Source organism: Zalophus californianus, chromosome 14 (genome assembly GCF_009762305.2).
Source record: "Zalophus californianus isolate mZalCal1 chromosome 14, mZalCal1.pri.v2, whole genome shotgun sequence".
Classification (NCBI taxonomy): Eukaryota; Metazoa; Chordata; class Mammalia; order Carnivora; family Otariidae; genus Zalophus; species Zalophus californianus.
The window spans coordinates 29585887-29657975 of NC_045608.1; the positions used below are offsets into that span (position 1 = coordinate 29585887).

Sequence of the window (72089 nt, forward strand, 5' to 3'; positions counted from 1 at the left end):
CCATCCCATTGGCCCTGCCCTTTTTCCTCTGCTTCCCCCAGGCTCATGAGAGGAGGAAGAGCTGGGTGCCTTGCCTAGTCCATCCCTGAAATCTCCCCAGTAAATGCTGATGGGTGGGGACAACACAGAACCTTGTGAGGTTTGCATTTGCAGCCAGTGTGCAGTGAAGATTTTGCTCCTCCTGAATGTGGATGTTTGATAAATGGACATGTTGACCACTCCAGGCTAGAGAATCGCCCTCCCCCATTGTGGACACCTTGGGTAGTTGGTAGTGCCCCTGAGCATGTGTTGATGGGATCATATCACATAGCAAGAAGCTCTGCAACTTCAGGAATGCCTCAGGACTTTGGTGAAAGCTCTCTTTGATTGTTCTCATGATTGTGGACATCGTGTGAATCATGCAGGCCAAGATAATCATGGCTGGAACCACTTGTCATCGCACATGTGCAGTTCAGGGGATCTTTGTGGTAGTGGAGGGCTCATGCACCTTCACTGAATGCAAGCTGCAGCTTTTGCTTGTCTGAGGTCTGCCGACAGATCTCATGGGGACTGTCACCATGTGGAGACCCTGTCCTGTGCAGTCTGGCAGTGACAGCTCCCTCATCAGGAGGGGTCTTCTCTCCACCACAGTCATTTCCCCTGGACAGAGGGACACAGGTGGGGATGACACAGGGTGGCATCTTATGAAGAGAGTCCTAACGTGCTCCTCAGCTGTGTGGATCAAGGGGAAAGACACAGTCCTTTGGAGTCCCTATACTCCTTGCTCCAGAGACAAGGGGCCAGAGGAATGAGTCAGATTTCCCCCTGAACTTGAAATAGGTCTTCCAAAAAGTTGCTCCAGAAATCACTTTCTGGGGGTTAGAATAACTGCTCTGCTGAGAATGACAATGCAGGCGACACATCAGAAATTACAACTTGCAAATTACAGTTACAAAGGACACAGCCATCTCTTTTATGGCATCAGGAAGTTTCTGGGATGATGTGACAGTTGGGGTAGTTCTTGAGAGTGGGGAATTTGGGGTTATCGTGCTAAGGCCTGCAGGTGCTTATTGTCTGTGGGAATGTCCCGAATCCCACGGAGTACCAGCAGATTGCCCCTGTCAGGCCACAGAACCAGCCCAGTTGTGGCAGACTGCCTTTATGGGGTAGGGGCTCAATTAGGAACCTGGTTTTGACCTCCAGAATTGTGCTCAAATTACGTCAAATTCTGAGGCTGAATCCAGATGGGAGATGCACAACCCAGGGAAAGAACTCTGAAGAGCACAGTATGTCCTGTCTAGTGGCCATGATGAGGCAGACCTGCCAGGGCTCCTCATATCATAGCCAACAAGAAACTGGGCACAGCGTAAGCACGACTTTTATGACGCTAGACATCAAAAAGCAAGCAGATAATTTATTTATTTCGTATTAGTGTTTCCTGTGAAATCCAAGCCTCCCGATTCCACGTGGAGTGGACTAACATCAGTAACTTCAACCTGACCACGCTGCTTGCCACGCAGGCATGCCCCGCCCTGCTTGTGGAATGGCTGTGACAAGGACAGATGCAGAGTCCACAGGAGCTCCCCAGGTGCCTGCGGATGGACACGTGAGCGGCAGGGGCCACAGGCTCTCCTGGAGTCACTGGGGGTGTTCCAGTCAGCCAGCCACTGGTGACACCAAGTCATTCTAGAGGCTACTGGTCCCTGACACAGTGCTCAGGTCTCAGCCACTGTGTCCCCAGTGGTACAAGAGAGTCACCTGTACAAACCTGGGGTTTGACCAAACAGCTGCTTCCTCCCGAATTCTCCCCACAGTGCAAACTCAGAGCATCGTTGCCCCTTCAATGTCTCTATCCACAAACCCTCCTCAGGGTCCTGCTCAGAGAGGGACAAAGCCAGATAAAGATGGGGGCAAATTTACATGACAGTCTCCTCCCCCTTAGGCAGTAAGTGGGTAAGAAAGGCCTGGCTCAGCCCAGCCTCAGCTCTAGGACCTCTGGGACTGTGACCACCATGGACTGGACCCCTCTCCTGCTCCTGATCCTCTCTCAATGCACAGGTAGGGACAAGCTTTGGAGGAGCAGGGAAGTGCCCCAAGCTGTCACCCACCCTGATCTAACCCCTTATCAGCTGCCAAGTAGCCCCAGCTCATTAAGAATGTGTGCGTTTGCAGGCTCCCTGTCCCAGCCCCTGCTGACCTGGCCGCCCTCCCTCTGAGCATCTCCGGGAACGACAGCCAGACTCACCTGCACCCTGAGCAGGGACATCGGTGTGGGCGTCTCTAACATCTACTGGATCCAGCAGCAGCCAGGGAGCCCTCCCCGGTGTCTACTGAGGTTCTCCTCAGACTCCGATAAGCACCAGGGCTCCGGGGTCCCCGGCCGCTTCTCGGGCTCCAAAGACGCCTCGGCCAATGCGGGGCTTCTGCGCATCTAGGGGCTGCAGCCTGAGATGAGGCTGATTATTACTCTGTAATCTGGCACAAGAATGCTGCTTATGGTGACGCACACCGATGGGGAAGTGGAACAAATACCTCACTTGCTCAGGGACCTGGACTCTGACTGTAGTTGAAAATAGAGCTGGCCTACGACCCAGCCATTGCACTACTAGGGATTTACCCCAAAGATAGAAATGTAGTGAAAAGAAGGGGCACCTGCACCCCAATGTGTATAACAGCAATATCCACAATATCCAAACTATGGTAAGAGCCCAGATGTCCACTGACAGATGAGTGGATAAAGATGTGGTTCATATATACAATGGAATATTACTCAGACATCAAAAAAAAAATGAAGTCTTTCCATTTGCAATGACATGGATGGAACTAGGGGGTATTATCCTAAGCAAAATATGTCAATCATAGAAAGACAATTATATGATCTCACTGATATGGGGAATATAAGAAACAAAACAGAGGATCCATAGGCGAAGAAAGGAGAAAAACAAGATGAAATCAGAGAGGTATACAAACTATAGGAGACTCTCACTGATAGGAAACAAAACTGAGGGTTGCTGAAGGGGCGAGGGGTGAGGGATGGGGTAACTGGGTGATGGACATTAAGGAGGGCACATGATGTAATGAGCACTGGGTGTTATATAAGACTGATGAATCACTTATTTATTTAAGTAAAAAATTAAACATTAAAAAAATAACTTGAATGTACACTGACCATACTTCCAAGTAGCTTCCAGGTCACTTGTATCTTCTTCCAGTTTTCTGTTCAACATTTCAGAAACCTCAGGAAAAATAAAAACAACAACAACAAAAAACAACAAAAAATTTATGGTGCAGAAACTGCCTGGAGGTCTATGGTGCATAAATCTGAGACTGTTGAGCTGTCTTTTTTTCCTCTTTCAAAAGGCAAATCATCTTTTCCTAAGCTCTTGGTCAGAGCCTGGGGATCTCAGCAGGTGGACAGTCCTCCACCACATGGTCTGTGCTCTTCTGTGGGTCAGAGCGGAGACCTTCTCTTCCCTCCCCAGGCTCCTGCGCTCAGAGCTGGTTGAAGCTCACTGTGTCCCAGGGACAAGGTATAAGATGTGAGAGGCTATGTAAAGACACAGGCAAGGTGATAAGCTGGCACACTTGCTGGGCATCTGAACCTTCAGTTGTGACGTCCAGGAGAAGAGTGTTAGGCATAGGGAGGGGAGGACTTGGAGCCTGAAGCCAGCAAACCTCTTGCGGGTCATGGGAGGGTAGAGGGGAGGTTCCACCATTGCTGGGAAAACACTGAGCCTGCTCCTGGGAAGGTGGGGGAAGTGAGTCCCATAAATGTGACTTTTCTACTGCTGATTGTATTCAGGACCATCGGAAACACCATGGGTGGGCTCCTCTGGTCCTGCAGGAACCGACTTACGTCTTCCTCTCTTCTCATCCCAAGTGGGACTTTTCAAGCCCTGGTGAAGGGGTGGGACTGTGGGATATCAGGGGGCAGAGATTCCTCAGCGCTGACAGAATTACCAGCAGTCAGTGGAGTTTATTAGATCCCCCAGGTGATCTCCTGCCAGGGGAGCAGCTGTAGCCTTGAGGGTTACCATGGCAACTAGTACCAGGGGTTTTCAATCTGAGCCACAGTGTTGTGACTTAGGAGAGCAGTGATGGACTTTCATGTGTCCTAACCCAGTTCCCAGGCTCCAGGTTTGGTTCCATGGCCTTCTCCACCTATTAGCTCCAGCCTGAGGGTGAGGCCAGCTATTTCTGCCACATCTAAATACAATACACTACAACACAGCACAACAGAATACAACACAACACAACACAATACAATATAATATAATAGTCCTTGAGGAAAAGGATTAGCATGCTAGGTAGGAAAAAGTGTGTGTGTGTGTGTGTGTGTGTGTGTGTGTATGTATGTATGCTGAAAACTCGATGAAAGACATAATTTACAGATTTATGAAACCCAGAGAACCCAGCACAGGATAGACGTAAGGAAAGTCATCTCCAGATAAATAATGATACAGTGCTGAGACCAAAAGACAGAGAAAAAAAATGAAATCAGAAGAAAATGAAATGTTGTAGCTAATGGAACAAAAATGAAATGACTATACTTTTTCTGTTTTTAATCAGAAACCACAGATGCCAGGCCTCTGTAAGAAAATAGAGTTCACTCTTGAACAACACAGGGGTTAGGGGTGCTTACCCAACCCACCGTCGAAAATCCACATATGGCATTTGATTCCTATTAAAAGAAACACAAGCACACACACACGCAGCCAAAATCGTGTCCCTTAGACTGAGTTCCCAAACTGGTGCTTAGTATCCACTCAATAGTTTCAATCACCCCCCAAAATATAGTCTTCACCAGTTCACCAGGAAGTTTCCAGTCCATGCCAGGGAGGCTGCCTTAGGGTCCTCTCCAGTCCCCAAGGAATGATTTTTCCTCTGCATGAAAAGACACCCTGCTTTACCCCCTAGAACATGGCCTTGTCTGGAACAACCCTTTTCTTTTGTTAATAACTTTCTTGCACCTGCTCCCCTTCTATATAAAACTTCCATTTTGTACAATGCAGTGCAGCTGCCCTCTACTTGCTAGATAGTGCTGCACAATTCACACTTCTTTTGATAAAGCCGGTTAGATCTTCAAAATTACTTGGTGGAATTTTAACATTCACCCCAAATGTAACTGCTAATAGCTTACTGTTGACCTGAATCCTTACCAATAACATGGACAGTCAATTAACACCTGTTTTGTATGTTATATGTCTCATATACTGTATTCTTACAATAAAGTAAGATAGAGAAAAGAAAATGTTATGAAGAAAATCATAAGGAAGAGAAAACACATTTAGAGTATTGTTGATATTAATGACCAAACCCCATGTATCAGTGGAGTTGTGTAACTCAAACCCATGTTGTTCAAGGGTCATTGGTGTCATTAGTGATGAAAGAAGGGTCAGTTCAGGAACCTACACCTAGAGAATATATTCTTCAGGAATGAGAGCAAATTTACCATATTCTCATAGGAAGGCCAACCAAGAGAATTCATCCCTAGTGGATTTTCTTTAAGAACAAAAATCCCACAGGCAGATCTTTGGTTGAAAGGGCGTGACACCAGAAGGGAAGTCAGAACATGAGAAATTTGTGAAAACCAACAGGAAGGGTACAGATCTGGCTAAAGAGACTTTTTCACCTCTTAATTTCTTTAAAATATGCCTGTGGTTGAAAGCAAATGCAGAAGTACATTTATTTATTTATTTATTTATTTATTATTTTCTTATATTTATCTTTTTTTGATGTAGTGTTCAACGATTCATTAGTTGCATATAACACCCAGTGCTCATCACAACACATACCCTCCTTAATACCCATCACCCATTTACCCCATCTCCCCAAACCTCTCCTTTCTGTAACCCTCAGTTTTTTTTCTTGGAGCCCAGAGTCTCTCATGGTTTGTCTCCCTCTCTGATTTCTTCCCATTCAGTTTACTCTCCTTTCCCCTATGGTTCTCTTCACTATTCCTTATATTCCGTATATGGGTGAAACCTTATGATAGTTGTCTCTCTGATTGACTTATTTCACTTAGAATTATCCCCACCAGTTCCATCCATGTCAATGCAAATGGTACATATTCATCCTTTCTGATGGCTGAGTAATATTCCATTTTATATATGAACCACATCTTCTTTCTCCATTCACCTGTTGAGGGACATCTTGGCTCCTTCCACAGTTTGGCTACCGTGGACATTGCTGCTATGAACACTGGGGTGAGGGTGCCCCTTCCTTTCACTACATCTGTATCTTTGGCATAAATACCTAGTAGTGCCATTGCTGGGTTATAGGGTAGCTCTATTGTTAATGTCTTGAAGAACCCCCATATTGTTTTCCAGAGTGGCTGTATGAGCTTGCATTTCCACCAAGAGTGTAAGAGGGTTCCCATTTCTCCACATCCTTGCCAACATTTGTTGTTTCCTGTCTCATTAATTTTTGTCATTCTAACTGGTGTAAGGTGGTATTTCATTGTGGTATTGATTTGTATTTCCCTGATGGTTAATTTATGTTGACCATTTTTTTCATGTGTCCGTTAGTCATTTGTATGTTTTCCTTGGAGAAGTGTCTTTTCATGTCTTCTGCCCATTTCTTAACTGGGTTGTTTTTTGGGCGTTGAGTTTCAGAAGTTTTTTATAGATCTTGGATACCAGCCCTTTATCTGTAATGTCATTTCCAAATATTTTCTCCCATTTTCTAAGTTGCCTTTTAGATTTGTTGACTGTTTCCTTTGCTGTGCAGAAGCTTTTTAACTTGAAGTCCTGATAGTTCGTTTTTGCTTTTGTTTCCCTTGCCTTTAGAGACATGTCTAGCAAGAAGTTGTTATGGCTGAGTTGGAAGACATTGCTGCCTGTGTTCTCCCCTAGGATTTTGATGGATTCCTGTATCATATTTAGGTCTTTCATCCATTTAGAGTTTATCTTTGTGTATGGTGTAAGTAATAGGTCCAGTTTCATTCTTCTGCATGTGGATGTCCAATTTTCCCAGCACCATTTATTGAAGAGACTGTCCTTTTCCCATTAGATATGCTTGCCTGCTTTGTCGAAGATTAGTTGACCATAGAGTTGAGGGTCCATTTCTGGGGTCACTATTCTATACCATTGATCTATGTGTCTGTTTTTGTGCCAGTACCATACTGTCTTGATGATCACAACCTTGTAATATAGCTTGAAGTCAGGTATTGTGAGGCCCCCACTTTGGTTTTCTTTTTCAACACACTGGCTCTTCAGGGTCTTTTCTGGTTCCATACAAATTTTAAGATTGCTTGTTCCAGCTCTGTGAAAAATGCCGATTGTATTTTGATAGGGATTGCATTGAATGTGTAGATTGCCTGGGTAGCATAGACATTTTAACAATATTTATTCTTCCAATCCATGAGCATAAAATGTTTTTCCATCTGTTTGTGTCTTCCTCAGTTTCTTTCATAAGTGTTCTGTAGTTTCTAGAGTACAGATCCTTTACCTCTTTGGTTAGTTTTATTTCTAGGTATCTTATGTCTTTCGATGCAATTGTAAATGGGATAAATTCATTAATTTCTCTTTTCTCAGTCACACTGTTAGTGCATAGAAGTGCATCTGATTTCTGTGCACTGATTTTATAACATGCCACGTTGCTGAATTCCAGTATGAGTTCTAGCAATTTTGGGGTGGAAACTTTTGGGTTTTCCACATAAAGTAGCATGTCATCTGTGAAGAGTGAGAGTTTGGCTTCTTCTTTGCTGAAATAAATGCCTTTGGCCGTGATCGTATAGTGGTTAGCACTCTGCGTTGTGAAATAAATGCCTTTTATTTGTTTTTGTTGTCTGATTGCTGGGGTTTAACTTCTAGTGTGATGTTGAACAACAGTGGTGGAGTGGGCATCCCTGTCGCGTTCCTGACCTTTGGGAAAAGCTCTCAGTTGTTCCCCATTGAGAATGTTATTCGCTCTGGGCTTTTCATAGATGGATTTTATAGTATCGAGGTATGTTCCCTCTATCCCTACACCGTAGAGAGTTTTAATCAATAAAGGACACAGTATTTTGTTAAATGCGCTTTTTTTTTTTGCATCATTTGAGAGGATCATATGGTTCTTGTCCTTTCTTTTATTAATGTGATGTATCACATTGATTGATTTGCAAATATTGCACCACCTTTGCAGGCAAGGAATAAATCCCACTTGGTTGTGCTGAATAATTCTTTTAATGTACTGTTGGATTCTATTGGCTAGTATCTTGGTAAAAATTTTGGCATCCATGTTCATCAGGGATATTGGTCTGTAATTCTCATTTTTGATGGGGTCTTTGTCTGGTTTTGGGCTCAAGGTAATCTTGGCCTCAAAGAACGAGTTTGGAAGTTTTCCTTCCATTTCTATTTTTTTGAAACAGCTTCAGAAGAATAGGTCTTAATTCTTCTTTAAATGTTTGGTAGAATTCCCCTGGGAAGCCATCTGGCCCTGGACTCTTGTTTTTCCAGATATTTGAGTACTCTTTCAGTCTCCTTGCTGGTTATAGGTCTATTCAGATTTTCTACTTCTTCCTGTTTCAATTTTGGCAGTTTATAAGTTTCCAGGAATGCATCCATTTCTTCCAGACTTCCTAATTTGTTGGCCTATAGTTGCTCATAATGTGTTCTTAAAATTGTTTGTATTTCCTCGATTTTGGTCATGATCTCTCTTTAATTCATGATTTTATTAACTTGGGTCCCCTCTCTTTTCTTTTTGGTAAGTCTGGTTAGAGTTTTTTGATCTTATTAACTCTTTCAAAGAAAGAGCTTCTAGAATCATTGATCTGTTCTACTGTTCTTCTGATTTCTATTTCACTGAGTTCTTCTCTGATCTTTATTATTTCTCTTCTGCTTAGTTTAGGCTTTATTTGCTGTTTTTTCTCCAGGTCCTTCAGGTGTACATTTAGCTTGTGTATTTGAGATGTTTCTAATTTTTTGAGAGAAACTTGTATTGCTATGTACTTCCATTTTAGGACCACCTTTACTGTATCCCAAAGGTTTTGAATAGTTTCCTTTTTTTATTTTCATTAGTTTCCATGATTTTAAAAATTATTCTTTAATTTTCTCACTGACCCATTCATTCTTTCGTAGGATGCTCTTTAACCCCAAGTATTGTAGTTCCTTCCAAATTTCCTCTTGTGTTTGAGCTCAAGTTACAAAGCATTGTGGTCTGAAAATATGCAGGGAATAATCCCAAATTTTAGGTTTTGGTTGAGACCTGATTTGTGACCCAGTTTGTGATCTGTTCTGGAGAATGTCCCATGTGCACTTGGGAGGAATGTGTATTCTGTTGCTTTAGGATTGAATGCTCTGTATATATCTGTGAAGTCCATCTGGTCCAGTGTTTCTTTCAACACGCTTGTTCCCTTGTTGATCTTCTGCTCAGATGATCTACACATTGCTGTCAGTGGAGTGTTGAAGCCCCCCTGATATTATTGTATTAGTATCAAAGTGTTTCTTTAATTTGATTATTAATTGGCTGATATTATTGGCCGCTCCCAATTCAGGAGCATAAATATTTATAATTGTTAGATCTTGTTGGATAGAACCTTTACATATGATATAGTGTCCCTCTTCAAACCTTACTACAGGCTTTGGTTTAGAATCTAATTTGTGTGATATGTGCATTGCTATCACAACTTTCTTTTGATGTCCACTAGCATATTAAATAGTTCTCCACCCTCTCACATTCAATCTGGAGGTGATTTCAGATCTAAAATGACTTTTGTGTAGACAGCATATGGATGGGTCTTGCTTTTTTATCCAATCTGATACCCTGTGTCTTTTCATTGGAGCATTTAGCCTATTTACATTCAGAATAACTATTAAAAGATGTGAATTTAGTGCTATTGAATTACCTATAAAGTCCCTGTTTCTGCAGATTGTCTCTGTTTCTTTCTTTTTTATGTTACTTTTGAGCTCTCTCTTGGCTTACAGAATTACCCTTGATATTTCTAGTGGGACAGGTTTAGTGGTCACATATTCTCTCAGTTTCTGTCTGTCCTGGAAGCTCTTTCTCCCTCCTTCCATTCTGAATGACAGCCTTGCTGGATAAAGTATTCTTGGCTGCATGTTTTTCTCATTTATTACCCTGAATATATCATGTCAGCCCTTTCAGGCTTGCCAGGTCTCTGTGGATAGGTTTGCTGACAGTCTAATGTGTCCACCCCTGTAGGTTCAGAACCTCTTGTCTCTAGCTGCTTTCAGGATTTTCTCTTTATCTCTGCAATTTGCAAATTTCATTCTTATATGTCAGGGTGTTGATCTATTTTTACTGATTTTGGGAGGTGTCCTCTCTCCTCTTGGATTTGAATGCCTGTTTCTTTCCCCAGATTAGGGATGTTCTCAGCTATGAGTTGCTCAAATATACCTTCTGGCCCTCTCTCTCTCTCTCTTTCTTCTCCCTTGGGGAGGGACTCCAATAATTCTAATATTGTTTCATTTTATGGCATTGCTGATTTCTCAAAGGCCTCCCCTCATGGTTCATTAGTTGTTTTCCTCTCTTTTCCTCAGCTTTTCTCCTTCCCGTCAACTTGTCTTTTATGTCACTTACTTTCTCTTCTGCCTTATGGTGTTAGAGAATCTAATTTAGACAGCATCTCATTTGGAGCATTTTTCACTTCACCCTGATTAGATTTCATTTCTGCCCTAAGAGATTCTCTAGTGTCTTTTATGCTTTTTTTCAAGCCCAGCTAGTGAATTTATAATTGTTATCCTGAATTCCAGTTGGGACATTTTACTTATATCTGTATTGATTAGATATGCAGGAAAGAGTATTACCTCTGGTTATTTCTTTTGTTATGAATTCCCACTTCTAGTCATTTGCCCTGAGAAGAATGGATGAATGAGTGAACAAAATAAAAAAAATATATATATCAACCATGACCCAAGTGAAATACACACTAGGCAAATCCGAAGAGGTCAGAAACAACAACAACAACAAAAAAGGGGGGGAGGGGGTATATAGAATAATATAATTTCCCACATGGACAAAACAGAGTGATCCACCTGGTCCTGGGTGTATTTAGATCTGTTTGTTAGAAGACACTAAATTCCAAAACTGTAAAGAACACAAAACTTATATACATACAAAAATAAAATTGAATACAGTGAAATGAAGCCAAAAATGAAGAATATATCTACAAAATGTAAATGTAAAAAAATGAAAGTTAAACAAAGACTTAAAAAAGAGAGTTGATAAAATAAGAAACTAATTGAAAAGGAAAAAATAAAGAAAAGAACAATTTTAAACTGAAAGTTAATCATTAGAAAAAAAAATTGAATTCTACATATTATTTTCCCATAGCACTGGAGTTTTGAAGTCCTGTATGCTCTGTTTTTTTTTTTTTTTTTTTTTTTGCCTGTTCTTCCAGCTGGTCTTCTGGGGGAGGGCTCTGCTGCACTGATTCTCGAGTGTCTTTGCCTGGGCAGACTTGCACCGCCCCAGCCAGGGGGCCAGGCTCAGCGTGAGATGCTAGTGGTTCCTCTGCGTGGCGTTTGTTCCCTGTAGGCCTTCTGTGCATCTCTAGAGGATGGACACAAAAATGGCTGCGCCCTCATCTTCAGCCCCTTAGCCCCTCTCTTCAGCAAACCCTCATGGACAAGCTGTCTTCACTTTTGTGTGTGCCAGACTGTGAAGGCTCCTTTGGTGCCCCCTGCCCCTGACCTGCTCAGGAAAGACAGAGAAACCACTTTTCTGTCCTCAGTACCCCCACCTGAGTGCAGTCGCCCTGTCATGCACACTCTCCTGGGACGATGCTGATGTTCAGGAATCCCAGGGTGAGTCTCTGTTTCCATGGGCAGCTCAGACCCCCACCACCTCTGGGTTCCAGTCAGTGCCTAAGGCTGATCAATACATTGATTCTGGGGCTGCAGTCTCAGTGCTGCTCCCTGGAGCTCAAGGTCTTTGGGGACAAGAGACACACCCTCCCTGTGCTCTCAGGACTGGGCTGCCACTCCCTTAGTCACTCCAGTAATACCTCCAGTTAGGCTGGACTCTGATGGAAAATCATCTGTCCCAACCTAGAACCCTCAAGGCATGTGACCTCAAGGACACAGGCCCCCATATCTTCACCTCTCCACCACTCAAATGTAAGAACTTTGACAGAAATTTATGATCTATTTGGCCTTAGAGAGTAGGGATTCATTTCTCTAGTCATGGGTGGCTGAATGAATAACTCTTCTATCTTGAACAGGCTGGACCAAGTTGAGGGACCATAGCTGTTCTTACCCCAGAGAGTGCTATGACCCCAAATCCATTTGTCCTAGAGGCTCTGTCTGTGTTTGGTAATTTTGTCAGCGGGATGGTTCTGAGTTCATAGGAACAGGCCCCTCAATGCGTTTCCCTGGGCATCATGTTGACCTTTCCTACCTGGAGGACTGGACGTCCTGTAAAAACAAGTGCTTTTTAGAAAAAGTATATAAATCCCTCTTCTATTGAAAACAGAAGGCATTCCAGTTCCACTGTTTTCAATCCATGTTTTTTTCTCTCTCTCTTTTTTTAAATTTTTTTATTGTTATGTTAATCACCATATATTACATCATTTGTTTTGGTGTAGTGTTCCATGATTCATTGTTTGGTCCTAACACCCAGTGCTCCATGCAGAATGTGCCCTCTTTAATACCTATCACCAGGCTAACCCATCCCCCTACCCTCCTCCCCTCTAGAACCCTCAGTTTGTTTTTCAGAGTCCATCATCTTTCCTGGTTCGTTTCCCCCTCTGACTTACTCCCCTTCATTCTTCCTCTCCTGCTATCTTCTTCTTTTTCTTTTTCCTTAAAATATGTTGCGTTATTTGTTTCAGAAGTACAGATCTGTGATTCAACAGTCTTACACAATTCACAGTGCTCACCATAGCACATACCCTCCCCAATGTCTATCACCCAGCCACCCCATCCCTCCCACCCCCGAACACTCCAGCAACCCTCAGTTTGTTCCTGAGATTAAGAATTCCTCATATCAGTGAGGTCATATGATACATGTCTTTCTCTGATTGACTTATTTCACTCAGCATAACACCCTCCAGTTCCATCCACGTCGTTGCAAATGGCAAGATCTCATTCCTTTTGATGGCTGCATAATATTCCATTGTGTATATATACCACACCTTCTTTATCCATTCATCTGTCGATGGACATCTTGGCTCTTTCCACTGTTTGGCTATTGTGGGCATTGCTGCTATAAATATTGGGGTGCACGTACCCCTTCGGGTCCCTACATTTGTATCTTTGGGGTAAATACCCAGTAGTGCAATTGCTGGATCGAATGGTAGCTCTAATTTCAACTGTTTGAGGAACCTCCATACTGTTTTCCAGAGGGGTTGCACCAGCTTGCATTCCCACCAACAGTGTAGGAGGGTTCCCCTTTCTCCACATCCCCGCCAACATCTGTCGTTCCCTGACTTGTTAATTTTAGCCATTCTGACGGGTGTGAGGTGGTATCTCATTGAGGTTTTGATTTGGATTTCCCTGATGCCGAGCGATGTTGAGCACTTTTTCATGTGCCTGTTGGCCATTTGGATGTCTTCTTTGGAAAAATGTCTGTTCATGCCTTCTGCCCATTTCTTGATTGGATTATTTGTTCTTTGGGTGTTGAGTTTGATAAGTTCTTTATAGATTTTGGATACTAGCCCTTTATCTGATATGTCATTTGCAAATATCTTCTCCCATTCTGTCGGTTGTCTTTTGGTTTTGTGGACTATTTCTTTTGCTGTGCAAAAGCTTTTTATCTTGATGAAATCCCAATAGTTCATTTTTGCCCTGGCTTCCCGTGCCTTTGGCAATGTTTCTAGGAAGAAGTTGCTGCGGCTGAGGTCGAAGAGGTTGCTGCCTGTGTTCTCCTTTAGGATTTTGATGGACTCCTGTCTCACGTTTAGGTCTTTCAACCATTTGGAGTCTATTTTTGTGTGTGGTGTAAGGAAATGGTCCAGTTTCATTCTTCTGCATGTGGCTGTCCAATTTTCCCAACACCATTTGTTGAAGAGACTGTCTTTTTTCCACTGGACATTCTTTCCTGCTTTGTCAAAGATAAGTTGACCATAGAGTTGAGGGTCCATTTCTGGGCTCTTGATTCTGTTCCATTGATCTATGTGTCTGTTTTTGTGCCAGTACCATACTGTCTTGATGATGACAGCTTTGTAATAGAGCTGGAAGTCCGGAATTGTGATGCCGCCAGCTTTGCTTTTCTTTTTCAGTATTCCTCTGGCTATTCGGGGTCTCTTCTGGTTCCATACAAATTTTAGGCTTATTTGTTCCATTTCTTTGAAAAAAGTGGATGGTATTTTGATGGGGATTGCACTGAATGTGTAGATTGCTCTAGGTAGCATTGACATCTTCACAATGTTGGTTCTCCCAATCCATGAGCATGGAACGTTTTTCCATTTCTTTGTGTCTTCTTCAATTTCTTTCCTGAGTATTTTATAGTTTTCTGAGTACAGATCCTTTGCCTCTTTGGTTAAATTTATTCCTAGGTATCTTATGGTTTTGGGTGCAATTGTGAATGGGATCGACTCCTTGATTTGTCTCTCTTCTGTCTTGTTGTTGGTGTCTAGGAATGCCACTGATTTCTGTGCATTGATTTTATAGCCTGCTACTTGACTGAATTCCTGTAGGAGTTCTAGCAGTTTTGGGGTGGAGTCTTTTGGGTTTTCCACATACAGTATCATATCATCTGCAAAGAGTGAGAGTTTGACTTCCTCTTTGCCGATTTGGATGCCTTTGATTTCTTTTGTTGTCTGATTTCTGTGGCTAGGACTTCTAATACTATGTTGAATAGCAGTGGTGAGAGTGGACATCCCTGCCGCGTTCCTGACCTGAGGGGAAAAGCTCTCAGCTTTTCCCCCATTGAGAATGATATTCGTTGTAGGTTTTTCGTAGATGGCTTTTATGATATTGAGGTATGTACCCTCTATCCCTATACTCTGAAGAGTTTTGATCAAGAAAGGATGCTGTACTTTGTCAAATGCTTTTTCTGCAGCTATTGAGAGGATCATATGATTCTTGTTCTTTCTTTTGCTAATGTATTGTATCACGTTGATTGATTTGCGGATGTTGAACCAGCCTTGCAGCCCAGGGATAAATCCCACTTGGTCGTGGTGAATAATCCTTTTAATGTACTGTTGGATCCTATTGGCTAGTATTTTGGTGAGAATTTTTGCATCCATGTTCATCAAGGATATTGGTCTGTAATTCTCCTTTTTGATGGGTCTTTGTCTGGTTTTGGGATCAAGGGAATGGTGGCCTCAGAAAATGAGTTTGGAAGTTTTCCTTCCATTTCTATTTTTTGGAACAGTTTCAGGAGAATAGGTATTAATTCTTCTTGAAATGTCTGATAGAATTCCCCTGGGAAGCCATCTGGCCCTGGGCTTTTGTTTCTTGGGAGATTTTTGATCACTGCTTCAATTTCCTTAGTGGTTATAGGTCTGTTCAGGTTTTCTATTTCTTCTTGATTCAGTTTTGGTAGTTGATACATCTCTAGGAATGCCCCCATTTCTTCCAGGTTATCTAATTTGCTGGCATAGAGTTGCTCATAATATGTTCGTATAATTATTTGTATTTCTTTGGTGATGGTTGTGATCTCTCCTCTTTCATTCATGATTTTGTTGATTTGGGTCATTTCTCTTTTCTTTTGATCAGTCTGGCCAGGGATTTATCAATCTTGTTAATTCTTTCAAAGAACCAGCTCCTAGTTTCGTTGATCTGTTCTACTGTTCTTTTGGTTTCTAGTTCATTGATTTCTGCTCTGATCTTTATTATTTCTCTTCTCCTGCTGGGTTTAGGCTTTCTTTGCTGTTCTTTCTCCAGCTCCTTTAGGTGTAGGGTTAGGTTGTGTTTTTGAGACCTTTCTTGTTTCTTGAGAAAGGCTTGTATTGCTATATACTTTCCTCTCATGACTGCCTTTGCTGTATCCCAAAGATTTTGGACAGTTGTGTTTTCATTTTCATTGGTTTCCATGAATTTTTTAAATTCTTCTTTAATTTCCTGGTTGACCCATTCATTTTTTAGTAGGATGCTCTTTAGCCTCCATGTATTTGAGTTCTTTCCGACTTTCCTCTTGTGATTGAGTTCCAGTTTCAAAGCATTGTGGTCTGAAAATACGCAGGGAATGATCCCAATCTTTTGGTACCGGTTGAGACCTGATTTGTGACCTAGAATGTGATCAATTCTGGAGAATGTTCCATGGGCACTAGAGAAGAATGTGTATTCCGTTGCTTTGGGATGGAATGTTCTGAATATGTCTGTGAAATCCATTTGGTCCAGTGTGTCATTTAAAGTCTTTATTTCCTTGTTGATCTTTTGCTTAGATGATCTGTCCATTTCAGTCAGGGGGGTGTTAAAGTCCCCCACTATTACTGTATTGTTGTCAATGTGTTTCTTTGCTTTTGTTATTAATTGCCTTATATAATTGGCTGCTCCCATGTTCGGGGCATAGATATTTACAATTGTTAGATCTTCTTGTTGGATAGACCCTTTGAGTAGGATATAGTGTCCTTCCTCATCTCTTATTACAGTCTTTGTTTTACAATCTAGTTTGTCTGATATAAGGATTGCCACCCCAGCTTTCTTTTGGTGTCCATTAGCATGGTAAATGGTTTTCCACCCCCTCACTTTCAATCTGGGGGTGTCTTTGGGTCTAAAATGAGTCTCTTGCAGACAGCATATTGATGGGTCTTGTTTTTTAATCCAATCTGATAGCCTGTGTCTTTTGATTGGGGCATTGAGCCCATTTACATTCAGGGTAACTATTGAAAGGTATGAATTTAGTGCCATTGTATTGCCTGTAAGGTGACTGTTACTGTATGTTGTCTGTGTTCCTTTCTGATCTTTGCTGCTTTTAGGCTCTCTCTTTGCTTAGAGGACCCCTTTCAATATTTCTTGGAGGGCTGGTTTCGTGTTTGCAAATTCCTTTAGTTTTTGTTTGTCCTGGAAGCTTTTTATCTCTCCTTCTATTTTCAATGACAGCCTAGCTGGATATAGTATTCTTGGCTGCATATTTTTCTCGTTTAGTGCTCTGAAGATATCATGCCAGTCCTTTCTGGCCTTCCAGGTCTCTGTGGATAGGTCTGTTGCCAATCTAATATTTTTGCCATTGTAGGTTACATATCTCTTCTCCCGAGCTGCTTTCAGGATTTTCTCTTTGTCTCTGAGACTCGTAAGTTTTACTACTAGATGTTGGGGTGTTGACCTATTATTATTGATTTTGAGAGGGGTTCTCTGTGCCTTCTGGATTTTGATGCCTGTTTCCTTCCTCACATTAGGGAAGTTCTCTGCTATTATTTGCTCCAATATACCTTCTGCCCTCTCTCTCTCTTTCTTCTTCTTCTGGGATCCCAATTATTCTAATGTTGTTTTGTCTTATCTTATCACTCATCTCTCGAATTCTGCTCTCGTGATCCTGTAGTTGTTTCTCCCTCTTTTTCTCAGCCTCTTTATTTTCCATCATTTGGTCTTCTACATCACTGATTCTCTCTTCTGCCTCATTTATCCTAGCAGTTAGTGCCCCCATTTTTGATTGCACCTCTTCAATAGCCTTTTTGATTTCTTTTTTTTTTTTTTTTAATTTTTTTATTGTTATGTTAATCACCATATATTACATCATTAGTTTTTGGTGCAGTGTTCCATGATTCATTGTTTGTTCATAACACCCAGTGCTCCATGCAGAACGTGCCCTCCTCAATACCCATCACCAGGCTAACCCATCCCCCTACCCCCCTCCCCTCTAGAACCCTCAGTTTGTTTTTCAGAGTCCATCATCTCTCATGCTTCGTCTCCCCCTCTGACATACTCCCCTTTTCTTCCTCTCCTGTTATCTTCTTCTTTTTCTTTTTTCTTAAAATATGTTGCATTATTTGTTTCAGAAGTACAGATCTGTGATTCAACAGTCTTGCACAATTCACAGCGCTCACCGTAGCACATACCCTCCCCAATATCTATCATCCAGCCACCCCATCCCTCCCACCCCCAACCACTCCAGTAACACTCAGTTTCTTTCCTGAGATTAAGAATTCCTCATATCAGTGAGGTCATGTGATACATGTCTTTCTCTGATTGACTTATTTCACTCAGCATAACACCCTCCAGTTCCATCCACGTCGTTGCAAATGGCAAGATCTCATTCCTTTTGATGGCTGCATAATATTCCATTGTGTATATATACCACACCTTCTTTATCCATTCATCTGTCGATGGGCATCTTGGCTCTTTCCACAGTTTGGCTATGGTGGACATTGCTGCTATAAACATTGGGGTACATGTACCCCTTCGGTTCCCTACATTTGTATCTTTGTGGTAAATACCCAGTAGTGCAATTGCTGGATCGAACGGTAGCTCTAATTTCAACTGTTTGAGGAACCTCCATACTGTTTTCCAGAGGGGTTGCACCAGCTTGCATTCCCACCAACAGTGTAGGAGGGTTCCCCTTTCTCCACATCCCCGCCAACATCTGTCGTTCCCTGACTTGTTAATTTTAGCCATTCTGACGGGTGTGAGGTGGTATCTCATTGAGGTTTTGATTTGGATTTCCCTGATGCCAAGCGATGTTGAGCACTTTTTCATGTGCCTGTTGGCCATTTGGATGTCTTCTTTGGAGAAATGTCTGTTCATGTCTTCTGCCCATTTCTTGATTGGATTATTTGTTCTTTGAGTGTTGAGTTTGATAAGTTCTTTATAGATTTTGGATACTAGCCCTTTATCTGATACGTCATTTGCAAATATTTTCTCCCATTCTGTCGGTTGTCTTTTGGTTTTGTGGACTGTTTCTTTTGCTGTGCAGAAGCTTTTTATCTTGATGAAATCCCAATAGTTCATTTTTGCCCTGGCTTCCCGTGCCTTTGGCGATGTTTCTAGGAAGAAGTTGCTGCGGCTAAGGTCGAAAAGGTTGCTACCTGTGTTCTCCTTTAGGATTTGGATGGACTCCTGTCTCACGTTTAAGTCTTTCAACCATTTGGAGTCTATTTTTGTGTGTGGTGTAAGGAAATGGTCCAGTTTCATTCTTCTGCATGTGGCTGTCCAATTTTCCCAACACCATTTGTTGAAGAGACTGTCTTTTTTCCATTGGACATTCTTTCCTGCTTTGTCAAAAATAAGTTGACCATAGAGTTGAGGGTCCATTTCTGGGCTCTCAATTCTGTTCCATTGATCTATGTGTCTGTTTTTGTGCCAGTACCATACTGTCTTGATGATGACAGCTTTGTAATAGAGCTGGAAGTCCGGAATTGTGATGCCACCAGCTTTGCTTTTCTTTTTCAGTATTCCTCTGGCTATTCTGGGTCTCTTCTGGTTCCATACAAATTTTAGGATTATTTGTTCCATTTCTTTGAAAAAAGTGGATGGTATTTTGATGGGGATTGCATTGAATGTGTAGATTGCTCTAGGTAGCATTGACATCTTCACAATGTTGATTCTCCCAATCCATGAGCATGGAACGTTTTTCCATTTCTTTGTGTCTTCTTCAATTTCTTTCCTGAGTATTTTATAGTTTTCTGAGTACAGATCCTTTGCCTCTTTGGTTAGATTTATTCCTAGGTATCTAATGGTTTTGGGTGCAATTGTAAATGGGATAGACTCCTTGATTTGTCTCTCTTCTGTCTTGTTGTTGGTGTATAGGAATGCCACTGATTTCTGTGCATTGATTTTATATCCTGCTACTTTACTGAATTCCTGTATGAGTTCTAGCAGTTTTGGGGTGGAGTCTTTTGGGTTTTCCACATACAGTATCATATCATCTGCAAAGAGTGAGAGTTTGACTTCCTCTTTGCCGATTTGGATGCCTTTGATTTCTTTTTGTTGTCTGATTGCTGTGGCTAGGACTTCTAATACTATGTTGAATAGCAGTGGTGAGAGTGGACATCCCTGCCGCGTTCCTGACCTTAGGGGAAAAGCTCTCAGCCTTTCCCCATTGAGAATGATATTCGCTGTAGGTTTTTCGTAGATGGCTTTTATGATATTGAGGTATGTACCCTCTATCCCTATACTCTGAAGAGTTTTGATCAAGAAAGGATGTTGTACTTTGTCAAATGCTTTTTCTGCATCTATTGAGAGGATCATATGATTCTTGTTCTTTCTTTTGTTAATGTATTGTATCACGTTGATTGATTTGCGGATGTTGAACCAGCCTTGCAGCCCAGGAATAAATCCCACTTGGTCGTGGTGAATAATCCTTTTAATGTACTGTTGGATCCTATTGGCTAGTATTTTGGTGAGAATTTTTGCATCCATGTTCATCAAGGATATTGGTCTGTAATTCTCTTTTTTGATGGGGTCTTTGTCTGGTTTTGGGATCAAGGTAATGCTGGCCTCATAAAATGAGTTTGGAAGTTTCCCTTCCATTTCTATTTTTTGGAACAGTTTCAGGAGAATAGGTATTAATTCTTCTTGAAAGGTCTGATAGAATTCCCCTGGGAAGCCATCTGGCCCTGGGCTTTTGTTTCTTGGGAGATTTTTGATGACTGTTTCAATTTCCGTAGTGGTTATAGGTCTGTTCAGGTTTTTTATTTCTTCCTGGTTCAATTTTGGTAGTTGATACATCTCTAGGAATGCACCCATTTCTTCCAGGTTATCTAATTTGCTGGCATAGAGTTGCTCATAATATGTTCTTAGAATTTGTATTTCTTTGGTGTTGGTTGTGATCTCTCCTCTTTCATTCATGATTTGTTGATTTGGGTCATTTCTCTTTTCTTTTTGATCAGTCTGGCCAGGGGTTTATCAATCTTGTTAATTCTTTCAAAGAACCAGCTCCTAGTTTCGTTGATCTGTTCTACTGTTCTTTTGGTTTTCATTGATTTCTGCTCTGATCTTTATTATTTCTCTTCTCCTGCTGGGTTTAGGCTTTGTTTGCTGTTCTTTCTCCAGCTCCTTTAGGTGTAGGGTTAGGTTGTGTATTTGGGACCTTTCTTGTTTCTTGAGAAAGGCTTGTATTGCTATATACTTTCCTCTCAGGACTGCCTTTGCTGTATCCCAAAGATTTTGAACAGTTGTGTTTTCATTTTCATTGGTTTCCATGAATTTTTTTAATTCTTCTTTAATTTCTTGGTTGACCCATTCATTCTTTAGTAGGATGCTCTTTAGCCTCCATGTATTTGAGTTCTTTCCGACTTTCCTCTTGTGGTTGAGTTCTAGTTTCAAAGCATTGTGGTCTGAAAATATGCAGGGAATGATCCCAATCTTTTGGTACCGATTGAGACCTGATTTGTGACCTAGGATGTGATCAATTCTGGAGAATGTTCCATGGGCACTAGAGAAGAATGTGTATTCCGTTGCTTTGGGATGGAATGTTCTGAATATGTCTGTGAAGTCCATTTGGTCCAGTGTGTCATTTAACGTCTTTATTTCCTTGTTGATCTTTTGCTTAGATGATCTGTCCATTTCAGTCAGGGGGGTGTTAAAATCCCCCACTATTATTGTATTGTTGTCAATGTGTTTCTTTGCTTTTGTTATTAATTGGCTTATATAATTGGCTGCTCCCATGTTCGGGGCATAGATATTTACAATTGTTAGATCTTCTTGTTGGATAGACCCTTTAAGTAGGATATAGTGTCCTTCCTCATCTCTTATTATAGTCTTTGTTTTAAAATCTAGTTTGTCTGATATAAGGATTGCCACCCCAGCTTTCTTTTGGTGTCCATTAGCATGGTAAATGGTTTTCCACCCCCTCACTTTCAATCTGGGGGTGTCTTTGGGTGTAAAATGAGTCTCTTGCAGACAGCATATTGATGGGTCTTGTTTTTTAATCCAATCTGATAGCCTGTGTCTTTTGATTGGGGCATTGAGCCCATTTACATTCAGGGTAACTATTGAAAGGTATGAATTTACTGCCATTGTATTACCTGTAAGGTGACTGTTAACTGTCTGTTGTCTGTGTTCGTTTCTGCTCTTTGCTGCTTTTAGGTTCTCTCTTTGCTTAGAGGACCCCTCTCAATATTTCTTGGAGGGCTGGTTTCGTGTTTGCAAATTCTTTGAGTTTTTGTTTGTTCTGGAAGCTTTTGATCTCTCCTTCTATTTTCAATGATAGCCTAGCTGGATATAGTATTCTTGGCTGCATATTTTTCTCGTTTAGTGCTCTGAAGATATCTTGCCAGTCCTTTCTGGCCTGCCAGGTCTCTGTGGATAGGTCTGTTGCCAATCTAATGTTTCTACCATTGTAGGTTACATATCTCTTCTCCCGAGCTGCTTTCAGGATTTTCTCTTTGTCTCTGAGACTCGTAAGTTTTACTATTAGATGTCGGGGTGTTGACCTATTTTTATTGATTTTGAGAGGGGTTCTCTGTGCCTCCTGGATTTTAATGCCTGTTTCCTTCCTCACATTAGGGAAGTTCTCTGGTATAATTTGCTCCAATATACCTTCTGCCCCTCTCTCTCTCTCTTCTTCTTCTGGGATCCCAATTATTCTAATGTTGTTTCGTCTTATCGTATCACTTATCTCTCGAATTCTGCCCTCGTGATCCTGTAGTTGTTTCTCTCTCTTTTTCTCAGCCTCTTTATTTTCTATCATTTGGTCTTCTATATCGCTGATTCTCTCTTCTGCCTCATTTATCCTAGCATTTAGTGCCCCCATTTTTGATTGCACCTCATCAATAGCCTTTTTGATTTCGATTTGGTTAGATTTTAGTTCTTTTATTTCTCCAGAAAGGGTTTCTCTAATAACTTCCACGCTTTTTTCAAGCCCAGCTAGTATCTTTAAAGTCATGATTCTGAACTCTAGGTCCGACATCGTACTAATGTCCGTATTGAGTAGGTCCCTGGCTGACGGTACTACCTCTTGTTCTTTTTGCTGAGGTGATTTCTTTCGTCTTGTCATTTTGTCCAGAGGAGAATAGATGAATGAGAGAACAAAAGGCTAACAGGTTTACTACGTCCCCAGCAAATATACTGTATACAAATCAGAAAAGACCTGAAACCAGGGGAAAAGAAAGGGAAAGAAAGAAAAAAGAAAGAGAAAAAGAAAAAAAAAAGGAAAAAAAGATAAAAACAAAAACAAAACAATTCAAAAAAGGCAGAATATGATCAAATATGATCAGGCTAGTGCATAGATCAGTGCCACACACTAGATTTTGGGCGTATTTTGGTCTGTTAGAAAAAAGTGCCTCCTAAAATTTTAAAGGAAGAAAGACATATATGTACAAAATAAGGGTTGATACAATGAAGGGATGGAAGATGACTGTAAAGATGAAAATTATAAAAGATTTTATAAAAGGACTTGGTAAGATAAGTTGTTTGAAAAAAGAAAGAAGATTTAAGGAAAAAAAAAAAAAGGAAAAAGGGAGAGAATGTGATCAGGCAGGAGACTAGAACAAAGCCATACACTAGTGATTTAGGGTATATTTTGATCTGTTAGAAGAAACTGTACCTCAAAATTTTAAAGAGAGAACAACTTATATATATATGCCAAAAACAAGGATAACTACTATGAAGGGATAAAATATGACTCTAAAAATGAAAAAAAAAAAAAATGTTTTTTTTTTTTTAAAAAAAGGGATTTATAAGATGTTGGTTGAAAAAGGGAAAAAGAAAAATAAAAAAAAGTCAACAAAAATTAACTTTGATGAAATAATGAATCATGGTAAAAAAAAAAAAAAAAAAAAAAAAAAAAAGAAGCCATGAATCTATGTGCAGTATTCCCCTAGCGCTGGAGTTCTCCTATTCTCCTTGATCGATCAACTTGGTCTTGGCTTGCTGGCTGTTTGTGTTGATCTTCTGGGGGAGGGGCCTGTTGCTGTGGTTTCCAAATGTCTTTGCCGGAGGCGGAATTGCCCCGCCCTTGTCGGTCCGGGCTAAGGAAGCTGCTCCAGTTTGCTCTCAGGAGCTTTTGTTCCCTGCAAGCTCTCGGTACAGCTTTGGAGGACCAGGGCGAGAATGGCGGCCTCCCAGTCTCCGCCCGGAGGAGCCGAGAACTCGGGGCCCCACTCCTCAGTGCGCCCCCAGAGAAAAGCAGTCACTCCCGTGTCCCCGGTCTCTGGCCGCACTCCGTGCTCACCCGGCCTGTGATCGAGCGTTGCTATCTCTGGCACCCGACCCCGCTCGGAGTCTCCAAACCCAGCAGATCCCTGCAGTGCGTTCCCGCACCACTCCTCCCCGGGAAGGAAGGGGAGTCTCCCCGGATCTGCTGCTTTTTGGGTCCTTGCTGGGGGAGCCGTGCCCCGATTGGGCCGCAGATCACAGTTTATGGCAACCCCGAGCTGAGAGCCCGCGACTCTGCTCCGTATCTGCAGCCGCTTCCCCCCCCCGACACCTGGGAGCTCTGCCGCACTCAGGCACCCCCGGTCTCTCTGTGGCCCCAAGGGTCCTGAGACCACACTGTCCCGGGAGGATTCCACCCCCCGCTTAGCCACTGCAGCGACGTCCCTCCGCCGAGCCAACTTTTAAAAGGTCCGATTTTGTGCTCCGCGGCTCTAGCACTTGCCAGAAGCGGCCGGCGGAGGCCCCTCCCCCGCCGTTTATCCTCCCGAATATCGCCTCAGATTCACTTCTCCGCACGTCCTACCTTCCAGTAAGTGGTCGCTTCTCTGTTCAGAGAGTTGTTGCTACTCTCCTGTTCGATCTCCTGTTGAGTTCGTAGGTGTTCAGAATGGTTTGATCCCTATTCAGCTGAATTCCTGAGACCAGACAAAATCTAGGTCTCCTACTCCTCCGCCATCTTGCTCCGCCCCCTTTTTGATTTCGACTTGGTTAGATTTTAGTTCTTTTATTTCTCCAGAAAGGGTTTCTCTAATAACTTCCACGCTTTTTTCAAGCCCAGCTAGTATCTTTAAAGTCATGATTCTGAACTCTAGGTCTGACATCGTACCAATGTCTGTATTGAGTAGGTCCCTGGCTGACGGTACTACCTCTTGTTCTTTTTGCTGAGGTGATTTTTTTCGTCTTGTCATTTTGTCCAGAGGAGAATAGATGAATGAGAGAACAAAGTGCTAACAGGTTTACAACGTCCCCAGCAAATATACTGTATACAAATCAGAAAAGACCTGAAACCAGGGGAAGAGAAAGGGAAAGAAAGAAAAAAGAAAGAGAAAAAAAAAAAGAAAAAAAGATAAAAACAAAAACAGAACAATACAAAAAAAGCAGAATGTGATCAAATATGATCAGGCTAGTGCATAGATCAGTGCCACACACTAGATTTTGGGCGTATTTTGGTCTGTTAGGAAAAAGTGCCTCCTAAAATTTTACAGGAAGAAAGACATATATGTACAAAATAAGGGTTGATACAATGAAGGGATAGAAGATGACTGTAAAGATGAAAATTATAAAAGATTTTATAAAAGGACTTGATAAGATAAGAAGTTGTTTGAAAAAAGAAAGAAGATTTAAAAAAAAAAAGAAAAAAAGGAGAGAATGTGATCAGGCAGGAGACTAGAACAGAGCCATACACTAGTGATTTAGGGTATATTTTTATCTGTTAGAAGAAACTGTATCTCAAAATTTTAAAGAGAGAACAACTTTTATATATATATGCCAAAAATAAGGGTAACTACTATGAAGGGATAAAATATGACCCTAAAAATGAAAAATAAAAAATGTTTTTTTTTTTAAAAAGAGATTGATAAGATGTTGATTGAAAAAGGGAAAAAGAAAAAAAAAAACAGTTAACAAAAATTAACTTTGATGAACTAATGAATCATGGTAAAAAAAGAGCCATGAATTCTATGTGCAGTATTCCCCTATCGCTGGAGTTCTCCCATTCTCCTTGATCGGTAAACTTGGTCTTGGCTTGCTGGCTGTTCAGGCTGATCTTCTGGGGGAGGGGCCTGTTGCTGTGGTTTCCAAATGTCTTTGCCGGAGGCTGAATTGCCCCGCCCTCGTCGGTCCGGGCTAAGCAAGCTGCTCGGGTTTGATCTCAGGAGCTTTTGTTCCCTGCAAGCTCTCGGTACAGCCTTGGAGGACCAGGGCAGAAATGGTGGCCTCCCAATCTCCACCTGGAGTTGCTGAGAACTCGGGACCCCGCTCCTCAGTGCGCCCACAGAGAAAAGCAGTCACTCCCTTGTCCCCGGTCTCCGGCCGCTCTCCGTGCTCAACCAGCCTGTGACCGAGCGTTGCTATCTCTGGCACCCAACCCCGTGTGGAGTCTCCAAACCCAGCAGATCCCTGCGGTGCGTTCCCGCGCCGCTCCTCCCCGGGAAGGAAGGGGAGTCTCCCCGGATCTGCCGCCTGTTGGGTCCCTGCTGGAGGAGCAGTGGCCTGACTGGGCCGCGGATCACAGTTTATGGCAACCCCAAGCTGAGAGCCCGCGCCTCGGCTCCGTCTCTGCAGCCGGCTTCCCCGCTCTGATCCCTGGGAGCTCTGGTGCACTCAGGCACCCCTGGTCTTTCTGTGACCCCGAGGGTCCTGAGACCACACTGTCCCGCGAGGGTTCCTCCCCCGCTTAGCCACTGCAGCGACGTCCCTCAGCGGAGCCGACTTCTAAAAGTTCCGATTTTGTGCTCCGCGGCTCTATCACTTGCCAGAAGCGGCTGGCGGAGGCCCCTCCCCCGCCGTCTATCCTCCCGAATATCGCCTCGGATTCACTTCTCTGCACGTCCTACCTTCCAGGCAGTGGTCGCTTCTCTGTTCAGAGAGTTGATGCTACTCTCTTCTTCGATCTCCTGTTGAGTTTGTAGGTGTTCAGAATGGTTTGATCCCTATTCAGCTGAATTCCTGAGACCAGATGAAATCTAGGTCTCCTACTCCTCCGCCATCTTGCTCCAATAGCTCAATCCATGTTTTTAACCACTCTTTCCACCGATATTCTCTCTGCAAGAAGCACATATCTAGGGAAAGGACACTACTGATTGTAGCTGCATCTTCACAGTGACATTGCTAGAGTATAAATCAATCTTACTGAAAGGAATTTTGTATAAATAACACACATTCACTTAAAGTACATGGTTGGCTATTTGGTGACTAAAACATAAACTCTCACTAGGTCCTTGCCACAGCATCTGTATCTTTCACTCCTTTCTTCCTAGAACTTCTGGCAGGTTTGCCTTTGTGCTCTGAGGTCATGCCCCCCACGGCCTCATGGGGCAGGGATCCTGCAGACCCGTCTCTATGTGCTTGGAGGACAGATACAGGGAGTGGCCAGTGTATGGAGAACGGTTGTTATGAGCAGGTGGAAAGAGTGACAGATGACAAAGACTTTCAGTGTGTAACCCTTTAAGAAATGCACATGAGGACTTCTAAATACAACCTGGGGTGAAGAGCTCCCCATCTCCTCAGTGCTGCGGGAACTTCAGAGGAAGGAGAGACTGGAAACCAGGCAAATGGCACATAGGAGGAAAGTCCCTGAATCCTGCAAAAAAGGGGCCATGTGTCAGTGCTCTGGACTTGATCCTGATCTAAGAGGAATTTGTATAAGAGACATAAGGTCAGTTGTGACCCACTACCTCATAGAAGGAGTACATGGGTAAACACACCCTGGGGCCACTAAGTAGAGCATAATATGAGCTCTGAAGTCATGGGAGGTAGCATATAGGGGCATATGGCTTGGCCCTAATGCAAGGAAGAGTGGACACAGCAGTAGGGAGGGAGGAGATGTGTCTGATGGGCTCTGGTCACCATGTCTGGACACTAGGGGGCACTCATGGCCTGTCTCTGAGGATCAAGGGGGCTGAGAGCCACTGCCTGCTCATCCCCAACTTCCTCAGGCAGAGGGACCTGATCCAGGGTCACTGAGGGGTCAGAGAGCTGGGGTCTCATTTGCATGGCCAGGCCCTCCCTCTCTCAGAGGGTGAAGAGGGGAAGGGAGAGACGAGGGGAGGCTCTGCTCAGCTGTGGGAGCACAGAAGGCAGGCTCGGTGATGACCTCCACCATGGCCTGGTCCCCTCTCCTCCTCAGCCTCCTCGCTCACTGCACAGGTGACTGGATGCAGGGCAGGGGAAGGGGCCCTGGGAGGACTTGTGGGGCCCTGCTTCCTCCTCTTGTCTCTAGACCCCAGCATCACCCTCTGTGCGTCTCTCCCCCTTGCAGGGTCCTGGGCCCAGTCTGTGCTGACTCAGCCGCCCTCCGTGTCTGGGAGCCTGGGCCAGAGGGTCACCATCTCCTGCACTGGAAGCAGCCCCAACATTGGGTGTGGTAATTATGTGAGCTGGATCCAATAGCTCCCAGGAAAGGCCCCTAAAACTGTCATCTATGGTACTAGCAGTTGACCCTCGGGGGTCCCTGACAGGTTCTCTGGCTCCAGGTCTGGCAATTCTGCCACCCTGACCATCACTGGGCTCCAGGCTGAGGACGAGGCTGAGTATTACTGTGCATCGTGGGACAGCAGTCTCAGTGCTCACACAGTGCCCCAGGCTTGTGGGGAAGTGAGACAAAAACCTGCTGTTCCCCCAGCATTGGGTCTCCCTGTGCAGCTCCCACTTCTTGTCCAAATCAGCTGCTTCCTTTTTTTGTGCTAAACTATTGTCTGAGACCAATCTCGGTGAACTTTGACTACAAAATCATCCACATTCTCTTAAGTTCAGGCCCCAAAGCTTATCCTTTGCAGGAATGCATTTTAGGATTTTCTCATATTAAGGAGAAAGTCCTGGGTCCCTGGGGCAGGCTGCCCTGGGGACAGAGTCTGTGACAGCTCAGGACAGAAACAGAGGCAGAGTCCAGCTGTATCTGACTAAGGATAGAACACTGTCTAGATAATATGCATCCATACCACTTACTAAACACCTAGTATGTGCCACATGTGAGCCTAGGGATGTGGGACACAGATGGACATGATAGGACGTGTCCCCATGCTCAGGGAGCTGACGGTGTCTGGGGAAATAGAGAGGACACAGGAGCTAAACATGTAAAGGAAAGCTGTGTCCCAGGAGCATGAAATGGGGTGAGGTCATTGGGGTGGTGCTGCAGCATTGGAGGGGTTAACAGCTTTGGAGTGGCTAACAGGGGACCCCAGTTCCCTCCCTCCTCTGAAACTTCCCAAAGTTACACATGTCAAAAGTTTGGCTGGTAGATTGTTCAGTTTTTTTGAACCTCTCCTGACAATAGGCTGGCTTAGTTAAACTCATTTCAGGAGGGGGCGATGCAGGTGTGTTCTCAAAGTGAAGCCTGTGGTTCAAGAAATCAGGTATTTTTTTTTAACCATGAGCTTTTATTTTTTATATTTATTTGACAGAGAGAAAGAGAACACAAGCAGGGGGATTGTGAGAGAGAGAAGCAGGCTTCCCGCGGAGCAGGGAGCCCGATGTGGGACTCGATCCCAGGACCCTGGGATCATGACCTAAGCCGAAGGCAGATGCTTAACTGATGGAGCCACCCAGGAGCCCAAGAAATCAGGTATTGAACAAGAGGCATTTTTATGGAAACAAATAAAAACAATGGTTAATGATTGGATCAAATTATAGCAGTTCCTGAGTTCTGAGAGTTGCCAGTGGAGAAGCTTTCCAGATATTATGTTCAAATCATCTTCAGATAGAGTGACAACAGGCTGTAACAATATGAGTGTTATCAAAACATCATGTGGTTTTTTTTCACAACCATCCTCATTTCTACTAAATATAGCCAAATTAACATTAAAATTTGTTTGCAAAATAAGTCTAGTTTCAAAAAGAACTTGGTCTGATTATTTACATAAGTGCAACAAGAATAGTAGTTGACCACATAGGCTCTTTAAAACATGTTTTGTTGGAACTTTTATATGAAACCTCTGGATTGAATGTTTAACAGCCCCTCCAGGCCAGAGGCTGAGCCAACACTTGTGCCAAATACTTGCCATTAGACTTTGCCTGCAACACCTGTAGACTTGGGTAAATTCCTCTCTTCTTGAGGTACCCAAAATATCTATGGTTCCTGAACCTGCCAGAAAATAAACTTCTTTGTTTAAAAATTTTTATTTATTTGTTTATTTGGCAGAGAAAGAGAGCACAAGCAGGGGAGTGGCAGGCAGAGAGAGAAGGAGAAGCAGACTTCCCACTGAGCAGGGAGCCTGACTCCCGCTCGATCCCAGGACCTCGGGATCATGACCTGAGCCAAAGGCAGATGTTTGACAGACTGAGCCACCCAGGTGCCCCAGGAAGTCACCTTCTTGACTCACCAGGTAGAGCTGCTGGAAACTGTGGAAGCAGGTGCTAACAGGCCGATATTTCCAAGAGGCTGCATTAGTTCACTAAAGTCAGTCTTAGTTCCTTAAAGCTGCCTGGTCATATCTGAGATTATGTGTACGCATATTTCTTTCAAATATGACATTCTTGTCAAATTATTGATAATATAACCAAAGTTTCCAATTATATGCTGTTACAAGGAAAACAGATTCTTATTGTACTTATGCTAATAAACATACCACCGTAAAATATGAGAATACTCACTGACAATTTCTGAGTTCTGGAGGGGTCAGGCAGGGAGAAAAGATAACTTAATTTGTTCACAAATGTGTATTTTATCAAGTTGTTATAGATCAGTTAGTGTAAGAGATGTTTCCTTAAATATGAAGGAAGAAAACATTTTGAAAAGTCAGCCAAACAAAAAGTCAAAAATTATAATCATCCACCTCTGTACATTATTTCGTGTATTGGTTTTGTTCTGTTTGAATCCAGTTTTTCTATTAGTTCTCAAAATTTTTACTTTAGTTTGACTATCTTGAAGGTGTCAGAAAGTTATATTTGTCAAAAGTCTTCCCCATGAATATCCTTGAAGTTAAAATTCATTTGCAGTAGCATCGGAGTAGAATGGGAACTGTACATGACAAAACATGAAAGTGGCCATGGCTTAAGACAGGATTAGAGTTCATTATGAGGCAATTGACAAGGAAATGTGGTAATTCCCGTGACACACAACACAAACACATATCAAAGGCAAATACACCAAGTTACATAGTTGTAAGCAAAATGTAGAGTTGTTTTTAATATTAAAAATTGAGTTTTTGGGGGCATCTGTGTGGGGCAGTTGGTTAAGCATCTGACTTTTGGTTTCAGCTCAGCTCAGACCTCATGGTCATGAGTTCGAGCCCCACATCAAACTCCACGCTCAGTGTGGATTCTCTCTCTCTCCCTCTGCCACTCTCACTCGTGCTTTCTCTCTCTTTCCTCTCTCTTCCTCAAATAAATAAATAAATACATCTTTTTGAAAAACCAAGTTTTTACTATAAATTAAGGTCCTGATAAACATAGGAAATATTTTGGCAAAACAGAGTACTTCTGTCTAGGCTGATAACTTTAAAATTGAATAAAAACTTTTTTTTAATGCAGAACAATAGTTCAAGAAAAATTTATCCTTTTAACAAATAGAAAACAGAATTTTAATTTTGCATCCATATATTTTGATATTAAAATTCATTCATTTACTTAAATTTATCTTAATTTTAACCAGTATTGATCACACATAAATTTCCTTTCCAGATTCCTTTTCTAAAAACTTACTACAACTTTCTCTTATACACTTAGATTTTGAGCTAAATTTTCTTTCTTCACAAAACCAGCCTCACTTTAGGACAAATTGATATTTCTTTTCCCTCAACAAAATAGATATTCACATTCCTCATATTTTTTTTGTCCCCCAAAAAACCACATGTCTTACTTTCCTGGAACCCAGAATTGTGATCCTTATTATTTCTAGGAGCCTAATTTATATTTAGTACAATTCCTACCTCTTAGAAACTTTATTTTCTATTTTCTCTTGCCTCCACAGAGGCAAGAGAGGGAAAACTGAGAAGGAAGCAATTGTGAACTGTTTCTTATGCCAGTGTTTTTTTTTTTTTAAGATTTTATTTATTTGAGACACACAGAGAGAAAGAGAGGGCACAAGCAGGGAGGAAGGGCAGAGGGAGAGGGAGAAACAGACACCCCGCTGGGTGGGACTCGATCCCAGGACCCTGAGATCATGACCTGAGCCGAAGGCAGATGCTTAACCAACTGAGCCACCCAGGCACTCCTTATGCCAGTATTCTTTAGATTAGCAAGTTTATGAATACATTTCACAGTTTTTTAGAAACATAACACCATATTTCAATAAAGCACAAACCAGGTTTACTAACAGAGCCATATTTATCACTATAGTTTCTCTGTAGTATGACAAAAATAGAGTAACTTGTGGTTAGCAATTAATGTTTTTTTAATCTTAATTAACTTAGCAAAAAATAAAGAACTAAATAGTTAGGAAGGCTATACTCTCCATAGCAAATGAAAGATTAAATTCAATCCCTATCAAACCCCCAAATTCCTGTTTTGCACAGTCAAAGATGATCTTATAATTTTAGTGGAATTAAGGAACTCAGAACATGCAAACAATCCAGAAGAAGAACAAATTTGTAGGACTCACAATTCCAGACTTCAATACTCACTAAAACTTACTTATATAACTACAGTAATCAAGAATGTGGTACTGGCCTAGGGATGGATATACAGATAAATCAAACATATTTGGGAGTCCAGAAATAAATCTCTCATCTATGGTCAATTAATTTTCAAATGGGTACTAAGAGAATTTAATGTGGAAAAATTGGTCTCTCCAACAAATGGTGCTGGAACAACGAGATATCCACACAGAAAAGAATGAAATTAGACCCTTACCACATACTACATACAAAAATGAATGTAAAATAGATCAAAGATTTAAATTTTTAATGCAGTATCTTATTTATTCTGTTCATTAATAACTAATACTCAAGAACATTTATAATATTGATAGAGCTTAATCTAAGAGAATCAACTTACTTTTTTTACATTTCACTATTGGGTACAGAGAGAGTCGAAATAATTATGGTCAAAATTATTACATAAAAAATTATAGGAAATGCTTGGTGTTATTCTACATACAATTTAGGTTTTGGCATAAAGTTTTTTGGTTGCAAGGAAGAACATTTGGTTTTCTTCACTAATAGGAATATCTCTTAATGCTGGGATGGCCTTTTCTTGGTATTTCTTCTGCTGCTGATTTTTAGCAAGTTATCTGTGATTGTATGAGTGGAGTTGAATGGAGAGGTACCCATCATGTTTATTCCAAATAAGAGTACGTAACCAATTATGATAGTAATGAGGAGGTAGATGGGCAATCCAACTACCCAATATTTTTGAGGCCAATAGGTTAATCCTAAGGAGTTTACCCAAGATTCAGTAATAAATGCCCGCACAAGATACAGGGAGCTTAAGAAAAGAACAAACCCTAAATCGGTTTTTCTGGCAATTGTGATGGTGAATTTTCCACCATTTCCCCTGTGGCTTTAGATAATCTTGGGTCCTTGAAGGGCCCACTCTGGCCCCTCCCGACAGCTCGCCACTTCAGCGCCCAGTTCCCCACGCAAGCGCCTTTTGCAAAGCCTCCTCGGGGGCAAGAGAGGGAAAAACTAAAGGAAAGGCCCGGTTGCTATGGCACCCCCCTCCCCGCCCAGGCGCAGGTGCACAGCGCAACCCAAAGATCTAAATTTAAGAGCCATAGCTATAAAAGTCTCAGAAGAAAACATAGAAGTAAATCTCGATGATTTTGGATTTGACAATGGATTCTTCACATATGACATCAGAGCACCAGCAAAAAAAACAGGGGTCATCAATTTGAATTCTCCAAATTCAGTATGTTTGTACACTATCAAGAAAGACAAAATACAACCCATTGAATGGAAGATAACATTTGTAATTTATATATTTGTCAGAAGTCAAGTCTCCAGAATGTGTTAGTAACTCCCACAACACAATAACAAAAAGATATCCTAATTAAAAAATTGGCAAATGACTTGTATAAACATTTCACCAAAGAAGATGTACAGTAGTCAAGAAACACTTGAAAAGGTGCTCAACATCAATATCCATTGACATACAAGTCAAACCCACAGTGAGGTACCACTTAATACCCACTAGGAATGCACTAACAGCAACAACAATAACATGAAACGTAACAAGTTTTCACAAGGATGTGGGGAGAGTGGAGCTCTCATACAAGGCTGATGGGAATATGAAATGGTGCACATGATGCTGGAAACAAATTGGTGAGTCCTCATTAAGGTAAACACAGAATTCCTGTATGATCCAGCAACTCCACTTCTAGGTATGTGCCCCAAGGAACTGAAAACAGGTACTCTAAACAAAACTAAAGTTGTCCACAAATGGCCACAGCAACAGTGTTCAGTGCTTCACTGTTAAGGATGACTGAACTGCAGGTTTGTGGAGCTGTGGTTACTTTGTTCTAGAAGTTCCCTTCTAGAACGCTTCTTACTTTCCTGAGCAAGAGGGCCTGAGGAGACATGACTAGTAATTGTAACATGGTGTCCCAGATGGGATCCCTGAATAGGAATGGATAAATGGGTAAATCTAAGGAAATTGTAAAGACTATAGCCTTTTGTTACAAATGCATCAGTATGAGTTTGTCAGTCATAACAAACATGCCATACTAATGAAAATTGTTAATAATAGTGGTAGGTGCAGAATATATTGATAACATAGAATTCTCTGTACTATAGTCACAATTTTTCTGTAAATATAAAACTGTCTAAACTAAGGTTTATTTAAGAGAATAAAGGACATACACCACATGATCATCTCAATGGACACAGGAAAAGCACTTGACAAAATCCAATCCTCTTTCATAATACAAACACTCACCAAACTAGGCATAGAAGGGAACTTCCTAACCTGATAGAGCATCTGTGAAAAACCTGTACTTACGACAGTTAGTGGTGAAACATGGAAGGATTTCCCACTAGGATCAGTAAAAACACCATTATGCCTGCTATTACAGCCCTGGGGACAAACTCAGGGGCTCCATCTTATCTAAATGGGGTACGAACAGAGGCCAAGGACCCACAGGCCTGGATTCCCATGGAGGCATCAGCGTCGCTCCGGGAGCACAACCTGGGACGCACGAGGAGGGCTCCGGGTGTGAAATGAACCCTCAGGTCTGAAAGCAAGACTGGACAGTTCTCTCGGGCCGCTGGGTCCGCCCAGCCCTGGCAGGTCCCGTTTCACCCAGCAGGGACCTGGAGCCTCCTGGCCGCACACCAGCACCATACTCCTCATCACGGGCACTCTGCTCGGACCCTGAGAGCGCCAGGCCAGGCCTCCCAGAAGGCGGGGGCCCCCGGAGTTACCGGCCTCGCCTAGGAACACCTCCTCCGGCACACTGCCGGGCTCTCGCCAATGATGTTGTAGGCCGTCAGGATAACCTCATTAAGCGGGTACTCCCTCAGACCTACAGGTGGAAGGAGACAGGGGTCACCTGGCCCGGGAACACCTCCCTGCCTTGGAACCACACCCAGGGGCTGGGGGCAGGCCATGGGCATCCCCAGAAGGTCTGTGGAGGGGCCTCCTCCTCCTTCCCTGGCCCCGGACTAACAGCCACCATGCGTGTCAGCAGACCCGTCCACTCTGCGCTCAGGGTAAAGGGAGCAGTAGGCCCTCTCCCAGAGGGGAGAGTGGAGGCGGCAGAACGTGAAGTGGGCTTGCCTTTGGTCCAGAATCTCTCCGTAAGAATAGATGGAGAAAGACCCCGGCCTTTAAGGGGAACATGTACTGTTTTTATGTACTATTGAATATTTTATTTTTCCAATTTTCCAATTGCTTATACTTTGCTTTTCTCCTTGTAGTACTACTGAAAATGTCAAAATAATTGTTGCTCAAAGAATAGAAGTCATTCACTAGACCTACCCAGAAACGAGACCCTGAGTAACATCTAGCACCTAGATGTGATTTCCTCAAATCTTCCTCTTACTGAGATGCGGTCCTAAGACTCACCTAGCACGGATTATCAATAAACTAGGTAACTCCCACCTCCCAGGGGCATGATGGACTGGAGCAGGTTGCCAAACACCCAGGCAATGAAATGGGATGGCAGGAAAATACAATTTGATCATTGATGTTTTCCTGTCAGAAAGGTGTCAGAAAAAAGACGGGCTGGAATTGTGAAAGAAGATTCAAAATGAAGTAAGCTTTGCTAAGAGAGCCACTCAAACTAGAATGGAAAGGACAATAACGAAGTAAAGCATATGCACGTCCCCTGTTTCAATTTTAAGAACACCAGGCACTTTTGACTTCTGGCACCTGTAACTGCTCAGTTGCCACTGGACCACCTCCTCCAACACACCCTTCTCCTTTGGACTGAAAGAGAGACAATGTAACAGCTGTTAGCTGCTGGCAATCACCGTAATTCTTTCAAAACCAGTGCCTGTGCTTTTCCTTCATAAACCCATACTCCCTGCTCAAAATTAGGGGCACATCTGATTTCTCTCCACTCTGTGTCTCCCAGATGACTGTCCCTAATACCCCAAATTGAAGTTTCAGGTGTTTTCCACCATCTACTTCTTGACTGACAGGAATTATGGACAAATGCAAAGCCCACTTTAGGGTATCTATGTATCATCGGGTTACGACAAACATCAGAGGAAACCTGAAAATGACAAAGTACACTTAAATTCAGATTCCTGAAATTGATTTGTTTACAGTTAAATCTTTCTGGAAAATTTGTTTCACAAGAATCAGCTCTGGATGTTGTAAATAAAATTTTTATTTTGACATCACATCAGAAATCCATCCATTGTCATCCATCATAGCCCATCAGGTACTCTAAATAGCTATACTAGGAATCACACCCCCAACAACAAAAAATTCTCTCAAAATCATGAATTAAAATTAGTTGTTATCTGACTTTTGCCAAAATGATGGCGATTACTTGATGATATTACTCAAAAACTAAGTTCTTAAAAGTATAATGAAATGACATAATAAAGCTTTCTAAAACTGTGCCAGAAAAATGATCTATTTAGATAGCAATTGGATAAAATGGTATGATTGCATTACCTAAAGAAGCAAAAACATTAATGTGTAAATCTATGCTGCTACTCAGGTTGTTTTTCAATCCTATTATGTTTTATAAGTCATAAAATATTTTAAAGAATCGCTTTCTATTTATTGTCTGGAACTGCCTACTATCCCTGGCATTTTGCCCAAGGGGTTCTGAGTTTTCACTTTGCAAGGGACCACACAGCATGTATCCAGTCCCCCAGGTGGTTAAAAGGTATGTGGCCCCCTGCATGACAGCTCTAGGGAGTGGAAGGACAAGGGGTGAAACCAGCAGTTTTTGGGTCCAAACACTCAGAGTGAACAGATTGACTTCAGCAGCCAAGAGGGTCCTGCCCAGCTGTGACCTGTCTCATCTCATGAGTCCACGTAAGGAAACCCCCTGCAAGAGTAACCTGGACCCATGACCTGCATGCACGCCATGGAAGGCCCCACCCAGTGGTGGGGAGGGACCCCCTGTCCACATGGAACTATACCCATTGCAGCCCTGGCATTCAGGATGGAGGGTAGGAGAGAGGGAGGTCAATGCAATGGGGGCCTTTATAATCTGAAAGGCATGAGAAATCCATTGTTTTCCAAGAATATTTTTCTGTCCCTGGCAGAAAAGGAAGCTTGGAATCCAAACTAATGAAATTGATTAGAAAATGAGGGAGATATGTTTGCAAACTTAGCTTGTGGCTCAGGAAGTTCACCCCTGAGACAACACTAGTAATTGTCATCCTTGGCTCCAAGGGGCTCCTGGAAGGAAAACAGGGCCATCCTGGGGAGAGAGGCCCTGTAGGAAGGACTTATTTTTAAAGTATTTATTTATTTATTTATTTATTTATTTATTTATTTATTTATTTATTTATTTGACAGACAGAGAATGATCACCCACAGAGTGGGGTGAGGGGCAGAGAGAGAAGCAGACTCCCTGCTCAACAGGATGCCTGATGCAGGGATGCATCATGGGATGCTGGGATCATGACCTGAGCAAAATATCAGATGCTTAACTGACTGAGCCATTCAGGCACCCAGGAAAGACTTTATTTTTTACTTTTATTTATTTATTTATTTATTTATTTATTTATTTATTTATTTATTTATTATGTTCAGTTAGACATCATGTATTACATCATTAGTTTGGTAAGTAATGTTGAATAACTCATTAGTTTTATATAACGCACCCAGTGGTCATCACAACAGGAAAGACGTTTTGAAACAAGGTTTTTTAAATAAAAGATTTATAGAATAGCAGATATAAAATGAAAATTTAAGTCTCCTATGTGGCCCCTCCAGGGGTATCCTTTTTTTTTTTTTAGTTTATGTAAAATACAGTGTAGTATTGGTTTCTGGAGTAGAATTCAGTGATTCATCACTTACATACAACACTCAGTGGTGATCACAACAAGTGCCCTCTTTTATACCCATCGTCCATCTACCCAACCCAGACCCACTTCCCTCCATCAACCCACAGTGTGCAGAGCTGCCTGCACTCTGAAAGTTCTATCATGACCAACCCATCGCCATGGTGACCGATGATGCAACCTTTCCTTCCATTTCAACTGTCACTCTGTGAGCCGAGCCCTTGCAGTTTGGTAACAGGTGTGAAGTTTCCCACGATGGGCGACCTGAATTGCTGTTCTACAGGTATGTTCCTATGGATTTTCTGAATTCTCTTCTCTCAAGTTGGCTGCCTCACTTCCAGAGAAATTTCTTTCCTTTTTTTTCTTTTCATGGCCACCTTCCAATTTGTCCACACTGATAAATGAATATTCTAGGTTTTCCAGATTAGTTACTTTTGATATTTTGATGAAGCTGGCTTTCTTAAATAGATTCTAAATCCAGAAAACTGTACTATTTCTGAATGCCAATTTCATACATAGTCATACCGAGAACGCACGCAGGGAATACACCACACTGCTCTCATTGGATCAGGAGAATCTTGATGCCATCCCAGCAACACATTATAGGGAAAGGAATTACAAGTCACCTCTTCTCAAGGTGGACGATAAAATCTGGAAGCAACTGTAAGCAGTCTAAATCCAGACATTTTTAGAAGAAGAGAAACTGGAATATCTTGTGGTATTTTCATGGGTTGGTGTTCACTGGCTGTCTGGATGATGCCTGGGAGTGAATGAGAAGGGACTGTGTGCCATCGGGTAGAAATATCAAGTGTTTTGTTGTTGTAGCAGACTGTAGTGGATATTCCAATGAAAATTGGACCCAGAAGATGCAGAGATTTTTCACTGAAGGGCAGTTTGATTTTCAGATGTTAATTCCATGAATATTTTGTCTTCAAAGGCTTTATATTTCAATGTGAATATAGTAGTTTTTGGATGTGGCTTTTAAATATATTGACAGTGCAGAATTATTTCTGTTGCCTAAAAGCAAGGAAAATCATCATGAGTAGTCAGACTTTTAGTGGTCAATTTGTTTTTCACCTCAGTTCATCTCTTTCAAAAGATTTTGGTATCTAAACCTCTCGATAAATACCATGTTTGTTCAATTAAGAAATGCTATTTGAGATCCCATATAAATCTCTGAGACATGACATTCAAAATCATAGCAATGTCTTTCTTGGCCTTATCAAGGCCATGAGATAACATATCATTTCTTATTTCGAAATGAGCACATGTCCCCTTGACAGAGTTCCTCATGGAAAACAGTCTAGTACTTGCTGTTGTGGCAGTTGAAAAAGGCAGATGAATTACAAAAATGTATCAATTAAAAACTGAGTAACAATTTTATAAAAATAATATGTACACAGGCCTGGGCCCCACTTGTGTGAACTGCTATGATGGAAGTTAAAGGGGGAAAAAAATCACAGGAAAAGGTGCAAAGACATCACAGAAAAAAAAAAACAGATTTCATAGAAACAATGATTCTAGTTCATTAAAGACGTTTCCAAGGAAAGTTGTCAAGGAAGGTGGACCTAAAATCACATCTAAGAACTTTGAAAAATTACCACAAAACCTGGGGGAAAAGGTGTAAAGCAGTTCAAAAGTAAGCAGCAAGGGAATAAAATACCTAAGAACAAATTCCAGAAGGCAAATAAATTCAACAGGAAAAGAAAATTCCAGGCGGACGGTAAAAGTGATGAATCAGCAGCCAAGAAACCTAAATGGGAAGACTTCAGAGAACTAAAGCAAAGCAGACAACTCAGGGACAAAAACCAACTGACGTTGTTCGGGCAAAGCAGATTTGGGAAATCTTAAGAAGAAAAGACTGTGACAAAGGAAAGAGAGTGAAATTGAGTGATTGCTGAATTTGATTCAAGGGAAAATTAAAGCTATCACATTTGCCCTCGATTCAAGTCGTGTGATCCAGTGTTAAGTTCAATGTGGTGATGAAGAAGAGCTAAAACAGGCTTTTGAAGAACTGCGAGATGATTTGGTCCAATGAAGTAAAACTAAATATTCCGGAAATATTGTTAAGTAATTCCTCATGTATGGACGTAAACCACAGATTGCAGAGATAATAAGTTTTAAAGGCCACGTGAGGAAGATACTCTGGCTCGCAGAAGCGTCCGCCATCGTGGAGTACGTGTACAATGACAAAGCCATCTTGGAGCAGAGGAACATGCTGACCGAGGCATGCTGGGAACACATGCTTTACAAGTCAGTAGATCACCGAACCCTGGGCAAAGTATTAGAGGTACAGCCAGAAAAACTAGAGCTTATCATGGATGAAATGAAGTAGATTCTAAATCCAATGGCACAAAAGGAAGCTGTGATTAAGCACTCATTGGTGCACAAAATATTCTTGGACTTTTTTACCTTTGCACCCCCAAAGCTAAGATCAGAAATGATTGAAGCCATCCGCGAAGGAGCGACTTACCTGGCACACACACACACACACACACACACACACACACACACACACACGATGGCGCTAGAGTAGCCATGCACTGCCTGTGGCACGGCATACCTAAGGACAGGAAAGTGATTGCGGAAACAATGAGAATTACACCGAAAAGGTGATTAATGGCCAGCGCTCCCATTTGGTCTTACTGGTGACATTTGATTTTATGGATGATACTAAGCTTGTGAGGCAGATAATCATATCAGAAATATATTAGTTCCTTGCCTAACATAGTAAGTGACAAATATGGAAGAAAGGTCTTGTTGTATTCACTAAGCCCCAGAGATTCTGCACATACAGTGTGATAGATCATTGAGGTTCTACAGAAGGCAGATGGCGACACACACAGTAAGAAACATACAGTGATCCCCCATGAGAGTTTTAGAGTCCATCTCTCCAGCTTTGTTAGTTAAGCTACCTGCAAGGACATGCCCAAGAAGTGGTGCTAGATAATTTGCATGTGTTTTGGTGTCCAACATCCTGGGGGCTGCCACTGGAGATGTTAAGCCTGTCATGAATGCCATTGCCAGTTTGGCAGTGGCAAAGTTCCATCCAGGTGGCAAGGATGGACAGCTTCACTTCCCAGAACATCCTGCAGGACACCCAGTTCTGAAGTGGTTAATAGAACAAGATGAGAAGATGAAGGAAGTGAAACAGAACGTTGTTTTGCAAAAACACTTGTAGACCATGTTGGTATGAAGAACCTGAAGTCCTGGGCTAGTGTAAACAGAGGTGCCATTATTCTTTCTAGCCTTCTCCAGAGTTCTGACCAAGAAGTTGCACACAGTCAAGGCTGGATTGAAAGGCCTCATTCCCACACTGGAGAAAAACAAAAACACCAGCAAAGGAATAGAAATGCTACTTGAAAAACTGGCTGCATAGTGGACACAGTTAAGAACAAGATAGAATCATTTTTCCTGTTCTCTTTTCCCAGTGTGGAAAAGAGGGGCTTGAGTCCACCTTCCTGGGAATCTGGGTGCTCTGTATATGTCTTCTTCATATAAGAGTCTATTTATAAAACAGTTCCTAAAAAATAATAATATGTATACATATTCATATTTTTCAAAAGATTAAGAAAGAATAAAGAAGTGTTAACAATGGCTACATTTATGGGAAGATTTATTTTCTTCTTTGTACACTTTATATGTGGAAAATTGTCTACCATGAATATGTATAATTTTATAATCTTTAAAAAGAAAAAAGACATACAAAGAAGAAAGAAAAGCCACAACAGGAAAACTTTAGTGAATGTCTAGAGTAATAGGTGGCTAATTACTGGCCAAGGGACTGGTTGTGCCACATCATGTTTAGGGTAGATGCTCATTATCAGACATAAAGTCTTCAAGACATAATTTCTCCATTATACCATTGTCTTTTTGTAGCACCAATAATTAGCAACAATCTAAGATATTATATTGCCTTCCCCTCAAATACATGATGGTCAGCTTCTTTCCAGCACCATTAAAACTAAGCATTTCAGCATGCATATGAATTAGTTGTATATAACGTTCTAAAAATAAAACAGCAGCAACAACAAAAACAAAACAGAAGCTATTGTGAATACCTGGGTAAGGGAGAACAATTGGAGGTTGAGGATAACTGGGGATACTTTCATGTGCATTGAATACAGGCTTGGACATAAGTATCTAAAAAAGACACTATGACAATCATCAGGGAAAGGAAATTCTGAATGCCAGTAGCAGATGGAAACCAATATATATTGCACAATATGTACTTGAAGGTAGAATTCATGAGGGGGCAAGATAGCAGCTGAGTGGGGGACCTCATTTTATCTGGTCCCTCGAATTTAGCTGGATATCTATCAAACCATTCTGAATACACACAAATTCAGCCCGAGATGTAAGATTTATCTGGATCTCCACAAACAGAAAAATGACTACTTTTTTCGAGGTAGGAGGTGTGGAACCTTGGATCTTCTGGGGAAATATCCAACGATAAGCAGAGCAGGGAGGGATCCTCCATAAGCCGGCTGCTGGAAAGTGAAATCAAGGCCCTTGGAAATCACTCTAGTGACAGGCAACCCTTCTGAAAAGGACACAGGAGGTGAGCAGGGCAGAATTCTAGGGGGATCATTGTGGTCTCAGGATTCCAGGAGACTCAGAAAGAATGGGGTTAGCCCAAACCGATGGAGTGCCCAAGCAGTGGAACGGGGAGACTGGTTGTGGTCAGTGAGCCCAGAGGAGATTTTCAGCTCCAGACACCATAAACCGAGAGCCAAGCCAGGAGAGAGACTGCCCTCTGCATGACCACCCTGAAAAGGACTAGAAGGTGAGGGATATCTAACATCCAGGGTAGATATAGAACTGCTTGCACCCACAACAGGGACAGCTCTCACGGTGGTGTGGCCCATGAGGAGATGCTGGGGCAGCACCCAGCATGACCTAAGAACTGCAGAGGAGGGTGCACGGATGAGCCCAGGGCCACTGGCGGGTGTGTAGTCACAAGGCACAGAGGCATTCGCAGGTTCCCGTGGCTCACCCGGGGTGGGGGGAGTGGGGGAAGAGCAGTCAGCAGGAGCCATTGGATTCGCAGTTTGGCACATAAAGAGCCTGCGCCCACAACTGGGTAACAGCTCTCAGGGGGGTGTGACCCCCAAGGGACACTGGGAAAGCCCCTGGACACTAGTAATTGCAAAGTCACAAAGCACAGAGACGCTTGCAGGTCTGCATGACTCCCCCAAGAGAGGTGTGGCAGGCATGAATGGTGTCAGTCTCTAGAGTTTGGTAGAGGCAGAGGTGGAGACGGATTGACCTGGAGGATTTGCCAAGGTTGGGGGGACTGCAACATTGTGGCTCTGGGCCAGAGGTTCCCACATGGCCATATTTGCTCTGACCCTTTAAAGAGAAGCAGAAAGAGGCCAGGGAACAAAAGCGATGCAGCCAACCAGCTCACATTAAGTCCATCCCCCTGAAACTCCACCCAGGCAAAGACACCCAAGAAGCCTAGCAGCAGGCCCCTCCCCCAGAAGACAGACTAGAAGAATAGGTGAATGATAAGCTTATTTCCCACAGGACTGTGAAACACCAGCACCAGGGGAAAATAATATAGGGAGCTCCAGGTGTTCCCTCACAACTCGTTTATACTTCAGGCTAAAATTTACATTTTTTAGTTTCTTTTCTTCTTTCTTTCTTTCTCTCTCTCTCTCACTCTTTCTCTTTCTTTCTTTCTTTCTTTCTTTCTTTCTTTCTTTCTTTCTTTCTTTCTTTCTTTCTTTCTTTCTTTCTTTCTTTCTTTCTTCTTCCTTCCTTCCTTCCTTCCTTCCTTCCTTCCTTCCTTCCTTCCTTCCTTCCTTCCTTCCTTCTTTCTTTCTTTCTTTCTTTCTTTCTTTCTTTCTTCTTTCTTTCTTTCTTTCTTTCTTTCTTTCTTTCTTTTTCTTTCTCTTTAACCCTGCTCCCATTTCAAATAGATTCATATTTCCCAACCTGCATTTTTAGGTTGCTTCTTTTCTTTTTCAATATGTTTTATGGATTATTGCCCCACACTAGACCGTTTTTCAATCTATTCAATTTTATCTTGATATATATGTAAGTTCTGATTTCTTTGCAATTTTGGGATAGAGTGTCTTCTAACATACAGACCAAAAATCAAGCAGGAACAGGCAGATCACACTTCTGTGTCCACAGTGAAAGATTATAATCTCTCCCCTGCCCTTTTTTTCTCTTTTCTTTTTTCTTTCTATTTTATTGTTTTGGATCATCTTGGCTTTGATGACATACCTGTGGTAGCTTTCAACTACTTTGGATTTTTTCCTAGGTGCATTTTGCTTGGGTCATGGTTGATATTTTGGACTCTGTACATTCCCTCAACCACCCCTCAACAGAATGACTAGGTGGAGGAACTCGCCAACAAAGAAAAGAACCAGAAACAATGTCCTCTGCCACAGATCTAATGAATAGGGATATAAGCAAGATGTCAGAGATAGAATTCAGGGTAGCAATTATGAAGTCAATAGCTAGGCTTGAGAAAACCATAGTGACCAATATAGAATCTATAAGGGCAGAAATGAGATCTAATCAGGCAGAAATTAAAAATGTTATGATTTAGATGGAGTCTAAACCAGATACTCTAACAGCCAGGGTAAATGAGACAGAAGAACGAATTGGTGATCGAGAAGATAAGCTGATAGAAAGGAAGGAAGCCAAGGAAGATAGGGATAGGCATCTAGAGAAGCCCATGAGAACAGACAGAGAGATTAATGATGCTGTGAAAAGTTCCAATGTCAGAATTATTGGGATCACTGAAAAGGTAGAGAGAAAGAGAGAGAGCTAGAAGGTATATTTGAGCAAATCATATCTCAGAATTCCCTAATCTGGGGAAGGAAACAAGCATTTGAGTCCAAGAGGCAGAGAGAACCCCTCCCAAAATCAATAAAAATCAATAAAAATAGATCAACACCCTGACATATAATAGTGAAGCTTGCAAATCTTATAGTCAAAGAAACTATCCTGAGAATAGCTAGGAAGAAGAGATTCCTTATGTACAGAGGGAGGAACATGAGAATAACGTCAGACCTGTCCACAGAGACCTGGCAAGCCAGAAAGGGCTGGCAAGACATATTCAGGATGCTAAATGAGAAGAACATGAGCTATGAATACTTTATCCAGAGAGGCTGTCATTCAGAAAGGATGGAGAGATAAAAAGCTTCCAGGACAGGCAGAAACTGAATGAATATGTGACCACCAAGCCAGGCCTGCAAGAAATATTAAGGATCATGTAAGCGAAGGAAACCCTATGAGTCACAAAATCCAGAAAGAAACAGAAAATCTACAGAAACAAGGGCTTTACAGGTAATGCAATGGCACTAAATTCATATCTTTCAAGAGTTACTCAAAATGTAAATAGGCTGAATGCTCCCATCAAAAGACATGCGGTTTCAGTTTGGTTAAAAAAGCAGGACCCATCCATATGCTGTCTACAAGAGACTCATTTTGAACCTAAAGACACATCCAGACAGAAAGTGAGGGGATGGGGAACCATTTACCACTCTAATGGACTTCAAAAGAAATTGGGATAGCAATCCACATATCACACAAATTAGATTTTAAACCAAAGGCCATAGTAAGAGATGTGGAGGAACACTATATCATACTTAAAGGGTCTATCCTACAAGAAGATCTAACAATCGTAAATATCTATGCCCCGAGCATGGGATCAGCCAATTAGGTAAACCAATTAATAAACAAAATAAAAGTATTGATAATAATACATTAATAGTAGGATACCTTAACACTCCACTCACAGCAATGGACAGATCATCTAAGCAGAAGATCAACAAAGAAGTAAGAGCTTTGAATGACACCTTGGACCAGATGGACTTCACAGATATGTACGGAATATTCCATCCTAAAAGAATACTCATTCTTTTCGAGTGCACATGGATCTCTCTCCAGAATAATCCACATACTGGGTCATGAATCAGGTCTCAACCAATACCAAAAGATTAAGATTATGGAACTCAACCACAAGAAGAAATTTGGAAGGAACTCAAATACTTGGAAATTAAAGAGCACCCCTCTAAAGAATGATTGGATCAACCAGGAAATTAAAGAAGAACTTAAACAATTCCCTGAAACTAATGAGAATGAAAACACATCCGTTCAAAACCAATGGGATACGACAAAGGGGGTCCTAAGGGGGAAATACATAACCATCCAAGCCTCTCCCAAAAAAGTAGAAAACTCCCAAATGCACCTAAAAGACCTGGAGAAAGAACAGCAAATAAAGCCTAAAGAAAGCAAGAGAAGGGAAATAATAAAGATTAGAGCAGAAATCAATGAAATAGAAACCAGAAAAACAGTGGAACGGACAAGTGAAACTAGAAACTGGTTCTTGAAAGAATTAATAAGATTGATAAACCTCTCGCCAGACTTATCCCAAAGAAAAGGGAAAGGACCCAAATTAATAAAATCATGAATGAAAGGGGAGAGATCACGACAAACACCAAGGAAGTAGAAACACGTATTAGAAATTATTACAGCAACTATATGCCAAAAAAATTAAGCAATCTGGAAGAAATGGATATATTCCTGGAAATTTATAAACTACCAAGACTGAAACAGAAAGAAGTAGACAATCGAACAGACCAATAATCAACAAGGAAATTGAAACAGTAATCAAAAACCTCCCAACAAACAAGAGTCTAGGGCCAGATGCTTCCCAGGGGAATTCCACCAAACATTTAAAGAAGAACTAATACCTATTCTTTTGAAGCTGTTTCAAAAAATAAAAACAGAAGGAAAACTTCCAAACTCATTCTATGAAGCAGTATTACCCTGATCCCAAAACCAAAGACTCCATCATAAAGGAGAATTACAGACCAATATCCCTGATGAATATGGACAAAAATTCTCAACAAGATCTTAGCCAATACATCCAACAGTACATTAAAAGGAGTATTCACCATGAACAGGTGGGGTTTATTCCTGGGATGCAAGGGTGGTTCAACATTCACAAATCAATCAACGTGATAGAGCACATTAATAAAAGGAGAGACAAGAAACATATGATCCTCTCAATTGTTGCAGAGAAAGCATTCGGCAAAATACAGCACCCTTTCTTCATTAAAACTCTTCAAAGTGTAGGGATATGGGGAACATACCTCAATATCATCAAAGCCATCTATGAAAAGCCCACAGTGAATATCATTCTCAATGGGGAAAAACTGAGAGCTTTTCCCTTAAAGTCAGAAACATGAAAGGGATTCCGATTCTCATCACTATTTTTCAAAATAGTACTAGAAGTCCTAGCCTCAGCGATCAGACAACAAAAGAAATAAAAGGCATTCAAAATGGCAAAGAAGAAGTCAAACTCTCTTCACAGATGACACAATACTTTATGTGGAAAACCCAAAAGACTCCACTTCCAAATCATTAGCAACCCATACAGCAATTCAACAATGTGGCAGGATACAAAATCAATGCACAGAAATCTGTTGCAAATCAATGCACAGAAATCTGTTGCATTTCTATATACTAACAATGTGACTGAAGAAAGAGAAATTAAGGAATTGATTCCATTTACAATAGCATTAAACACCATAAGATACCTAAGAATAAACCTAACCAAAGAGGTAAAGGATCTATACTCTAGAAACTACAGAACACTTATGAGAGAAATTGAGGAAGACACCAAAAGATGGAAAAACATTCCACACTCATGGTTCGGAAGAATAAACATTGTTAACCTGTCTATGATGCTCAGAGCTACCTACACTTTTATTGCAATCCTTATCAAAATACCATCAACAGTTTTCATAGAGCTGGAGCAAACAATACCAAAATTTGTATGGAACCAGAAAAGACCCTGGGGACGCCTGGGTGGCTCAGTCGTTGAGCGGCTACCTTCGGCTCAGGTCATGATCCCGGGGTCCTGGGATCGAGTCTTGCATTGGGCTCCCTGCTCGGTGGGAAGCCTGCTTCTCCCACAGTCTCTGCCCCTCCCCCTGCTTGTGCTCACTCTCTCTCTCAAATAAATAAACAAAATCTTTAAAAAAAAAGAAAAGGAAAGGAAAGACCCTGAATTGCCAAGGAAATGTTGAAAAAGAAAACCAAAGCTGGGGGCATTACAATGCCTGACTTCAAGCTATATTTCAAAGCTGTGATCATCCAGAGAGCATGGCACTGGCACATAAAACAGACACATAGATCAATGAATAAGAATAGAGAGCCCAGAAATGGACCCTCAACTCTATGGTCAACCACTCTTTGACAAAGCTGGAAAGAATATCCAATGGATAAAAGAGTCTTTTCAATACATGGTACTGGGAAAATTGGATAGCCACATGCATAAGAATGAAATTGGACCATTCTCTTACACCATACACAAAGATAAACTCTAAATGGATGAAAGACCTCAATGTGAGACAGGAATCCATCCAAATCCTAGGGGAGAACACAGGCAGTAACCTCTCTGACATGGGCCACAGCAGCTTCTTTCAAGATACATCTCCAAAGCCTAGTGAAACAAAACCAAAATGAACTTTTGGGACTTCCTCAAGATAAAAAGCTTCTGCACAGCAAAGGAAACAGTCAACAAAACAAAGAGGCAACCCACAGAATGGGAGAAGATATTTGCAAATGACACTACAGATAAAGGGCTGGTATCCAAGATCTATGAAGAAATTCTCAAACTCAACACCCAAAAGCAAATAAGTCAAAAAATGGGCAGAAGACATGAACAGACATTTCTCCAAAGAAGACATACAACTGACTAACAGACACATGAAAAGATGTTCAACATCATTAGTCATCAGGGAAATTCAAATCAAAACCACAATGAGATACCACCCTACACCAGGCAGAATGGCAAAAATTAACAAGACAGGGAACAACAACTGTTGGCAAGGATGTGAAGAAACGGAACCCTGTTACACTGTTGGTGGGAATGTAATTTGGTACAGCCACTCTGGAAAACAGTATGGAGGTTCCTGAAGATGTTAAAAATAGAGCTACTGTATGACCCAACAATTGCACTACTGGGTATTTACCCCAAAGATACATGTATGGAAAAGAAGGGGCACATGCACCCCAATGTTCATAGCAGCAATGCCTGCAGTAGCCAAACTATGGAAAGAGCTGAGATACCCTTCAACAGATGAATGTATAAAGAAGATGTGGTACATATACACAATAGAATATTAGCCATCAGAAAGGATGAATACTCACTATTTGCATTGACATGGATGGAACTGGAAGGGATTATGTCAAGTGAAATAAGTCAAGCAGAGAAAGATAATTATCATATGGTTTCACTCATATGTGGAATATAGGAAACAGCACAGAGGATCATAGGGGAAGTGAGAGAAAACTGAATGGGAAGTCATCAGAGAGGGAGACAAACCATGAGAGATTCTTACTACAGGTGACAAACTGAAGGTTACTTGAGGGGAAGTGGGTGGGTGGGATGAGGTATTTGGGTGATGGGCTTTAAGAAGTCATGTGATATGATGAACACTGTGTGTTATAAGCAACTGATGAATTGTTGAACTCTACATCTGAAACTAAGATGTACTTATATGTTGGTTAATTGAATTTAAATTTAAAAGATTCCATATTTTGTACCTTCCGATTTAGTCAGGCCTCTCCAGAGAAGCAGAACCAAGCAGATCCTGATTTGTATATCTATCTATATAGATACACAAGCAAACTTATGGAATTTGGCACATGGGATAATAAAAGCTGAAATGTGACATGATATGCTGTCTGCAAGCTGAAGAACCAGGAAAACCAATGGTATAATTTAGTTGTAGTCTCAAGGCCTGGGAACCAGGGGAGCTGCTTTTTAACCTTCAGTGTTATAAAGGACTGAGAGTCTGGTTGAGGAGGTGCCAGCGTAAGTTTCAGAATCTCAAGGCCTGAAATGCAGGAACTCCAATTCTAAGAGCAGGAGAAGGTGGACATCAAAGCTCAAGAATTGAAAGAATTTGTCCTTCCTCTGCCTTTTTGTTCCATTTGGGCCCCTCATCAGATTGAATAATGCCCACCTACATTGGTGAGGGAGAATCTTCATTCAGTTTACTGAGTCAAATGTTAATCTCTTCTAGAAACACCCAGAAATGATTTTTTATCAGCTATTTGGGCATTCCTTAGTCAAGTCACATTGACACATAAAATTAACTATTATGCCTCCCTAAGGATATATTTACAAAAATAATAGTTAATATGTATTTAAGAAATTAATGTTACAGACATTATGATAAATACCTCATATTCATATTATTTCCCTTGATCTTCTCTGTATCCCTATGGCTTAGGTCATTCCATCATCATTTTACAGTTAAAGAAATCAAGGCTTTGAGAGATTAAATTAATGTATCCTGTGTCACAGAGCAGGAAAGAGTCAGAGCTGAAGGTAGATCAAGTAGTCTATCACAGCACAATAACCTAGATAGCTGCCATTATTATATCACAAACAGTATAAGTGAATTAAAAACACCTCAAGAAGGGTGCCTGAGTGGCTCAGTTGGTGGAGCATATGAATCTTGGTCTCAGGGTTCTGAGGTCAAGGCCCCACATTGGGCTCCATGCTGCATGTGGAGCCTACTTAAAAAAACAAAAACAAAAACTCTCAGGAAATAAGATAAATTTATATACCTTGTAGCTCTGCCCTGGTAAATCCCAGCCACCTCAGGAAAAACAAAACAAAACATAGCTCTATTTATCAAAAATTTCCAGTGTAGACTATGAATATTCTTTTTCCAGCTTATCCATCTATCAAGGACTCATTAGGAGATTAGGAGCCAGGAACTCACCAGCCCTGGCTATTGTCTCTCGTGGCACCTTTCAGCAGACCACTTGCCCTAGCAGCATGAAAAGGCTGTCAAGGAATGGGATTTATCTCACTGACCCTCCTATTCTCACCCTGATTCTCCTGATCCTCTTTCTCTACTTCCATGCCATCTTCACCACCCACTTACCCTATCCTGGTGATTGAGGTTGACAACCTAGTATTTATTGGCTCTTGACCTCAGCTCTACTATGGGTGCCTTTTCCTTTTTTACCCCCTTGACTTGGTACATTTTTGAGAACTCCTCATTAAACTGCTCTAAAAACAACTCCTCTTTTTTTTTAAGATTTATTTATTTATTTTAGAGAGGGGAAGGGGCAGAGGGAGAGGAAGACAGAGTATCTCAAGCAGACTCCCCACTGAGCATGGAGCCCAAGGTGCTCAGTGCTTGATCTCACAACCCTGAGATCATGACCTGAACTGAAATCAAGCATTGGATGCTTAACCAACAGCCCTCTAGGTGCTCTTCTGCTGTCTTGACTTTTTTTTTTTTTAATTTTTTTATTGTTATGTTAATCACCATACATTACATCATTAGTTTTTGATGCAGTGTTTCATGATTCATTGTTTGTGCATAACACCCAGTGCTGCACGCAGAATGTGCCCTCTTTAATACCCATCACCAGGCTAACCCCATCCCCCCACCCCCCTCCCCTCTAGAACCCTCAGTTTGTTTTTCAGAGTCCATCATCTCTCATGGTTCGTCTCCCCCACCTCCTCTTTCTATTTGTCCATATTGTCAACTCCTAATCCAGATATGTCAGAAGATGCAAACTATTGATATGGCCTCAAAGAGCTTGCAGTGTAAGGGGACATGAGCCACATTCCTGACCCATCACTGAAAAGTCAAGAGAGTTTTGTGTGACAGGAGAGTATAGGTAAAGGGCTATAGGAAGCACAAAACTGACCCATGCTAATTCCTCTCCAGAACAAATCTGGTTATGAATAAATTAAAATATGAGTGGTTTTTGCTATAGCACAGAAATGCATGTGTGTGAAATTAGGTCAATTATAATATTACATTACTGCTTCTGCCAGGAGAGAAGACTGAAGCAGAGAAATTATAGCAGAGAAATGGGAAGGGTGATCATGATTAATAAAAGAGTCTAGTTTCTGTTTCAGTCACTTATTAGGCCCAGCTATACGGTCTGCCCTTGAGATCTGTACAATATCCATGTGCAAAGTAATTTTTCATGTTCCCTTACTTCCAACCAAATAATCAGTATTCAAAAGAGGCAGGTTTTCAAATTCTTAAGTCCATGGATCAAGCATTTGTCATCACCACAGATTCTAAGGAAATGCCTGCCTAGGATAATCTACTTAACTGGGCAGAACAAACTACTGGGCTCCTTTTTCCTCTCTGCCTTAAAATCTGCAAGAAAGGCTAACATCTTTCTTGACCCCTTTCCATTAAACCCATCCTAGATCTTGTCCCCATGTGTCCTAATGCTTTGAGGTAAAAAGTGCACAGAAAGACAAAGTTAAGGAAACAAGCCAGTCTCCCCTGCAGCCACAGAGCCGACCTAAACTGTCCTCTACTCAATCTCATCTTTTTTCTGTTCCCTCTCACAATATAGGATTTTTAGGTAAAGGCACCCACATCAGAAGAAGTCAGCTCCAGTTGTCACAAAAGACCAGGGAAAACAAGATTGACAAAAGAAGCAACCCAAATGAGGTGGTCACACCCAAGAGAAGTTAATTATGGTTTGGCTCTGAACACGTCAGCACCAGTGCTTCTTGTCCTCGATATCATCAAAACTTCTCCTCCCTGGGAGTGAAGCAGAGCAGGAGAGCTTTCAATTGCCCTTATGGGTTAGACTGTGCCACTTACATTTGCCTACTTTGAAGACATCTATGAATTCTATATGTGAAATATATAGTGGCTGGTACTTAGAATCCCTTCACATTTCATTTAAAAAAATTCAAAAGGGAAGCATATAAACTCCCAAGAGACCATGCCTTCAAAGTATACTACACAGTTTGGTGTCCATGTTGGAGTCAGCCCCAGAGTCTCCAGCAGACTTGAGTGTCAGATGGGCATTGCACTAAGGAGTAAAATATATTGAGGCCTGGTGGTAACTGCAGACAGACACCATCAAGGAGAATTCACCCCCAAAAGTAGTGGGCTCTGCCTTGATTGGAGTAATAGTAAGAAAAGGTGTCACATTTGTTGGGTCAAGAAATTAGCTATTAGAAAATCAAAAGGAAAAGCCTTGGAAAGGGCCATTGGGGCAGGGAGGTTGCCTTAGGCCAGCACCAGTGATGAGGGAGTAGAGGACCCCTTAAAGGAAGCAGATGATCTTTGGAGGCATGTGGTAAAAGCAAAGGATGCTATTGAAGATGAGGCTTGTGAAACTCAAGATAGTAATAAGGAACCAGAAGACAGACTAGGGGGGAAAAGGCCCATGTCTTAAGGAAATTCACTGTGGCAATTACAATAAAGGGTGTTCTTTAAATAAGAAACCAAATAACCACCAAACACCTCTTAACCACCTCCTCACTTATAAGACCAGCAGCTGTATGGGTGGTAGAGGCTAGATTTAAAGTCTAGATGGGCAGTGTTAATATAGCAGATTTCCTGGTACATGCTTTAGCTGGTACATGCTTTAGAAAGAGCCAAAACCTATCTGATTTCTTTTTTTTGGATTTGTTGATGAACAATGATACTTCTGGGCAGTGTTGACTTTGAATTCATCTCTCACAATTCCATTCACCCATATATAAAGTGCAATTCACACTGTCTTTTAGGACAACAATGATAATTAAAGTGTAACCTACTCACAAAGTCTTCAGAGACTCACGGAATTGAAAGAAGAAATCACATATGGTCATTCAGCCTCATGATTCAATTGCCTGCACTTATCATTGCATTACATGAGCCATTACATCTGCCTTAATTTGCAAATGTGGGATGGAGGTCACTCTAAGCATATGGAAACTAGGTATTTAATAGTAATTATGAGGTATTCTGTTTCACCTCAGCCACTGGCCTAATAGGATTTATTTTTAAATTTTAGTAAAGAAATGGAGCAGGAACCAAGAGGTGCCCACCCCACTTCTCCTGGATTTTCTTTCATTCTACATAGGTGTGTTTTTTTGTTGGGGTTTTTTGGGGGGTTTTCCTTTGTTTGTTTGTTTTGTTTGTTTGTTTGTTTGTTTGTTTGTTTTTGCTTGTTTTGTTTTGTTTTACCAAAAATGAAGTCTAAACTAAAGAAAATGGAGCTGGGCAACCCTCTCGGGTCCCCTCTCTCTTCGGGAGCTTTGTACTATCACTTTGCTATCACTCAATAAATCTTACTTTGCTGCCCACCACTCTGTCTGGTCTACCTCTTCATTCTTTGAAGCAGTGTGACCAAGAACCATGGGCACCGATGGAGAAAAAATCCTGTAACATCTATGGGGGCTTGTCCAGGATCTCCACCATCATTAAGAACAACTAACCATGAGCAGTGGGCAGCAAGTCTCTCTCTATCTCTCTCTCCTCATTTTGTTTGTTGAAACAATGGGCACCTGTCAGCCATGTAAGAGCAATTAGCGTGGCTGATGTTCTCAAGTCTCAGGTAACAGGCTCTCTGGGCTCCTTTCTGACTGATCTCCCAAGAGAAGTTGGGAATGTCAGTTTGGTGAGGACTCAGAACTCCCTTTGTGGCAAATCACTGGATGTGAGGGACCTAGGGAAAACCTAGTGGCAACTGAAGGGCCTGACCAAGACTACCCTTTGGACATCCAAATGCCCTCAGAGGGACCTGGTTCCTTACTAGCCCATCCAGGCATCCAGAGAGAAACCCCTCTACTACTCTTTTCTCAGCTGATTCCTCCCCTAGGAGAATGAGTAGGAAAGCCCAGGATGGTCTCCCAGACACTCTCTTGTGAGTGGTTTGGGTGGCCTCTAAGGGATCTCACTCATGGTTCACTGTTATGGTAAGGAACAATCTCCTTTTTCTGACTTCTCGTATCCTGGGCATTACTAGGACATCCCTCAGACTGGCTACACCATCTGTGTGAAGGAATGGCCAAACAAGGCAAAAGAACTAAAATTGAAGGGATCTCCCAACTTTTTGGTTCCATCAGGGCTTATCCCACGTGGATTTCCCCTCCCTAGGTGCCCCATCTTGTCCCTCCATGTGACTATGCCAGACAGAACAACTCTACTAAAAGTATAGTGTATCCATTGACTTCTAAGGGAGTCTTAAAGGTGGGGAAATTAGGGTCACTCTCTGGAGGTAAGACTGAACCTAAATAAGTGCAACTGCTCCCAGCATCTCACAGAGAGGGCAAGGACTCTGGCTGTCAGTCTCAAGAGAAGCTAGGGCCACACATCAGGAAAAGATGAGGAGGAACTGAGGTGGGAGATGCCTTTTCCTCTCTTCCCAAGTCTCCCTGATCAACTATAAGAAGTTGAGGTAAGAGATGCCTTTTCCTCTCTTTTTGCAGATGGATAATTCCCTGACCAAGACCCTTACTCCTTTAGAGTCCCTTCCTGGCATTATAGGCTATAGGAAGAGTATCAGACCCACAAATCACTCAGTCTCATTTACTTGGATGCCTTCCTGGTTTTGACTGGGTGAAGGCAACTCATTTTCTTTTGTTCTAGGGCATGGCCACAATACAAGTTGGAGAATGAGGAGACATGGCCACCTGAGGGATTTTGCCTTCCTGGTTTTAACTGGGGAAAAGGTGGTTCATTTTCTTTTGTTCTGATCTCAGCAGTGTAGGATTGATCCAAGCCTCCTGGCTGCTTTCTTCCGGACTCCCCCATTGCAGTGTGTGTGTGGGGGGGAGGAACAAAGGAACACCACATCCACATCAAAAGTTGATAAGCAACTGGAGTCCGCAGGGGAATCTCCACCCTTGGCTCCATCCTTCCTAGGGTAAGATCAGGTCCCCTTACCTGTCCTACCCTGTCCTGGAATTCCTGTCAGTGCTCAAGGGCTTTATGCTCTGCAAGAAGGGGGACCAAGAAGAGGTGCCACTACAAGACCTGAGACAAAGGGGGAACTCAAAGTTTTCCAAAGTTGGATGTAATCCTTCTGTTAAATCAGACCCTTTCCAAAGTAGAAAAACGTGGGGTTCTAGCCACTGCTGAAAGACACAAAGATCAAAGGATGGATGAGCCCAGGGGTGGCTTCGGTTTCCAACTGGAGCCCAGGCTGTACCAACTCAAGACCTTAATTGGGACCCTAATGATCCTCTCGGAAACTGGAATTTCCATCACTTCCAAGCCTGCATCATAGAGGGATTGAGCAGTACATGGGACCTTCTCCCTCATTTGTTTCCCAGGTCAATGGCTATAATTGGAGCCAACTGTGGTTAGTCTACCTCAGGACAGAGACTTTAAGGAATATTCCAAGCAACTGCTAAAACTCCCTTTGTTTCTGTTTTGGGGGAAATTCCTTGTCTTCTCCAGCCTGACAGAAACTGCATATTTCCACTTTGGTGGAAAAAACATGGTGTCTGCTCATCTGTGTGAGATGAGGAGGTTTAGAACTGGGAATGATTCTATCTAGATTTGCTGAAGGTCAAATAAACTCGTGTTAAAATGGCAGTTAATTATGTATGTCTCAAAGTTTTCATGGGTAATTAAGAAAGTTTTGCTTGGACGATAAATGGGATTACAGCTAGGTGTTTCCCAAATAGGATAAAGTGCTAAAGCTTTGATTACTGGGCATAGGTTTGTGCATTTAAAGGATATTTGAGTCTGTTGGTAAAAAAATGGTGGTTAATCTTGTCTGTCTCAAAGTTTTCATGGGTAATTGCTAAGATAGCTTTCAAAGTCTCTGGCAAATGATATTTGGGTCTGTTGGTAAACATAATGCTAACTGTCAACCCAAACTCAGGAAGAAAACACCAACAGTTTTCTTAGAAAGATTGAAAGGCTCTCATTAAATACACAGCTATCTCCCCCAGTTATACCAAGGCAAGATCATTTTTAAAGACCCAATCAACTCCAGATACTCGGAAAAAACTACCAAAGTTGGCTGCTGGCCCCGAGGGGACCCTAAAAGAGCTCTAATGAGCTGCCAGTCGGTCTTTTACAATTGGGATTGAGAGTAATGAACAAAAACTAAAGAAGAAGTCTGAGGCTTTTGTTGTCTGCATGCCCTTGCTAGCTTGGCCTCCCAAGGCTCTGGCACCAAATGCCATCTTTGTGGCCACGGGGAACATTGGAAGTGAGAATGCCCCCAGTGGTAAAAAGCAAGGCCTTGTAACCCTTGTGCCATTTGTGGAGGGATCACTGGAAATCTGAATGCCCTTAGGGACCTGAATCTGAGAGATCTCAGGGGGCCAGCACCCCTAATAGGGACTGATGGGGTCCAGGGCTCCATCACTGGTGGCTCCTCCAAAACAACTCACCATAGGGAAACCAGAGCCTCAGGTAATTTTGGAAATAGAAGGAAAACCGATTTCCCCCTTGATACTAGAGCCACCTTTTCTGTTCTACTCTCTGACCCAGGCCAACTGTCCAACCACAGTGTTGTCATTAAGGGCATCACTGGGTGAGCTAAATTTTTTTCTCACCTCCTGGGATGCACCTGGGGAGATCTAATTTTCTCTCACTCTTGCTTAATACCTGAGAGCCCCATACCTCTCTTAGGTAGAGATATTAACTCTCATATTGATAGCCCCTGGGGACACTAGCAGTTGCCTCTCCTTAATAGAGGCTGATATTAATCCGCATGTCTGGGCAAGTCAGGCTGAAGTGGGTCAGGTTTTAACAGCAGTGTCCATTCCCATACACCTTAAGGACCCCACAACTCTCCCTTGTCAGAAAGGTTTTTTGGGCAGGACAAAAATAGCAGGACACTGTCACTCATGGATACCAGGATATGGAGAAATAGCATACCCCCTCTACTGGTTGATCAAGGACACACAGACAGCCAGTAGCCATCAATTAATGTGGAATCCAGAGTCAGAAAAATACCTTTAAAAATCTCAAAAGGGCTTTGCTTAGTGCCCCAGCTTTAAGTCTTCCTACTGTGAGGGTTGTGATGGAGAGGGAATGACCTTGGGTGTCCTAATCCAGGCCTGGGGGCCAATTCAACAGCCAGTGGGATATTTAAGCAAAGAGCTGGATCTGGCAGCAGCAGCTGCCACTCTCTTGATTCCTGAAGCTACAAACTAATTCTGGGACAGGAAGAAACTAACTCTGGGACAGGAAAAACATGAAGAATAACCCATTCTCCCATTCACAAATCCCCAGAAGCATACAACAAATAGGAAGTTACCCTGGGGAAGATTGGCAAATGGACCTCACACATGTCTAAAATGCATGAGTACAAGTCCCTCCTGATTTGGGTAGATACCTTCATGCACTGGGTTGAGGACTTCACCTGTAAAACCAAAAAAGCCTCAAGTGATACACTGTGCCTAAAGACCTCAATCCTTGGAACGCTTCCCAACTCCCAGCCCCAAAGTAACCAACTTCTCCCATTTTACCCTGGGGACCAAGTGCTTGTTAGAGCCTGTCTGGAAAGGCCTGCATACAGTGATTTTAGCCACTCCAACAGAAGTCACAGTGCCTAAATTTGAAGCCTGGATCCACCATTCCAGAGTCAAACCCTGGTCCCCAAAGGGGGCCTAACAACAAGGAACTGAAATCCCTCTGTGAACCCAGAGAGGACTTCAAACTAGTCTTGAAGTGACAAGATAAATCTTCTTAAATGTTACTTTCCTTATATCCCATCAAAATAATAATCCTTATTGCATTCCTTTCATTTACCCTCTCCTCACAGTATATGGGGAGTTCACTAAAACATCCTCTGTCTCTTGCCAGATGCCTGGCTGTACTCAGTCTTGCATTGTGCTTTGGGCCTTGCCTCCTAAATGCCCTAACCTGTTTTATATCTTCCAGAATAAAGGTCATCAAACTCCAAATCGTGGTTCAGATGGAGCCTCACAGGGAGGTCAAGCCAGACATCTACAGGGGACCCCTTGATAGATTGGGAGGAGAGGAACCTTGACTACTGCCCCATCCAACACCCCTGACCAGCAGAAAGTATCTACAATCAGCCATTGCCTTCTTCCTTAACAAGAGTTAGGGTTACCTCTTCAGAGTAGGGGAATGATGAAGGATAGTTGGAATGCAGGCAGGGACAAACACTCCCCTGCCCCTCGCCCTAAGAGGAAACCACCCTTAAAAGGATTTTATACCACCCTGGAAGGAGCCCTCCATCCTTTCCCATGTGACAAAAACCTGATTGGATGACATGCAGGAAAGGTTAATCAGATTAAAACAACCCACCAACAAGCCCATAAAAACCCCTAGACTTAGAAATTCCAGTGACAATCATCTCGGGTCCCCTCCCTCTTTGGGAGCTTTGTACTATCACTTTTGTATCACTCAATAAACCTTGCTTTGCTGGGAGGAGGAAAAGATGGTGGAGGAGTAGAGGACCTATTCCACCGGTCCCTGAACTGAGCTGGATATCTACCAGACCACTCTGAACACCCATGAAATCAGACTGAGATTTAAGAAGATATATCCAGATCTCTACAAACAGAATATTGCAGGCAGTTGGCTTCGAGGTATGAAGCGGGGAGTCGTGATTCAGCAGGAGGATATCAGAAGATAAACGGAAGGGGGAGGGAGCTCTGTGAATCCTGAACCACCGGTGAGTGAAAGTCTCCGGTGCTGGGGACAGGACACAGACTCGCAGACCGGTAGCAGTGGGGAAAGGACTTTAGGGCTGTCCCCTGGACTGAAACCTGGAGTGGCAGGGCTGCATATTCGAACTGGGGGAGGCTGCCGGTTTTAGAAGAACAAAGGGCAGAGACGTGCCCCCGTGTCCCGACCTGGAGGTGAGAACTGGGAGCCCTGCTGAGGGGCGCACAACCCAGGATGTTGCGATTTATAGCAGCACAGACAGAAATGGAGATAGTGTGGCCTGGAGAGCACACTAAAGAACAGATTGTGATCTCTGTGCTCTGAGGCAGAGGGTTGAAAACAATCTCTTCTGCTTTGACTCTTGGAAGAGGTGCGGAAAGCCACCAGGGAAAGCAACCAGAGAACAAAAGCCCCTAAAAACCAGTTCTCACTGAGCCCATTCCCCACAACAGGGGGCAGGGCAACTCTGCCCAAACAGGGTTGCCTGAGTAACAGCCCAGCAGGCCCATCCCCCAGAAGACAGGATGGGACAACAAGAAGACAACAACTCTAAGGTCCCTATAAAACAGGTGCATCTTGCTTGGGTTGTGGTCAATAATTTGGACTCTATACATTCCCTCAACCACCCCTCAGCAGAATGACTAGGAGAAGGAAGCCCCCAAATAGGAAAGACTTCTGCCACAGATTTACAAATGGGTACAGATATAACCAAGATGTCTGAAATGGAATTCAAGTAGCAGTTGTGAAGACAATAGCTAGAATGGAGAAGTCAATTAATGGCAACATAGAGTTCTCTAAGGGCAGAAATGAAAGCTGAGCTGGCAGAACTTAAAAATGCTATCAGTGAGATCCAATCTAGTCTAGATACTCTAACAGCTAGGGTAAATGAGGCAGAAGAACGAATTAGTGATCTAGAAGACCAACTGATAGAAAAGGATAAAGAGGAGGCCAGGGAGAAACAACTCAAAATCCATGAAGAGAGAATCAGAGAAATAAGTGACACCATGAAACGTTCCAATGTCAGAATTATTGGGATCGCTGAAGGGGTGGAGAGAGAGAGAGGACTAGAAGATATGTTTGAGCAAATCGTAGCTGAGAACTTCCTTAATCTGGGGAATGAAACAAACATTCGTGTCTTAGAGGCAGAGAGGACCCCTCCCAAAATCAAGGCCAATGCCCTGGCATGTAATAGTAAAACTCACAAACCTTAGAACCAAGGAAACCATCTTAAGTACAGGTAAGGGGAAGAGATTCCTTACGTATAGAGGGAAGAACATAGAATAAAAACAAGGACTTCACAGGCAACATGATGGCAGTAAATTCGTATCTTTCAATAATCACTCTTAACGTGAATGGCCTAAATGCTCCCATAAAATGGCACAAGGTTGCAAGTTGGATAAAAAGACAGCACCCATCCAAATGCTGTCTACAAGAGACTCATTTTGAACCAAAAGATACATCCAGATGGAAAGTGAAGGGATGGAGATCCATCTTCCATGCCAGCGGACCTCAAAAGAAAGCTGGGGTAGCAATTCTTATATCAGAAAAATTAGATTTTTAGCTAAAGACTGTAGTTAGAGACACAGAAGGATACTATATCATTCTTAAAGGGTCTATCCAACAAGAAGATCTAACAATTGTAAATACTACATCCCCAACATGGGAGCAGCCAACTACATAAGCCAACTGTTAACCAAAATAAAGTCATATTGATAACAATATGTTAATTGTAGGAGACTTCAATACTCCACTCTCAGCAATGGACAGATCATCTAAGCAGAAAATCAACAAAGAAACAAGAACTTTGAATGACACGGTGGACCAGATGGACCTCATAGATATATACAGAACATTCAACCCTAAAACAACAGAATACTCATTCTTATTGAGTGCACATAAAACTTTCTCCAGAATAGACCATATACTGGGTCACAAATCAGGTCTCAACCGATACCAAAAGCTTGAGATTATTCCCCGCATATTCTCAGACCATAATGCTTTAAAACTGGAACTCTATCACAAGAAAAAATTTGGAAAGAGTTCAAACACTTGGAAACTAAACACCATCCTGCTCAAGAATGTTTGGGTCAATCAGGAAATCAAAGAAGAACTTAAACAATTCATGGAAATCAATGAGAATGAAAACACACTGGTCCAAAACCTGTGGGATACTGCAAAGATGGTCCTAAGGGGGAAATACATAGCCATCCAAGGCTCACTCAAAAAAATAAAAACATCTTGAAGTCACCAACTAACTTTACACCTTAAAGAACTAGAGAAAAAGCAACAAATGATGTCTAAGCCATGCATTAAAAGACAAATAATTAAGATTAGAGCAGAGATCAATGAATTAGAAACCAGAAACACAGTAGATCAGATCAATGAAACTAGTACCTGGTTCTTTGAAAGAATTAATAAGATCAATAAACCACTGACCAGATTTACCCAAAAGAAAAGAGAAAGGACCCAAATTAATAAAATTATGAGTGAAAGGGAAGAGATCACAACTAACAACAAGGAAATAGAAACAATTATTAGAAATTATTATCAACAACTATATGACAATGAACTGAGCAATCTGGATGAAATGGATGCCTTCCTGGAAACCTATAAACTACCAAGACTGAAACAGGAAGTAATTGACAACCTGTATAAGCCAATAACCAGTAACAAGTTTGAAGTAGTGACCAAAAACCTCCCAAAAACAAGAGTCCAGGGCCTGATGGATTCCCTGGGGAATTCTACCAAACATTCAAAGAAGAAATAATACCTATTCTCCTGAAGCTGTTTCAAAAAACAGAAACAGAAGGAAAGCTTCCAGACTCACTCTATGAGGCCAGGATTACCTTGATCCCCAAACCAGGCAAAGACCCCATCAAAAAGGAGAATTTCAGACCAATATCCCTGATGAATATGGATGCCAAAATTCTCAACAAAATCCTAGCTAATAGGATCCAACAATACATTAAAAGAATCATCCAACACGACCAAGTGGGATTTATCCCCGGGATGCAAGGATGCTTCAACATTCACAAATCAATCAATTGAATAGAACACATTAATAAGAGGAGAGAGAAGAACCATATGGTCCTCTCAATTGATGCAGAAAATGCACTTGACAAAATACAGCATCATTTCCCGATTAAAACTCTTCACTTTTAGGGATGGAGGGAACATTCCTCAATTTCAGAAAATCCATCTATGAAGAGCCCACAGCAAATATCATTCTATAGGGGAAAAACTGAGAGCTTTTCCCTTAAGATCAGGAACACGACAAGGATGCCCACTCCCACCACTGTCCAACATAATACTAGAAGTCCTAGCAACAGCAATCAGACAACAAAAAGAAATGAAACGTATCCAATTGGCAAAGAAGAAGTCAAACTCTCTCTTCACAGATGACATGATACTTTATGTGGAAAACCCAAAAGACTCCACCCCCAAATTACTAGAACTCATACAGCAATTCAGTAATGTGGCAGGATAAAAATCAATGCACAGAAATCAGTTGCTTTCTTATACACTAAAGATGTTAATTGTAGAAAGAGAAATTAGAAAATTGATTCCATTTACAATAGCACCAAAAACCATAAGATACCTCCAAATAAATCTAACCAAAGAGGTAAAGAATCTGTACTCTAGGAACTACAGAACACTCATGAAAGAAATTGAGGAAGACACAAAAAGATGGAAAAACATTCCGTGCTCATGGATCGGAAAAATAAACATTGTTAAAATGTCTATGCTACCCAGAACAATCTACATCTTCAAGGCTATGCTGATGAAAATTCCAGTGATGTTTCTCAAAGTGCTGGAACAAACACTCCGAAAATTTGTATGGAATCAGAAAAGACCCTGAATTGCGAAGGAAATGTTGAAAAAAGAAAAACAAAGCTGGGGGAATCACCTTGCCTGATTTCACGTTATATTACAAAGCCATGATCAGCAAGACAGCATAGTACTGGCACAAAAACAGACATGTAGATCAGTGGAACAGAATAGAGAACCCAGATATGGACCCTCAACTCTATGGTCAAATAATCTTCAACAAAGCAGAAAAAAATATGCAATGGAAAAAAGTCTCTTCAATAAATGGTTTTGGGAAAATTGGACAGCTACATACAGAAGAATGAAACTCAACCATTCTCTAATACCATACACAAAGATAAACTCAAAATGGATGAATGACCTCCATGTGAGACAGGAATCCATCAAAATCTTAGAGAAGAACATAGACAGTAACCTCTTTGACATCGGCCACAGCAACTTCTTTCAAGATACATCTCCAAAGGCTAGAGAAACAAAAGCAAAAATGTACTTTTGGGACTTCATCAAGTTAAAAAGCTTCTGCACAGCAAAGGTAACAGTCAAGAAAACAAAGAGGCAACCCACAGAATGGGAGAAGATATTTGCAAATGACACCACAGATAAAGGGTTGATAGCCAAGATCTATAAAGAACTTCTCAAACTCAACACACAAAATCAAGTCAAGAAAAAGGGGCAGAAGACATGAACAGACACTTCTCCAAAGAAGACATACAAATGGGTAACAGAACCCATGAAAAAAATGTTCATCATCATTAGCCATCAGGGAAATTCAAATCAAAACCACATTGAGATGTCACCTTACACCAGATAGAATGGCAAAAATTGACAAGGCAAGAAACAACAAATGTTGGAGAGGTTGTGGAGAAAGGGGAACCCTCTTACACTGTTGGTGGGAATGCAAGTTGGTAGCCACTTTGGAAAACAGTGTGGAGATGCCTCAGAAAATTAAAAATAGAGCTACCCTATGACCCAGCCATTGTACTACTAGGTATTTACCCTAACGACACAGATGTAGTGAAAAGAAGGGCCATATGCATCCCAATGTTCATAGCAGCAATGTCAACAATAGTCCACAATAAAGAACCAAGATGCCCTTCAACAGATGAATGGATAAAGAAGATGTGGTCCATATATACAATGGACTATTACTCAGCCATCAGAAAGGATGAATACCCAACTTTTACATCCACATGGATGGGACTGGAGGAGATTATGCTAAATGAAATAAGTCAAGCAGAGAAAGTCAATTACCATATGGTTTCACTTATTTGTGGAACATACGGAATAGCATTGAGGACCTGAAGTGAAGGTGGGAAAAAATGACGAGGGGGAAATCGGAGGGGAATTGAACCATCAGAGACTATGGACTCTGAGAAACAGGATTTTAGAGGGGAGCAAGGTGGGAGGATGGGTTAGCCTGGTGATGGGTATTAAGGAGGGCACATATTGCATGGAGCATTGGGTGTTAGATGCAAACAATGAATCATGGAACACCACACAAAAACTAATGATGTACTGTATGATGACTAACATAAAAATAATAAAATAAATTTAAATTGAAAAACTAATAAGGTACTATATGTTGTCTAATTGAAGATAATAAAAAAAAGAAAATAAAAAAAGCAGATCAAACTATTTCTTTCCCTTTGCATTCCTGTGATAACAATCTAGTTTTTTTCAAGGAAACACAGATACCTCTTACTAACTAGTGTAAGGGTCATATAAAGAAGTGACAGAAAGAAAAAACTGGATATTATTGTATGCTACCTCACTATATCTGTTAATACTCCAATTTATGCAAAATCTAGGGAGTCTACAAAAAGTTTAATCTCTAAATATAGCCTTGTTATTTCAGGAGAAGGACCCATTAAAGAGTTTAAGGCACCAATTCTGGTAAACATGGTGATTCAGAAACAAGTAATGCAAAGCTTGTCCACCTTCCATCAGCCAGGGGGACGTTTTTGGCTCATATAATGTTTGACCCAGTTTTCATATTCCTAACTTTGTGGATCTAGATGCAGTAAACCTTCCATTATTCATTAATGTAATATCTGGCACAGTTCTGAAATTTCCCCAAATTACAAAGTTGCTTTCTAGTGTCCATCACTCCAGTTGTGAATTATTTTCCAAGCTAAGGAAAAATAATCTCAACAAACAACATATCAGGTATAACAAACTGTGGTCCAAAAGGACTTATAGGTGGCAACAATTTACTTTTAGTATTATCATGAAACTGATGGTCCTACATATTTAGAACAATCTAATTTGGCAGCCCACAAAATGAGTCTATTTATTGGTAGAAGGCAGACATTAAACTAAATCCATACAACTGATAGATAAAACCAGTCAACAAGGGAGATTAGATATTTCCAGCAACAGATGGAATATTCTTGTAGGATAACACATGCTTCTTTGAGCCTGGAGATTTCTTAATGTGTTCTAAAAGACTAGCCTCCAATTGTTCCCCTTATGGTACAATTTATGGTCACAAAAGCCCATCACCATGGCAATAAACATTCAAATTATGGCATGTGCCGAAAAGGAGTTGTGGTCAGAAGATTTATTTTAAAATAAGAAATAAGCAGAACAGTGATGCAATAGCTATGGTTTTATTTTGACTTTTGTTTGCTTTTAGGTACATGGTTTTAATTTAGTGAGAAAATACTAACAGATTTAATCTTTAACAAATTAGGCAGACTTGCTTTAACTTTTCATTATTTGATCATATTGACAAGAGTAAAGTGGGAATCCTGCACTTGGTAGAGTAAATTTGAGAGGACATTTAATAATCACTTAATCACAAAAGAAAACACTTTGAACCAGCAAACACTGATGTGCATGATCAAAAATAGTCAGAAGTTATAGCTAAGACTAGCTTAGTTTAAGATTCTCAAGGGCTTTACCAGCAGTGAGAGGATAAGATTCTATTCTGGTCTAGGCTGAGATAATATGATTCATCTTTCCAAACATCTGCTGTTGTATAAGGTGTGGGGTAGGCCTAAACATGTGACTCACTCCATTGAATGGGTGGAGAATTTATGGATGGGAGGAGGGTCTTTTGTGCTTAGGTGAGAGAGAGAGGGTGGCAGCAATAATGTGGCTTAAAAGTCAACTAGGAAAAGTTTTGAGATCTTCCAGAAGAAAATTATAAGGTAACAAACTGATGCAATTATTCACTCTGCCATTGAGTCACCAGGTTTAAACCTTAAAATCTAAAGAATATCTTTTGCAAGTTTAATAACTGTATCTTCTGGTTAGCTACCTTCTAAAGACATCCAAATGCTTTGCCAAGCAATAGAGCATCAAGTTACACAAGTCCAACTGAGAAAGGACCGGCAAAATAGCTAAATGGTAAATTGATTTGCTGAAGAACTCTCAGGTTTTACATGAGCAAAGTTAAGACTTTACTGGGAAGAAATGGAGTGTGAATGCCAGCCTCCTGGGGAAAGATGACAGGACTACAAGCAGCAGCTATAAGAAGCACCAAAACGAACTCTGAAACCTTCTTCTTATCCACTTAACAACTTTCAATTATTTAATATTGTGTTAAGTAGTCACCATGCTGTGCGTTAGATCTCCAGAACTCATTATTTCTCTTATAACTGGAAGTTTATACCTTTTGACAAGCATCTCCTTATTTCCCCTACTCCCCAGCCCCTTGCAACCATCAATCTACTCTGTTTCTGTGAGTTTGGCTTTTTTAGATTCCACATATAAGTGAGATTATACAGTATTTGCCTTTCTCTGTCTCACTTGTTTCACTTAGCATAATACCCTCAGGTTTAATCCATGTTATCATAAGTGAAAAGACTTCCTTTTTAAGTGGCTGAACGATTCTTGTGTGTGTGTGTGTGTGTGTGTGTGTGTGTGTGTGTGTGACATTTTCTTTATCCATTCATCCATCAGTGGACACTTAGGTTGTTTCCATGTCTTGGCTATTATAAATAATGCTGCTATGAACATGGGGATACAGATATCTGTATGAGAAAGTGATTTCATTTCCTTTGGATAAATACCCAGAGGTGAAATTACTAAATGACATTATGGTTTTATTTTTAATTTCTTGAAGAACCTCCATACTGTTTCCCATAGTGGCTGCACCAATTTACATTCTAACCAGTAGTGCATGAGGGTTCCCTTTTCAGTGAAGCATTTTGAAACCTCTGAATGGAGAGGTAAGGAAGGAAGAAAAGCCCCAGGAGGAGCAATAGGAAAAAGTGGAGCAACAGAGAGGTTGAACTGTGATTGAATAGTAAGTGTAGCTGATGTAAAAGATTCAGAAGGATGTCATCAGGGAGAGTAGTAATTCCTGGTAAGAAGGTCAGGGTGTGGTTGTGAGCTCTGTTCTGGACTTGGAGTACAAGTGAATGTGGTGGGATAGAATATGGTGGGAGAATTTTGAGGTTTGGTAATCAGATGGTCCATTCCTCTGAAAGCTGAATTTGTCCATGCAGAGGAAAACCAGCTGTCCAGTCTTCAGGGAATGGGGCAATTGATAGATAACAGTGAAAACAAGAGAGAAAGACAGAAAGGTCTCATGTTAAGTGGTAGCCAACGCAGGATTTCAGAATCAAAATAAGGCTTCTGGTGTTCAACCAATTTTCACTCTTTAATCCGTTTTATTGCTATTCGCAACCATTCTACATCCCATCTATATTAAACAAATAGCAGAGATAATAGAGTAGGTTGAGTTGGAAAGGTATTTGTCAAAACAGCAGTGTCCATTTTTATCAATTTATCCTGTGGTTAATAAAATCGAATAAAAACCACAACACAACTGACACAGGTTTTGGGTTTGAATGCCATGGTCAATATAGGAAATAACGAGGGCCAACTACCACAAAATGCCATACTATACACTTCTTTCTTTCCTGTCCACCATGTTCCTCTCTCAGTCACCATTCAGAGCAGGACAGAAAACACACAGAACACTAATTACCAATGGCATAGCAGTGTCCATTCCATGTTAGGGAACAACATTTTTGACCAATGACATTTTGATCGTTGCAAATCTAGCAATGAAACACATCCACCTTGTTGATAGAAGGAAAAAAGGAATCAAGAAAGAAAGAAAGAAAGAGAAGAAAAAGAAGGTGATTTTTTATAGCAAATCTCACTGGCACCCAAGTTCCTGTGGCTCTAACATAAATAATATGAAATCATTTCTTTATTTATGGCCAAACTTTGTCTCTGTGACAATGTCACCAGCTAAAATCCAAGACCCAACCTTTACTGCCCACCTGCTTGTACTCACTAACATTGGTCTTATATTTTCTCCTAAGCTCTTCCTTCTGGCTTTCCTCTTGATTCAGGCAAAACCACCCCTCAGGTGATGGCAACTGCCCTGACAAAACTTCCCACCAGCCCAGAACACCCAGACCCTTTGAGCTAAACATGATTTGTGCCTGCACAGATGGACCATGGAGCAACCTCTGAGTGACATACAATTACCTTTACCTCATTCCAATACTAAAATTGCCACCCAGGGGGAACCTCAGCCTCATTTACACAACATACAATGTATGTATCGATATGTTTCCTTAAGGCGCATGCTTGACCTTATGCCCACTTCTACATAGGATGACAAGACTTCCCTATCTAAATATTCATCGTAACCCCCCCAAAAAATAACACATTCACCCTCTCTTGAGGAGTCATGGCTTTGGAAGCCATTATCCATGAACTCCTTATTTGCTGCAAATAAAAGTCTTCTTTGTGGAACAACTCAACCTAGTACAGTTTCTGATTCACCAAGGAGTGAATTCATGTTGGTTCAGTTGCAACAAGAATATTAAAATAGAAACTTTCAGTTCAACTGTGATTACTACCACCATGAGTATACTCATCTTTGTTTGCATTTCAATTCCAAGAATAATACACCAGTTTCAGAGGGGGCCAAAATCCACAAAGTAGACAAAACAAAGGGAGTTAGAAGAGAAATAAAAGGCAGAAATGGAAAGAGGTAGAAATCTCATTAGGTAGAAATGATAAGGATAGAAGTTTCATCAAATAAAATACTATTCTATTAATCAGCATAATAAAAAAGATAAGCCTGCTGTTCCCAGTAAGAACAAAAGCAAGAGTAGGAACAATAGGCTGGCACATAAAGACACATTCACTCACATACACATCAGAGGATGAGTCAGGTTTTCAAAGTTAGCTAGTAAAAAGTGGTCTTGTGAGAAGTATACTTTTCCAGAATAACATAAATTCATCTAAAGATAACATAAATTCATCTAAGGGATGCAGTACTTTGCACACAAATGACACATTTGCATTTTGCTCTTTTTTTTTTTTTTTTTTTTAATTTTTTATTGTTATGTTAATCACCATATATTACATCATTAGTTTTTGGTGCAGTGTTCCATGATTCATTGTTTGTTCATAACACCCAGTGCTCCATGCAGAACGTGCCCTCCTCAATACCCATCACCAGGCTAACCCATCCCCCCACCCCCCTCCCCTCTAAAACCCTCAGTTTGTTTTTCAGAGTCCATCATCTCTCATGGTTCGTTTCCCCCTCTGACATACTCCCCTTTTCTTCCTCTCCTGTTATCTTCTTTTTCTTTTTTCTTAAAATATGTTGCGTTATTTGTTTCAGAAGTACAGATCTGTGATTCAACAGTCTTGCACAATTCACAGCGCTCACCGTGGCACATACCCTCCCCAATGTCTATCACCCAGCCACCCCATCCCTCCCACCCCCAACCACTCCAGTAACACTCAGTTTCTTTCCTGAGATTAAGAATTCCTCATATCAGTGAGGTCATGTGATACATGTCTTTCTCTGATTGACTTATTTCACTCAGCATAACACCCTCCAGTTCCATCCACGTCGTTGCAAATGGCAAGATCTCATTCCTTTTGATGGCTGCATAATATTCCATTGTGTATATATACCACATCTTCTTTATCCATTCATCTGTCGATGGGCATCTTGGCTCTTTCCACAGTTTGGCTATGGTGGACATTGCTGCTATAAACATTGGGGTACACGTACCCCTTCGGGTCCCTACATTTGTATCTTTGTGGTAAATACCCAGTAGTGCAATTGCTGGATCGAACGGTAGCTCTAATTTCAACTGTTTGAGGAACCTCCATACTGTTTTCCAGAGGGGTTGCACCAGCTTGCATTCCCACCAACAGTGTAGGAGGGTTCCCCTTTCTCCACATCCCCGCCAACATCTGTCGTTCCCTGACTTGTTAATTTTAGCCATTCTGACGGGTGTGAGGTGGTATCTCATTGAGGTTTTGATTTGGATTTCCCTGATGCCAAGCGATGTTGAGCACTTTTTCATGTGCCTGTTGGCCATTTGGATGTCTTCTTTGGAGAAATGTCTGTTCATGTCTTCTGCCCATTTCTTGATTGGATTATTTGTTCTTTGGGTGTTGAGTTTGATAAGTTCTTTATAGATTTTGGATATTAGCCCTTTATCTGATATGTCATTTGCAAATATTTTCTCCCATTCTGTCGGTTGTCTTTTGGTTTTGTGGACTGTTTCTTTTGCTGTGCAGAAGCTTTTTATCTTGATGAAATCCCAATAGTTCATTTTTGCCCTGGCTTCCCGTGCCTTTGGCGATGTTTCTAGGAAGAAGTTGCTGCGGCTAAGGTCGAAAAGGTTGCTACCTGTGTTCTCCTTTAGGATTTGGATGGACTCCTGTCTCACGTTTAGGTCTTTCAACCATTTGGAGTCGATTTTTGTGTGTGGTGTAAGGAAATGGTCCAGTTTCATTCTTCTGCATGTGGCTGTCCAATTTTCCCAACACCATTTGTTGAAGAGACTGTCTTTTTGCCATTGGACATTCTTTCCTGCTTTGTCAAAAATAAGTTGACCATAGAGTTGAGGGTCCATTTCTGGGCTCTCGATTCTGTTCCATTGATCAATGTGTCTGTTTTTGTGCCAGTACCATACTGTCTTGATGATGACAGCTTTGTAATAGAGCTGGAAGTCCGGAATTGTGATGCCGCCAGCTTTGCTTTTCTTTTTCAGTATTCCTCTGGCTATTCTGGGTCTCTTCTGGTTCCATACAAATTTTAGGATTCTTTGTTCCATTTCTTTGAAAAAAGTGGATGGTATTTTGATGGGGATTGCATTGAATGTGTAGATTGCTCTAGGTAGCATTGACATCTTCACAATGTTGATTCTCCCAATCCATGAGTATGGAACGTTTTTCCATTTCTTTGTGTCTTCTTCAATTTCTTTCATGAGTATTTTATAGTTTTCTGTGTACAGATCCTTTGCCTCTTTGGTTAGATTTATTCCTAGGTATCTAATGGTTTTGGGTGCAATTGTAAATGGGATCGACTCCTTGATTTGTCTCTCTTCTGTCTTGTTGTTGGTGTATAGGAATGCCACGGATTTCTGTGCATTGATTTTATATCCTGCTACTTTACTGAATTCCTGTATGAGTTCTAGCAGTTTTGGGGTGGAGTCTTTTGGGTTTTCCACATACAGTATCATATCATCTGCAAAGAGTGAGAGTTTGACTTCCTCTTTGCCGATTTGGATGCCTTTGATTTCTTTTTGTTGTCTGATTGCTGTGGCTAGGACTTCTAATACTATGTTGAATAGCAGTGGTGAGAGTGGACATCCCTGCCGCGTTCCTGACCTTAGGGGAAAAGCTCTCAGCCTTTCCCCATTGAGAATGATATTCGCTGTAGGTTTTTCATAGATGGCTTTTATGATATTGAGGTATGTACCCTCTATCCCTATACTCTGAAGAGCTTTGATCAAGAAAGGATGTTGTATTTTGTCAAATGCTTTTTCTGCATCTATTGAGAGGATCATATGATTCTTGTTCTTTCTTTTGTTAATGTATTGTATCACGTTGATTGATTTGCGGATGTTGAACCAGCCTTGCAGCCCAGGAATAAATCCCACTTGGTC

At 41.6% G+C, this 72089-nt stretch overlaps 2 pseudogenes and 1 gene segment (V, D, J or C); 2 read left to right on the forward strand and 1 right to left on the reverse strand.

Moving 5' to 3' along the window:
* The first annotated feature begins 1991 nt into the window (after positions 1-1991).
* LOC113912346 lies at positions 1992-28697 on the forward strand. The segment is given in 4 exon segments: positions 1992-2037; positions 2152-2412; positions 28123-28214; positions 28599-28697. Coding segments are annotated over 4 exon segments (498 nt in total).
* Positions 28698-32657: 3960 nt separating this feature from the next.
* LOC113912347 lies at positions 32658-33045 on the reverse strand (annotated as a pseudogene).
* Positions 33046-39396: 6351 nt separating this feature from the next.
* LOC113913317 lies at positions 39397-41345 on the forward strand (annotated as a pseudogene).
* The last annotated feature ends 30744 nt before the right edge of the window (positions 41346-72089 follow it).